Source organism: Euleptes europaea, chromosome 3 (assembly GCF_029931775.1).
Source record: "Euleptes europaea isolate rEulEur1 chromosome 3, rEulEur1.hap1, whole genome shotgun sequence".
Classification (NCBI taxonomy): Eukaryota; Metazoa; Chordata; class Lepidosauria; order Squamata; family Sphaerodactylidae; genus Euleptes; species Euleptes europaea.
The window spans coordinates 81,787,642-81,859,730 of record NC_079314.1 but is presented as its reverse complement, the minus strand read 5'-3'; the positions used below and the strand labels follow the sequence as shown (position 1 = coordinate 81,859,730).

Sequence of the window (72,089 nt, the reverse complement as noted above, 5' to 3'; positions counted from 1 at the left end):
GGGGGGCATTTTTGGAGGTAGAGGTTCCAAACTTTCAGGGTAGCTTGGAGGGACCCTACTTGCAAGAACCCCCAAGTTTGGTAAAGATTGGGTCAGGGGGTCCCAAGTTATGGGGTCTGGAAGGGTCCCCCATCCGCCCATTGGAATATTGGAGCAGGGAATCCTTAATGTGCATCTAGAGAGCAGCAAATCCAAGACAAAACCTCCCATTGTTTCTCATTGGCTATTTATGAACAGGAGGTTTTGTTTTGGATTTTCCGCTTTCTAGATGCACATTTCCCCCAGCCAAATTTTCAAAACTCTACAGGGGGGCTTATTGTTGAGATTTGAGAATTTGGATGGGGAAAATGTGCATCTAGAGAGCGGAAAATCCAAGGCAAAACCTCCCATTGTTGTGGACTGATAAAAGGCAGAGTGGTTTACAATTTGCTCTGCTTTACCTTGGGAGCAAAGCCCCACTGCAGCTCTTACTTCCGAGTAAGCAGGCTGGAGGATCAGGACTGCCCGCCCTTTCCTCTACATTTCACTTCCTCCTGTCACCGCTTCCTCAGCCCCGGGGGCACCCCAAAACAACGAAGACCGGAGGGGAGTTGAGGGAGGAGACAATGTGGCTGAGCTGTCACGGGAAAGGAGAAATCCTGAGCAGGGACACCTGTGGGTGGCCGAAGAGGGGGGGAATAAGCAGGATGCTGCATTGTACGGCACACAACACCACTGGCGCATACTCACATGCACGCCCACTACACGCCATTCCCTCCCCCCCATTGCGCAAAAGAAGGCAAAAGTTCAGATTCTATGGACACGGCTCACAGAGACAATCAACCCCCCCAGGCAGAATAGCCCCCACCTGCAACAAGAAGATGCAAATTCCAAACGAAGGAGAACAACGGGGCAGCCAGAGAGAGAGAGAGACTCACTGACCCACACTGACCTCCAGGCGAAGGTGGCAACCAGTGAAAACAGCAAAAAAAAAAACACTAGCACAGAGGCAGTCACCCCCCCCCAGCAGAACAGCCCCCCTTGGCTCCTCCCCACATACACACACACAGGAAAAAGGTTATAGAGAAAAGCCCCAAAATGGATCAAACTGTGGATGTCTTCTCTTCCAGCAGAAGCAGGGGTCAGGAGTAGTAATCCAATCTGATTCCAGCAAGCAGCAGCAGGTTAGCTCAGCTCAGGATCTCTCACGATCAGCACAGGAGCAGCACAGGAGCAGCAGCAATGGAAGGAATACAGACTCACGCACACAGACTCTCTGGCCATTTATGCATGGGAGGTTTTGCCTTGGATTTGCCACTCTCTAGATGCACATTTTCGCCATCCACATTCTCAAAACTCTGCACGGGAGCTTATTGTTGAGTTTTGAGAATTTGGATGGGGAAAATTTGAATCTAGAGAGCGGCAAATTCAAAGCAAAACCTCCCATACATAAATGGTCTCTTCCCCCCCCCCCCCCGGGCCGCACAGCAACCCGGGACCACACACACGCATCCCCCACGGGGATCTCTCTTTCACAGACACAGACACTCTCTCTCTTTCCCCCCTGGGCTGCTCAGCAACCCGGGACCACGCACATGCACCCCCCCCCATAGGGATCTCTCTCTCACACACACAGACACTCTCTCTTTTTGTGCCCAGGCCGCGCAGCGGCCAGGCTCACACACTCATCTGCGACTGATTGGCTAGAAGAAGACCCAGCTTGGCCACCTATTGGCTGCGGGAGAATGCTGATTCAGGGTCACCAACTTTGTACAAATTTATCCGGCATCCGCCCGAACTCGACGAGTTTGGCTCGTCATTTTCCCTCCTTTTTTGACTTCGGTTCTATCCAAACTAGAAACCGTCGAATTGGGGAAAATTCAGCTGTTTTTCAGTTCGGATGGAACCGAATTGACAGCCCTAATCCATCCCCCTTCTTATACTTTACCTTGTTGAGTTCAATTTGTGTCAGCAATTTTATTCCAGCCCACTCCTAGGCGTGTTGATGTCACTTCCAAAAGGGATGTCATCATGTTGCCAACAACATGAAAGACGCTCTGGTATTTGGGCAAAAACTCTGTTAGAAGCTGTTTTTACCATAGCGTTTTGCCCAAATACCAGAGTGTCTGCCACATCATCATCAGCATGATGAAGTCACTTCTGGAAGGTATGTCAATGTGCCCACAATGTCGAGGCCTAGGCCTTACTTTGTGTCTGGTAAGACCCCTGCTGGCCAGCTGAATGGCACCAAGGAAAGGGGTCCCAAAGCGTGGGTTCCCCCAACCTTGGCAGGGGTCTGGTAATGCTAAGTGAGTGAAAGAAACTAAGCAAAGAGAGGTGAGGCATGAGAGGCTGCAGGCTTGAGCTCCCCTTGTCTGGATGCTCCATTATTGCTTTAAAGTGACCTCTTAAACTTTTGCTCTCTTTACACGTAAACAAGAAAAATCATGTGAATACACAAAGATGCTATTGTCATATCTCTTTTTGCCCTTTGTTTAATTAACTAAAAATTTGACTCTCTTTCTTCACTGCAATGCCTAATAGTGGTTGGGGAGATGAGGTTCGTAATGGAAAACCAGTGAGGGAGAAGGGCTAACTCTGGGTGACCTTGGCCTAGTCTCTCAGAACTCTCTCAGTCCCCTACCTCACAGGTGTCTGAAGGGGAAGAGGAAGAGAAGGGGAAGAGAAGGTGATTGTAAGCCAACTCTTCCTCTTCTTCTTCAAGTCATACACACAGATGGCCAGCTGCTTATAAAGAAAATAAGAGATACTAAGTGATTGATCTCTTCTGAACATGGATCTCCACATCTTGTCTTGTTTCAGCTGAAGTTTCTTTCTCTCTTGCATTACTGATTGCAGCACTCACACATTATAGAGAAAATATGGGGGAGGCTGTCTGGGACAGAAAGTATAACATTTGCTTCTTTTCGCCTTCCCAGGGAGTGCAGCAAAACATTTATATCAGTTGTCAAAATCTCTTTCTCTAATATTTTTATAATATAGGTATTTACTTTTCAAGCATTGTCTTTGGCCTTCCAATGGTCTGCATTCTATAAATATTTGAAATAAAAGCTCACAAAATTTCTGATGTACTTTGCACCTGCCTTCTGAATCCATATTGTTTCCTTTTATGGACATGTAACATAAATGGTGACCAGCTGGGTTCTTACCATTTGAAACCAAATCAACAGCAGCCTTTGGAAGGAGGATTTAAACAGAAAAAATACATAGAACTTTGTAATGCCTTGAATTCTTTATTTAACCATGTGTGAAATATATCCATATTTTCCACAGACCCCATTAATTTCAATGGAACTTGGCTCAGGAGATGCGGTATCTTTGGAGTTGGGGCATATTCTTACTCAACAGTTTTCTTAACTCTAAGTTACATATTTATGTGAACTATCAGAACTGTAAGACATATTCCTGGAAGAGACAGGCTTTTCTGTTGTAACCATCCAAACTTATATTTTATTTATTTATTTATTAGATTTATTTCCTTCCATTTCCCTGCCAAAGCAGGACTCAGGGTGGCTCACATCCAGTAGCAGATGCCACAATATTCACTTAATTACTATATAATATAATAAATATTTAAAATGCAAATATACACTGTCTAACAATGAAAACTAAGCAATTAACTCAAGATGGCTCTAACACATCTTCCATGCTGGTAGTGGAGTAATCTTCAGGTAGGAGCGGGTGTTAGCCAGTAAAAGATGGTATAAAAGTGGTACAAGGAGGCCAGCTGATGATAGAACTGTTGCTGCTTTCCACTGTAGGCCTGGTGGAACAACTCCATCTTACATGCCCTGAGGAATTGTGATAGGTCCCACAGATAGGTCTCATTTGACAGAGTGTTCCACCCGCCTAGTCGAGAACAGCAGGATATTTCTTGGGCTGGAGACCAATAAGTTAGTATTTGATGAGAGTAAGGCTCTTTGAGAGGTATACCAGGAGAGGTAGTTCCACAGGTATGATGGTCCCAGATTGTTCAGGGCTTTGAAGATTAATACCAAAAACCATAAACCTGATTCGGTATTCAACTTGGACCCAGTGCAACTGGTGGAGCACTGGTTGGATAGGTGATCTCCAAGGGGGTCCCTGTAAGAACCCTCACCACCGCATTCTGGACAAGCCTGAGCTTCCAGAGCAGTCATAAGGGCAGCCCTGCGTAGAACAAGTTGCAGTAGTTGAGCCTAGAGGTGAACATTGCATGGATCACTATATCCAGGTCAGAGTGCGACAGGTAGGGTGCCAGCTGTTTAGCCTGGCAAAGACAGAATAACCCCTTTTTGGTTACATTTGTGACCTGGGCCTCCACTGATAAGGAGGCATCCAGTGTTCAGTGTCACACCCAGACTCTTCACAGTAGGTGCAGGTGTTAGTTGCACCCCATCAAGAGCAGGGAACTTAACATAATCAAAATATAACTTCCATCTTTTCTGAAATTCTCTGTGAGCACTTGTCCCCGTGGTAATCCCACAAACAGCATCCACAGACAAGGAGTCCAAAAGAGAGCTGATTTATTGGAAAACATACAGGTTTGCAGAGCTACAGGTAAATTGGCACGAATGGCAATGGGGAGCACAGTGTAGGGCCTATAAGGGAAAGTACCAGTCACAACGGGTCATGGCGGCCCCCCCTCTAACGAGGAGCTGTTCCCACGGGAGATAGCACTGGAACAGGAATTCAGCAGTTAGCAAGTTCGACCTTGAGAGGCACCTGGTGGAATCGAAACTAAACCATTCTCAGTCTGACAGGCTGCTGAGAGCAGTGGAAAGCAGGCCTGACATCCTGCCCTCCTTTAGGCGCCCTCCCCACCGTTCCCCACCGGTCCATTCGAAGGCGCTGGCTTGTGAGGGTAGGCAGTATGGAACTGGTGGACCAAACGGGGTGCAGACACATCTCATGCGCGTAGCCACTCATCGTGAGCGGAGCCGAAATGTTTCCAACGAACTAAATAGTGGAGAGATCCATGATGGATACGCGAGTCCAAGATCTTTGCAATCTCAAAATGTTCCTCCCCCACAACCATTACTGGTATGTTAGGAAGTGGTTCAGGATGCCACTCGGGAGAAGGCACATGCAGCTTCAGTAAACTGACATGAAAGACAGGATGGATCCGTCTGAGTGATTTTGGGAGTGAAAGTTCCACAGTCACTGGGTTAATGCTACGAGCAATGGGGAAGGGACCTACGTACTTGGCACTGAGTTTGTTACACGGGCGGTGGGACTGTAAATTTTTGGTGGACAAATAAACCATGTCCCCCACTGCATAGTCTTTGCCTGGTGAGCAATGTTTATCATCTTGAGCTTTGTATTTATGTTTAGCTCGCTCAAGATTTTGTACCAGCCAAGGCCAGGTTGTCTGAATTGTGTGAACCCAGTTAGCAACACTGTCACCCCCCTCCACCCTGGAGACATCGGTATGGCTTATGGGTCCAAAGTCATGCCCATAAGCGGCCCGAAAGGGGCTAAATCCAGTTGACTGATGCACAGCATTATTGTACGCATATTCAGCAAAGGGTAACAATTCAACCCAATCATCCTGATGATAGTTCACATAACAGCGCAAGTAGCATTCTAGTACAGCATACACTCGTTCAGTTTGACCATCGGTTTGAGGGTGGAAAGCACTTGAGATACCTTGTTCAACCCCCACTAATTTTAAGAAAGCTTTCCAAAATTTAGCCACGTAGTTACTTCTGCAGTCGCTTATCATCTTGCGCGGAAAGGAATGTAAACGGAAGACATGTGACACAAAGAGGCAGGCCAGTTTTGGGGCGGATGGGATACCTGCGCAAGGGACGAGATGTACCTGTTTAGAGAACAGGTCCGTGATTACCCAAAGTACAGTTTTTCCCTCGCCGAGGGGGAGGTCAGTCATAAAATCCATAGCAATCACTTCCCAAGGTCTAGTGGGGGTCTCTAATGGTTGCAACAATCCGGGAGGTTTCCCCTGGGCCCTTTTGACCGTAGCGCAGGAGTGAACAGGGACTCTGTGGGGCGTTCAACCTTGGTTGGATATTGGGGAAGTCTGGATAGAGCATCAGCCAGGACATTTTGTTTCCCCTGCACATGTTTTAATACGAAACGGAACTGAGCAAAGAAGTCCGCCCAGCGGACTGGCAGGAAAAATTGAGGGGGAGGAAAGGCCTTTGTCCCTTCCAGTTTAAAGCAGAAGTGACACAGGACTCTTTAGCATTCTGCAAAAACTCTATGGTAAAGAGGACCCTGTGTCATTTCTGCTTTAAACTGGAAGTGACATAGACATGCTGGAGCGATGCCGGCACACCAATCCCCATCCCCAGTTGCTCCTGGGCTGCGTCCTGGCAACCCTAGGAAGAAGTGTACATGCATATGCTTTCTACATGTGTAGAATCTATGCTCATGAGCCAACAATCATGCATGGGCAAAGGCAGGACCAGCATGCTTGTGTGTATGCACTGATTTCATTGTATGCAATGTCATGTGCAGAGGTACAGTTTTCAATTACATTAAAGGAGATTTTACCGGGAATGTTGAAATATCACTACTATATCAACTCTGCCATCCTGCAGTACTGTGAATGCTTTTTCTTTGATTGTTCAAAAAGACTGCAAATTCTCTAGGTCAGATGGCCTGTATTCTTCGCTTAAAAATAACCTTTGAAGTGCTGCAAATGTAATAATTTTTGTGACCTTTTTCATGTTTGTCTCTAAATGGCACCATTTGGACCTAGTGAGAAATATCAGCACAAAGAAAAGTAAACATTTGAAGCCAAAGAGCAGGCAGGCAAAGTCCTTTTTGACTTACTATTTTTCTTCTCTGCCTTTTTTTGGGAACAAAAATATTATTCTAAGAAAAAGAGCTTTTCCCTTGCTCTCACATGCTTAACACTTATTAAGATGTAGCACAAATGTATGAGCATGCATAGGGTAATATTCTAAGTAGTGTTTATCTTGGTTGGTTCAGCTTCAGTAATTGAAAATGTAGCTGTTCATTCAGTTTTTCATTCAAGCCAAAGTAGCTCAGAACCATAAGAAAACATGAAACAGTAAACTATAGTAATACCATAGAGTGTAAGCTAGCATACTGACATCATGTCTAGGTTTTGCTTGGGCATGATGTTGACATGTGACATAATATCACATTCCCCTTGCCTAGGGTTGCCAACCTCCAGGTACTAGCTGGAGATCTGCTATTACAACTGATCTCCAGCCAATAGAGATCAGTTCACCTGGAGAAAATGGCCGCTTTGGCAATTGGACTCTAAGGCATTGAAGTCCCTCCCATCCACAAACCCTGCCATCCTCAGTCTTCCCCCCCCCAAAAAAAAAAAAACCTCCTGCCGATGGTGAAGAGGGACCTGGCAACCCTACTATTGCCCCTCCCTCAAAACTCCTGGGGGTGCCAGGCATTGTCCTGGCATTCCTATGCTTGAGTCACTTTTCTGGGCACTGGCAATCCTGAGCCTGACTACAACCAAGGAATTGTGACAGTTCTAAATTGCCCAGGACCTCAAATGTCCATGTGTGGCAACAGAGAGCTTCATCAGTGCTGGGACACCTCTATCTTTACCCTAGCAGGCCATGACAGGAAGTACCTGTGGTGACCATGGATTTATGAAACTATAGGACAAAAAATAATAACTATAGACTGGGCTTTCTCAGTGGTGGTCATTGGAATGCCCTCTCTTGAGGCTTTCCTGGTGCCTACCTAACTACCTTTTAGGCACCAGCCCAAAATATTTAGCCATGCTTTTAACTGATAGAAAGCCAGTACGTTCTATCTGTAATGATGAAAAATAGGCTGCTGTTGACAACCATCCATCAAACTTTACTTAAGTTATGCAATGGCCTTTGCCTTACAACAGGTACTTCCTTCATATTGCTAGTGGTATTGATTGTGTTTTGCTGATGGCTGTTACGTTTCCTATCAGCCATTAAAATACAGATATATCTCTTGGACCTACCGTCTTTCAAAGGCATACAGGCCCTACTCAGTCATTTGGCCTGTACCTATATACTGTTTACTAAGTTCTGGGATGAGCATGTTATTTACTTTTCATGCTTGTTAATGTAACTATGCCTAGCCAGACTAATGATCCACACTAATAAACCGGCATAGGTAGCCACCATGGCGATTATTTAGGCTTTGTTGTAGATACTTAGAAGGCACATCCGGGGGGGAGGGTATTATTTATCTTAAGATATACTGAAAAAATATCCAACTAATTTTAGAACTGGCCAGGTATTTCGGGTGTATCCCCAATTTCACCATGCTATCTGAACACACACACAGTTGTAGAAGTCATGAAAAGCCCTCCTAAACAGCCTGAACAGCTTTCTAGTGGAAAGAAGGGCTTGAAAGGATAAAACACAATCAAATAGCCAATTCAAAATCAATAAATTTCACCACATCATAACCATAAAGTAAACTTGGCTCAGTTATTTTGTTTTCTTGTGGCTAGGTTAAAAGGGGCTACACATCTGGTAATCTCTCACTTCTTGTAATTTAAAAAGTACATAATTTTGGCTGTGGTAGACATAAAACTAATGCACACCAGAATGGGTAACTGTCCTATTTAACCAGGGAAGGAATAAATGTAGTTGTATAATATCTGGAGATGAATTTTTCTGGTAGCCATGCAGCAAAGATCCTTGCTAGAATTATGTCAGCTGCATTGGTACCGTATATACCCGTGTATAAGCCGACCCGCGTATAAGCCGAGGTGCCTAATTTCTCCCCAAAAATGGGGAAAAATTAGGCACCCGCGTATAAGCCGAGGGTCGGCTTATAACCCCTCCCCCCCCCAAGACTTACCTTCTGGGCTCCTGGCGGCGGGAAGCGGCGGATCAGGGCGGGGGCGGCAGAGCGCCCTCCCCGCGGCCGCAGCAGGCCTCTAGAGGCCTCTCCCGGCCGGGAAATGGCGGCGGGGGGGCAGAGCGCCCTCCCCGCGGCCGCAGAGGGCCTCTAGAGGCCTCTCCCGGCCGGGAAATGGCGGCGGGGGGGGCAAAGCGCCCTCCCCGCGGCCGCAGAGGGCCTCTAGAGGCCTCTCCCGGCCGGGAGAAGGCGGCGGGGGGGGCAGAGCGCCCTCCCCGCGGCCGCAGAGGGCCTCTAGAGGCCTCTCCCGGCCGGGAGATGGCGGCGGGGGGGGCAGAGCGCCCTCCCCGCGGCCGCAGGGGGGCTCTGGAGGCCGCTCCCGGCCTGGAAAAGATGGCGGCGGTAAGTTTCCCCCCTCCTCCCTCCCCCCTCTACCGTATTGACCCGCATATAAGCCGAGGCCGGCTTTTTCAGCCTTTTTTTGGGCTGAAAAACTCGGCTTATATGCGAGTATATACGGTAATACTAATTGACTGCCAATGGGTCCTTAGCAAAAGGCTGGGGTGTTTATAACTAGACAGTATCTGGGAAAATTGCAATTCCAAAATCTGGACTCTTACTTCATTCTTCTGGGTTTACAAAAACTCTCAGCACAGTCAACTGGAAAGGTTTCTGGAAATTACTGGTCAGAATTGGGCTCTGTCCTGCAGCTTTTCTTATTCCATTATGGTACAACAGCCAGAATTAAGACAGATGGTGAAGTATCCCACAGCTCTTGGCAGTTTAGAGCATCCTCACTTCAAGGCTATTCAGTACTTTCCTTGCTTCTGTATTTATTTATACCTTCAGAGATTTGGATAAAGGTAGTGATGTTTGCCTCAGGGCAGATGTCAAATTGTCCAGCCTTCATTACCAGCATCCAAAGCAATGCCCTTTGAAGAAATTGTTCAGAATTTTTTGTTTGCTGATCCCTGTGCTCTTGCTTTCTGAACAGAAAATTGATTCCAGATCATTTCCTTTTCAGATGCTTGTAAAACATCTGACCTTATTGTGAGTCTAAAGAAGACAGACGTGACAGACAAACCTGCCTCTTATGGCCCAGACAGTCTATCATGAATAGTTTTCTCTGCTTGAAAGTCTGTTTTCATGTGGTGCACTTCTAGATATGGAAGGGCTCAGTTTATTGGAAAGTTCTCTTGTACAAGCTCCAGGCTGGCAAGGAGCTGCAGGTAGGTACAGCTGCAGAAATGGAAAGGGAAGGAAAAAATTACTCCCTGTCAGATCCAATCAATCACAGGCAAGTCACAAACACATCTGCAGTCCCAGGAGCATCTAGATCAGGTGCGGGGAATAGGAGGGAGCATCTTTTTCAATCAAGGATGATAAAATCCACCTGAGCCTGTGGGAAAGGTTCAGGGATGCTTTGTGATGGCATTGCATAGCTCTACACATGTTCTATATAACTAGCCAAAGGGGGAGGGGGGGAGACAAAGAAGGAGATCACACAATGTGTAGGGGAAATAAAAAAATCAGCCATTTTATTAATCTATGTGTTACTTACATCTGGTAAAAAGTTCTTTATGAAAGACCATTGTGATATATAAGAATGTAAAACTGCAATAAATTCATTTGGAAATCTGATAACAAGGGTCAATAAAAGTCTTTAAGATGAATTCGTCCTGTGTATTTAAAAGGCAAGTGTACATGAAACAGTAACCACATAGAAACTATTTGAATCTGTTACTCTAAACACTTGATTGGTGGTGCAGTAGAGTAGGATCTAGGAGTCACAGATCCAAACCTGTGCTTGCCAGGATGACCTTGGGCCAGTCACTCTCTTTCCACCTAACCTACTTCATAGGGCTGTTGTGAAGATACAGTGGAGAAGGGGGTAGAACTATGAATGCCAATCTGAGTTCCGTGGGAGAAAGGCATAGTACTGAGTTTCGAGGGAAAAGGGTAAAAAAGTACTAAAGCTTTTAAAATGCGCAATGGAATGTATAATGATTATTTGGAAAAATAAAATAAAAATTTCAAAAAAAAAAGTACTAAAGCAGTAGCAACAATAACAATAATAATCTGTAACATGAACTAGTTAAACTTCTGATGAATCAGTGCAGTTATACTTACTGTCACAGTAAGAGTTGGGAGATTGTGCCTATAAACCACTGACTAGGAAGTAAGCCCCACTTAGCTCAGCAGGACTTAAGTATGAGTAAACATGCTTAGGATTGCACTATAGCTTCCCTGATGCTCACTTTTAGAGCTGTGCATATCGGTAAACCTGAATTGAAAATAAACCTGAAATTAGCCGTTTTGGCAATATTCGGGTTTATTTTCGGCCAAATACGCAACCTGGGAATCTGCCCAAAGCCGAATTCCCAAAAAGCCGAATAGTTATTAGGCTTTCAAATTGTGACTTAAAGAATGCATTTTCCTGGTCCTGAGTCCGATTCAAAAGGGGAAATTCCACCCCTCCTGCTCCTTATGCATAGCTAGCTGCCTCTGTCCCTTTCCATGGTTTGCAAACTCCCAGGTGTCAGGTGTTGCTTTGCATGATTGCAAACGTATTGCTTTGCATGGTTTGCATGGTTGCAAACATGTTGCTTTGCATGGTTTGTATGGTTGCAAATGTGTTGGTTTGCATGGCTGCAAATGTGTTGCTTTGCATGGTTTGCAAACTTCTTCGCACCTGCCCCGCCCTTGCTCCCCGCAGCTCAGCTGTTTGTCAGGGCTGGGAGCTTCGGGAGTGGGCAGCAAGCTCTGCTAATTGCAAACCCCCACTGTCAGAGATGCACATTAAGGAGGGGGGACCCCTTTTGGGGCCCATATCTCAGCGCCCCCAACCCAATCTTTACAAAACTTGGGGGTTCTTGCAAGAAGGGTCCCCTCAAGCTACGCTGAAAGTTTGGGACCTCTACCCCCAAAAATGCCCCCCGGAGCCGCGGAAAGGCTCGATTGTGTTTTTAATGGCTTTATTCGGCCGAATTTTCCCCCAAACTCCGGATCTCATGCCGAATTGCACGGACCCGAAGCGGGGGAGTTCGGGCCGGCATTTCTCAAATAAAAATGGGCCGAATTTTGTCGAATCCGAATTTTACCATTTTTTTCCCAACAGCCCCAGTGTCCATCTAAACTAAGAGAGCCCCTTGCAGCTACACTGCAAATTTGGAGACTCTAACTCGAAACCACCTCCCTGAGCCTTGAAAATAAATTCCATAAACTATAATTTACCCATTTTTTTCGGGAAACCCAAATATAAAGGCAAATACGCATTTACCAGTATGGGTATTCAGCTTATTTCAATTTATCCCTCCCAGATGGGCCAATAAACCTGAAATTTACCAGGTTTTTTTTTTTTTTTTTTTGCACACCCCTACTCTGTTTGGGCAAAGTCACACTAGCTCCAAGCATCAACTCATTTAACAAAACTGCTCATTTTTCTTCATTTCATAGTGCTCATATACCTTAATAGTGCCAGGAATGTTCTGACATCTCCACTTCTTAGCAGTTTTGTGGTGAAGGCCAAAGGTCAGCTGCCCATGCTAGTTTTCTTCAAGCAGTTAAGCCATGATTTGACTGAATCTATTTTTCATGTTCTATCAAATTAGAAATTCTCCCTTTACCACCGTGATGCTGTAGGGTCCACACTGTACCCTTTTGCCTCTTTCCCCTTTTTAATCACACTGATCCTGTCAGTGATAACCTATTCATACAGTAAATCTAAGGCTTCTGATATTCATTATGCATTATGTGAAGCAGTCTTTCTTTTTGTGTATCTTGAAGCTACCCCAAATTCCATAATTGTTAAAGGACAAAAAGGTCTGTCCATTTTCTTGATTCCACAAACAATTCTAGAAGTCTCTGCTGCTGTCTCCATTTAAGCTAAAGATCCCCAGCCGCTTTAGTTTTATCTCACATGAATAACGCTCCAACTCCTGGTGTTGGGACTGGATTAGTCTAAAAAAAGCTAATCTGTTTTAAAGAAATTAAAGAAATTAAAACAAACCTTAGAATACAACGTATAATTATGCAAGGAAGATACTTAATGGTTCTCACACTGCTATTCCTTGCTGGTATAGCTCACCGTTTGTTATTACAGAGATACTTAGGTTTGCCAAGTTGTTTTAGTAGGCTTCAGTAGCAGCCATCTTACAGAGGATCTAACTCAGGTTTTTAGCCTTTGGTAAATCTTTTTGATCATTACAAGTGGGAAGTTCACAAGTTGGGAAAACATACTTTTTAATAGTGGGAAGAGAAATTCTTTTGTTTCAAACAGACCACCCATGTATGCATCTTCAAGCTGCACTAAACAAAGTTGGGCAAAGTTTTGTTATAAACTAGTCAACTAATTCTACTTCTCATTGTTGAGATAGAAAAAAAATATTAGAACAAAAGTTAGCTCTGAAACATATCGGTTCAGTTTGACTGTCCTCAATGTTTTAATTATAAACATAAGCTTATGTTGTGGTCTTATTTTTGAGCAAGATCTTTTCAGATATAATTTCACAGGAAAAGCCATAAAAATGTTTCCAGACTAAACCTTCCCTTTGAGGCCCAAAGTATATTTCAGACAATATAAAACCTTTCTGCTCTCTCCAGCATACTTAGTGGAAACATTTTGTACAAGTTTCACCAGCATCATGACTTTCTAAAATAGAAAACATACTGAAAAGGAGTTTTAAAAGAATTTTAAAAGACTGCTAAAGAAGTATTGAAAATTGTTATGAGTTGCATTAAAAGACTCAAAAAAGTAGTTAGGAGAGCAGGGAGGAACTTTGCTTCTTTGCCATGATAAACAATGAGAAAACATAACTTCAAGGTAAATGGTAGCAATGCACATATATTTATCATTGGTTTAATTGTTTTCTTTTTTAAAATCTTGAACTGGTTCCATTGAATACATGATTTGAGCTCTTATCTTTATTCATTCAGGTTGGGTTCATTATTTCCATTGGTTTCAACAGGTGGCACATTTCATCCTGATTGAGATGAAATGCCAAGAGACTACCAGATCACATCAATGCTGTTGCTTGATCATAGAATAGAATCATAGAGTTGGAAGGAACCACCAGGGTCTTCTAGTCCAACCCCCTGCACAATATAGGAAATTCACAACTACCTCACCCCCACACACCCCAGTGACCCCCAGGAGAATTTTAAATGTACTGACCTTTTCAGACTTGTTGTCTCAGTAATGGCTGCCAGTCGGCTTCCTTCCTCCCTCATGGTTGATTGCAAGGTTACTGTTCATTATGGGAAAATGAGTTTTTCCACATTTGTAATGGCTGCTTCCTTAAGAACTCAATTTCCCATAATGAACAGGTCAGTATATTTAAAATTCTCCTGGGGAGCATTTTTGGAGGTAGAGCCCCCAAATTCACAGTGTAGCTTGAAAGGACTCTCCTTGCATGACCTCCAAAGTTTGGTAAAAATTGGGTCAGGGGGTATTAAGTTGAAGGTATTTCTATTGTCCTTTGATCTATCTGTCAATATCTTCTTTTGATGACTGACAACCAAACTAGGCAATGATTAGCATGTTTGATTTTTATCATGCTTCAAAGGGATGTTTTTTTTGGGGGGGAAATGGCATTTGTAACAGAGATGAGATGAACCCTTTGTTGTAAAACTCTAGGGTTTGGATCCAGTGACATTTTTTTGCTGGACAAAGGGGAGAAAAAGGTCCCCTTTGACCCCCAGAAGCCTATGTTGAGGATCATGGGACCTACATGGGCAAACTACATATGTGATGGGGGCTGAAGTAAGGAGGGGGATTAGATGAGAGGCACCATTTATTATTTCAAATTCACTTTAAACTATGACAATCATAAATCATGACTGACTCCCCTCCAAAAAAATCTGTATATAACTTTCATTTCATTATTTATTTCTCAGCCCGTCATGCCCTCTACTATGCTAATTTTTTCTCTAACCTGGAATTGCTTTTAAATTGGGGGGATTACTTAGCTGAAATCATACAATTGTGTTATTGAGATACCAGTAAAATCTCTCAAAGTAATTTGTATAAGACAGGAAGAGAACACGAAAATTCTCTTTCCCAAATGTTTAATGTTCTCTTCCATTGGTGCCACTAGTAACCTAAGCGTAATGTTTTCTGCATAGCCACCATTGCCTTTTTACATTCTGCTCCATTCAGGAAATAATTGAAAAAGCACTTGGGAGAAATGTATGGGGGGAGCACAGGAACCTTCAAGTCCCCATCAATGTGTTCCCCTCCCCCCCCCAGCTGGGTTTTGAAAGCATGCATGCATTTGAGGAAGAGAAGAAAGGCATCTTTGGCCTCTTTGTAAGCAGAGTGGTATCACGTGAGGAAAAGCTTAAATGCCTTCTCTACACCACTGCTTCTCCACCCTCAATCACCCCTCCCCAAGTGGCCTTTCTAAAAATAATAATAATAATGATAATGATAATGGTCTCTCACATGCACATTTCCATTTACCAAATAGTTGGCATCTCAAGAGAATGAAACACATTTCCAATCTTTCCATTGTGTATCTTTGCAATAAAACTGTTCAGATTTCCCCGCAAAGTGGGATCCCATCAAGGATGAAATAATGAAAACGAGCAGTATGCTTAGTGAAGTCATTGCTTTCTGCTTGAGAAACAGGAAGTGACATGAGAATTTAGTAAAGCTACGCCCACTAATGGTTGTCATTTATTTCCTTTGCTAGATTAGGATAATGTGCAAACTGCCTACATGCAAATAAAAATGCACCATGCCATTTAGCCACCTTGATTTAGGAGGGGGAAATTAAATTTCTTGTTCTTTCACTGATATCTGAAAGTGGAATCATGTCCTGGCAAAAGACCACATCTCATGCCGAAGAAGAATCTGCCATTTCAGAAAACAATACAAGGATTCACAACCAGTTTTTGACAAAGCTTCGAATTAGAACTTTTGTGAGTATTGAAAGCACTTAAAGTATGTGAATTAGAAGAGATGTCCAATAACTACATTGCATTTTTTATGAAGCACAATTCAGGGCACAACTAAATGTGACCAGGAAGATTCATGAATAGCACCTCCTGTAAATTTTAAACAGCTAAAAGCCTATAGATTGGAGATAAGTTTTAATTCTGGGAGAAGTTCAGGCCCTACTTGGAGGTTGGCAACATCATTACCTGAGCGGTCTATTTCAGCATCTGTTTATTTTCCCCTGTAGGTCAACAGGCAGGTTTGTTTGTTTTTTGCATGGGGTGTGTATGTGTTTGTGTATTTGCCATTCCATGCCCCAATGGCTGCTAATAGACGACCTGGTTCATATACCATTTGGCATTTACATTAAGCTTTCCTTTAGGTTCCTAACAGCGCATTCCTGAGATGCGCTGGCGGTCTGACCCAAAGGCCTTTAGAGGCCTCCAAAGGCTTCCGCCGGCTCAAGGGCCCACAGCACCGGTGTCCAGGTGGCGCACGCCAGTGTTTGTGGCCCCAGTGCCAGTGTGCAGGGCTCAATGCCAGTCTCCGGCCGCTGCTGTGGCAGCGCTGGGCCTGGACGCTGACAGAACCTGCCGCAGGTATCCGGATGCCGCCAAAGGCTGTGGCGGCGACTCGGGAGGCATTATGGCATCCCAGGAGGTGTTCCCGTGGTGTAACGGCATCCCAGGAGGCGTTCCCTCATAAGAATAATATCAGAGGTTCTGCAAAGCAGAGCACAGCCCCCCTGTTCTGAGTGGCAGCAGGCAACATTTTTTTTAAGTGATGCCGGTGGCATCACATAACTTGTGGTAAAAAACTGGAAATGACAAGAGTAGCTCTAGGAATCATGGGTTTTACTATAGCGTTTCTGGCAATTCCTAGAGCTACCTATGTGATGTCACTTCCCACATATCCCCACCCACAGCCCTTCTGCCGGTTGCTTGGCATTGCCTTGCAACCCTAGCCACATGAAAAAGTGGAAGTCCTTCCATTTTGAATAACTTTGTTCTAATTAATCCAATCATTAGGTTGCTCCACCATAAATTGGCCTTCCTAAAATGAAGCGTCTACATTTTCAAGTGCCATGAGGGCAAGCGGATTAGTGTGCATGAAGGATACTGGCTCTACCTTCATCTTTTTCTGGGGAGAAAAGAAATACACTATTAAATAATTAGTATCCTACATAAGTAACATAGTTATTTTATCTGTCTGTTTAAGAATCTGGGTCAAGGATATTAAAATATGTTGAAGCCAAAGTGACAAGAGAAGAAGTTCAAACTGACCTACTGCCTGACCTTCCCTCTATCAACATTCTTGTTTCAAAAATATCCAAGTAGCAGGCAAAAAAAGTGATGTGGATTGGAATACCTGAAATTGTTAAGAAGTCATCGTAAAGTCAGTGAACCGAATGGTGACACCTCTAAAAAAGGCTGAACTTCTGCTAGATATCTGAAAAACCTGAAGCATGAGCAATCATGTGTACCATGATAGCTCATCTGAAAGCACTGCCAATGATTCTGCTCAGTAAGTAGTACAAAGGGGACTATCAGCTCAGTACTACTCCTTTGACTTAAACTCCTTAAAGGATGGCTAAGTGTTTCTCATAATGCTTCTGAAAGGTTCCCAGGAGTAGCATTCTTTCTTTCACACAAACCCCTTGATTACAACTCTTTGCTGCAATCAGTAGTGCCAAAATTTGAATTGTTCTTAGACCTCTCTGTTTGGGAGGGGAGATGGGAAGGAACTTAATGGTTTTTACGTCCGTAGGATTCCAATCAGGAAAATGAACTGGATGACATTTCAAAGTTTGTTATAGGTTTAGCAACTCCCCCTTCTCCTAAAAAGCCTTTTGTGGACTCTGCAGTTGCACCTGGTTCACGCCTGAGGGGAGGGAGAACAGTGCAAGTTTAAACACAGCATTAAAACCCCACACACTTTATACAGGAAAGTCAAAGGAACTGACATTCACTCATGTGGCACTTGCATGTTTACTCAAGAAAACGTTACTCTGGTTCAATGGACTTACTCCAGAAATGTGGATAGGATCGCAGACTGCTAAGTGCTAGGTATTGTAGATGATTTCACTAAAGCTTATAGGTAAACATTGTGTATTGTTTGAAAAGCCAGATTATAATACGTGAACACCCTGTTTATAATACATAGAATTATGGATCATAGAAAGGAGTTTAAAAATGGGTAATTTTCATTCATGGATGCTAGTCTGGTCATTTTAAAATCCATTGTTTGTTTACAAATTAGTTCCTGTTTCTATTCCATACTTCTTCAGTATATTTTGAAAAGAACCCATGTGAAACATTTTCGACAAGACAAACTAATGAATTAAAGCACAAGATAATAAAGTACAAACTGCACTCTTACATTTGTTTTAAAAGTACAAAAGCATGTATGTGTTACAAACACCAACCTATTTTCACTCAATTGATTCCTCTTGCAAGGACAAAGACAAGTTATGTTTTGCAAAAATATTTTATTCCTATTTATTCATTTATTTCCTGCTGTAAAACCCTATTTTGACTAACTCTACTTTCATTGGATTTCATGCACCACAAAGGAGAAAACCCTCCAGGCATTTTTCTTTCCACTAAAGAAAACAACTCAGTTAAAAATCCCTCTAGCTAAATAGGTGATTTTTGAAAGAAAATGAGGGGAAGGGGGGGGGGAGATGACATCAAGCGGCTGTGCTGATCTGCAAAAGTACTTAGGAAATGTGAAAGAGAAATAAGGGAAAACAGAAAAAAGGAGGCTGATAAAGTTTCTGGCTACAATACAGGAGACATATCATTACCATATGATCTACTGTGGGTGTCAGCCTGGATTCTGTTCATTGAGGGAAATCTTACTTTTTTAACTGTGCTGTGGAATGGAAGAAGCAGGAGGATTTTCCACCAAGTGACAGTCGCTGAGCAGTACCCTTCCCCTCCTCCTTTCCACACCTGCATGGTCTGCTGCCTGAGTCGAATATTTTAGTTGAATTGCATCTCAACTCTGAGGGCGCCTGTTGGAAATCCTTGGATCCAGAGGTATGGCTTTCAAATAACTATTCTGAACTTTTGCTGCAGTACAGTAAAACTTCAATAAAGGCTGGAGGGAACAAGATGAAGCCTGGCAGAAGAGTCTTTCATGAAAACCTTTTAGTACTGTTCTTATTGCAATATTTGAGAATGCTCTCAAGAATTATGGACATTTCCTAACCTTAAAGAAAACTTTTGGAGCTATTTGTTTATATTTGCATGAGTATTGGTATATTCCTTAAGACGTTTTGCAGCTGTGCGTTTTCAGGTTGTAAATTAAAGTTTGGAATATATGATGTTGTAAGAAGAAACAATGTAGATTCTTCACAGTCAAGTTTTGTAGTCTGGAAACTGGAAGGCATTTCTGAAGGAGGAAAATGCCTTGCCTAGATTAACAGACATCTTTGTAAACATCACAAAGTGGCATCTTACAGATGTAAACAGTGATTACATATTTAAGGCAAGAGGATTCTGGATGAAATGAGCAAAAGGTAAATAAACACTGCTAGCTGTGCACTGGTACAACTAGAGACAGCAGGCATCCCTGCTGTTTTAAAATCTAAATGAATGTGCTTCCAAAGCCTTGAGTGTGTCCAGAAGAATGGGTTCCTCATCAATTCCTGATGCCTTCTTGTATGAGTGTCCTGTGTTTGCTCAGAAAAATCAATGCAATGTATAGGTTGCTGTTGAAGCTTTTAAAAAGTGATTTTAAACTGAGATGGAGCTAGTGCTGTGTTTAGATTCCTCTCTTTCTGGAAAAGCCCTGCTCAATGTCTACATGTTTTAAGGCAATGTGAACGCAGGAAGACTGCATCCTATTAACTACTTAACGCTTAAGCCAAACATACTCAGTTTACTACAGGGACTCTGTTCATTTGATTTATGGATCAGGATACAACCTCCTGCATGCAAATACCACAACATAATTCAGAGTGAAACTAATGGCTCCCCCCCCCACCGCCTATCCCTGCAACAAATGTGCTTTTCCTCATATGGTTTGTAGATTTTGCTCCATGTTATATATCAATTTTCTGACTATTTGTTTTCAATTTACACACTGCCTCCTGTTATATGTGAGTTAACAGACTAACCTCGGCTTGCTGTCTGATCAAACTGATCTAGGGTAGTTACTTAAGATGTTAAAGGATAAGGCCCATGATTAGCTGGCAATCACAAAGAGCTTTGCATATATTTCATTCAGGGGGTCAATAACACTCCATTTTTAGTGTGCCAGGTATATATATTAGGAACTCAATGGCCAATCGTTTTGGTTTATTAAAATGTTACATGTTTTAAAATATTCTGTTCTATGCTCTAACGAATACACAGAATTCTCACAGAATCATCATTATTTAACACCACAAGAGGACAAAAAGCTCAGATATTAAATAATGACATGAATTACTGACATAATTATCTGGAAGAATAAATAATAAGTCTATTTTATGTTTCAGTTTTAGATACCCTTACATCATTAGTCATACAATATTCCTCTAGATTAGAATACTAAATTCATGGGTAAATATCTTAATCTGAAAGCACATAACAGACTCTTAACTGCAAGTGCAGCCGTTTACTTTTGATAAAGGTGTGGGAGGCTGTTGAGGTCAAGTGCCAGTTTGGGACAATATATGAATCCATAGCCCTAGATTCAGGTGCCTCTGTGAGGAAACTCACTGATGGACAAATTATTACCTTAGATTTCTTCACAAGATAGTTGTGATGATAAAACAGGGTGTGTGGAGAACTATATCTGCCACCCGGTACTCCTTGGGGGAAGAGTGAAGAAAATAAATATATAAGTAATACAAAATTTGTATCTTCATTTTCTTGTGCTTAAGGCAAATAGAAAATTACTACAAAATGTATTTCCCCTGTCACACTTATGAACATATTTGTATTAGAAGGTGAATTTGTCTGTTTAATTGAAATACTTAATCTCTTTTCCCACTGTTCATAGCAGCGCACATAATATAACATATAATAATATGCAAGTTTTCTACTATATTTAGAGGCATTATCATTGTCATAAGTGTTTCAAAGATTCTGACCTGTTGCATTCTGGGAGATTTGGCAATCAGTTAATTATGGTACAATGTAAAGGCTATGTAGAGTCATAAGAGGACAATAAACAATTGAGAAATTTTATTTATTTATTTATTTACAAAATTTATACCTCACCTTTCTGCCCTCATCAGGACCACTAAGGCACCTAACAGATTAAAATATACATGATAAAAATACATCCTAAAACCATTAAAACCAAAAACCTTCATCATTCAAACAATTAAAACCAAATTAAAATACACGTGTGTGTGTGTACACATACAATACAGTAAAATACACATACAGAAAAACAACAATTGAAAACAGGACATAAAAAAGGGATAACTGAGGAAACATCAGATAAAACAAAATGTCTTCACCTATTTCCAGAAGATGGCAACAGATGGGGGCAGGAGAGTCTCTCTGGCAGAGAGTTCCAGAGTTTCAGCGCCATGAACAAGAAGTCCTTCTCCCCAGTTGCCACCTGCCTAATCTCAGAAAGCAGGGGCACCTGAAGCAGATGATGATGACTGTAGAAGTATCCCCAATTGACCCAAGTCCCTAGGATATATAAGCTACTAGGGGTATGTGGGGCTGCCCGGAACCTGCCAGAGGTGGAACATCCCCCACCCCCAGCCATCACCCTCTGCCACTGATTAGCTGGCTGGCAGGGGGACTTACCAGCAGCAGGGGAGGGCCTAGGCTGGTGATGTGGCGACATTGCCAGAACGCATGGGAAGTGATGCCATTGTGTCACTGGAGACGTGGGACATCTGGTATTTGGGTTAAAACTCTATGGTAAAAAAGAGTCAACCATAGAATTTTTGACCAAATACCAGAGTGTCCCACGTTGCTGCCAACACAATGTCACTTCTGGTGTATCAACACTGAGTTGCTAGCATGAGCCTCTCCCCACCTGCTGGTTGCTGGGAGAAATTGGGCAACCCTAGTATGACAGATCAATTCCCCATATTCCTCTGTTTTTTCTTCCACTGAGTGCAATCGGTACAATGAGCATGCTCATTTCTCTCCGACTGTTTCTTTTGGAGAAGGTCTTTTTTATGCAAAGCTTTACTTTGGCCTATGAGAGGGCACTTTTTATAGGCTTTATGATCAGTCTACATACACATATCCCACTCGCCCCCTCCAGATTTCTATTGATCTAAGTCTCAGGAAAGCCAGTGTGATGTAGTAGCTAGCATGTTGGACTAAAATTTATGAGACCCAAGTTCAAACCCCCTCTCTGCCATAGGAGCTTACTGGGCGACCTTGTCACATATTTTCGGTCCAATCTACCACATAGGCTTGTTGAGAAGATAAAATGGAGGACAGGAGAACAATGTTAGCTGTTTTGAGTCTTCACAGGGGACAAAGGTGAGGTCTGAATGAAAGAAACAAAAGTAAATAAATAGAGATCTTGATAGGTCATCCCTGTTTCCTCCCTTAATACTGCAACTTTGAACAGATCATAGCATAACAGATGTCAACATACTAGAGTATGCCTAGTCCTTATCACAATGTAAATTAACCAAAAGGGGAAGAACAAAGTCATATATTCTGTGAATGAGGAAATTCCACCTACCTTATCTGAGTGTAGTCTGGTTTTATTACATTCATTAGATCAATTTCCCCATATTCCTCTGTTTTTTTCTTCCACTGAACACGATCGGTACAATGAGCATGCTTATTTCTCTCAGACTGTTTCTTTTGGAGGAGGTCTTCTTGAACAAATCTCCCACTTTATTGTGAAATATAGTATGTAGCAATAAATATAACAATATGGGAAGACATAATGGATAAAATATTTAATGGAGAAAATACTGTCAAAATGTTTAATACAAAAGGGCATTTTACTTTGTTTCCTATGAGCTGCAACAGTCACACAGTAGAGGCCTCATAACCAAAACAATGGCTCCTTGGCTGATTTGCACAGTATTATTGTAGCTGGCCCTGCACTGGCAGAATTAATGTGGGTGATATGCTCTCTGTCCATATACTGGTAGCTAGCGTATGAAATAACCATGTCTTCCCTTTATCTAACATAGTATCTTTTACACATATTACTGTTGTAGGATGTATATCTAAAAGTGACAGAATGCTATCCACACTGTAATGACAATATATCAGTTGGGCTTATGTACTGACATCAAGAAGTAAACATCTGTAGACAGGGTTGCCAGCTCTGGGTTGGGAAATACCTGGAGATTTTGGGGGGTGGGGTCTGAGGAGGGCAGGGTTTGGAGAGGGGAGCGACTTTGATGCCATAGAATCCAATTGCCAAAGCGGCCATTTTCTCCAGGGGAACTGATTTATATTGCCTGGAAATCAGTTGTAATAGCTGGAGATCTTCAGCTACCACCTGGAGGTTGGCAGTGCTATCTGTAGAGCCACATTGTCCATAATGAGGAATCATAGGTTTAAAGTTGATATGTACCAATTACAGACAGCCCAGCTCTTTTTATTAGACCAGGGGTGGGGAACCTTTTTCCTGCCAAGGGCCATTTGCACGTTTATGACATCATTCAGGGGTCATACCAGGTGTAGATCTCCCGGTGGGGGGGAAGAGGCTAGGGTTGCCAGGTCTCCAGCCACTACCTGGAGGTTGGCAACCCCAGGGGAGGCCACACAGAGAAGGCCTGCAGGGTGCCCCCACTCCCCCTCCCAGGCGGAAGGACAGCCAGCAGTGGGCCCGAGCAAACGAGGTGCCAGGGGGGCGCAGCCCACAGTCGATCGGCAAGGGAGGAAGGAAAACAGAGAAAGAGGAGGAGGGAGGGAGAAAGGGAGAAAGAAATGGAGAGAGAGGGAGAAAGAAAGAAAAGGACAAAGGGAGACAAAGAAAAGGACGGAGGGAGACAAAGAAATAGACAGAAAAAGAGGGAGAAAGAGAGGGAGAGAAAGGAGAAAGACTGACAGAAAAAGAGGAAGAAAAGAGAGGAAAGCCTCCCCCCCCCCACACACACACACGCGCACGCTGGCCCCGCGTGACCGGGCCCCAGCCTCCCCTGCCCACACACACACACACACACACACAGCAGCGCACAGAGCCCCGCGTGACCGGGCCCAGTCTCCATGCCCTCTCCTCCCCAGAGTCCACAAAAGAGCCCCCCCGAAGCCCGATCGGCTCCTGCATGCATGCTCTGCCGCCGGGAGCCACTAGCCTCTTTCCCCCTCCCTCTCGCTGCTCAACAGCCAACAGTCGGCGAGAGGAGGTCCAAAGGGCGCCGCAGCACCGCTGTAAGCCATGGCGCCAGGAACACTCTCTGGGAGGGCCACCCTGCGCCCCACTTCTGCAGCAGGGCCCCGGAGCTCCCGAGGGCCACAAAAAATGTCCTCGGGGGCCGCATATGGCCCCCGGGCCTGAGGTTCCCCACCCCTGTATTAGACTGTGCTTCTGTTAAGAGCTCCTGATCTAAGTAGTAGCTCTTATGTGCCACATCCCTCTAAGCTTCTCCCATGCTGCTCATGACCCATGGGGAGGTTTGTGACTTAATAGTAGGACACATTCTCTGCATACAGAAGATACCAAGTTCAATCTAGCTGAAGGATCTAAGTTTTAGAAAAGACCTTGGAGAGCCACTGCCAATCAGAGTAAAGAATGCTGAGCTCAACGGACCAAAGATCTGATCTGGTATAAGGTAGCTTCATCTATTCATTCATCTGAAATGTTGTTTGGCTGGATGTCTAATGCAGAGGTAGGGGATCTAGTTTTATGCTTTATCAGGTGAGAGGCCTGGTTGGTTTCACAAATCTTGGAACATTGGGCAAAATGTTAATTAATTGGCAAAGCAGCCAAGGACAACCAACCTGAAATGAAAATAAGAGTCCTGTTACACCTTAAAGGCTAACTAATTCATTATGACATACGTTTTGGGGAGCCAGATACCCTTAATCAGCTAAAGTGTAACATTCAGTTGACACAGAGTTTTACACCTGAAGATACAAAATGCAGGGGACGGGAGAGTTATGACTAAGAGAAGTCAGAAGGGAGGTCCTCCCAGAGCACAAATGAAAATACAAACTGATCAAAAGAGTAAGCCATTCATAGAGTTGTGGGGGTGGTGGATAGGGTTGCCAACCACCAGGTGCTAGCTAAGATAAGGATGCACAAGTACTAATGTAGTCAAGCTGAGGAAATAATAGTACTAGGCTCACAAAATTCTTGCAAAAACATATATTAACAATACAAATGTGAAGAAGTGAACGTATATCAAAGGAAACTTATCAGTATTATAAACACTTTGCTTGAAGAGCAGTGGGAGCTGCTCACGAGTAACACAAACATACATACACAATACACAAACCATTATAACAAATAGAATTCAATTCTTGTGCCTTAATATCTAGTCAAAAAGACTCTGCTTCGATTCAAAAGTCTCTCTTTCGGTGCGAGTAAGGAAAAAGGAGGTGGAAGTCCAAGGGGATGGAGATGGTCAGAATGCCGTCCGGATGCTTTGCGTTTTCGCCGCCGCCAGGGCGGCTTCTTCAGTTCTCCATTCACGTAGGAGACAAGGCTCCTTAAAGTCTTGAGCAGAGTTCTTAGAAAGAAAATCCTCAGCTAGTCTCTATGTGCTCCCAAAGGGTTGCTCAAATGGTTGGGAGCACGTAGAGACTAGCTGAGGATTTTCTTTCTAAGAACTCTGCTCAAGACTTTAAGGAGCCTTGTCTCCTACGTGAACAGAGAGTTGAAGAAGCCGCCCTGGCGGCGGCAAAAACGCAAAGCATCCGGACGGCGTTCTGACCATCTCCGTCCCCTTGAACTTCCGCCTCCTTTTTCCTTACTCGCACCGAAAGAGAGACTTTTGAATAGAAGCAGAGTCTTTTTGACTAGATATTAAGGCACAAGAATTGAATTCTATTTGTTATAACGGTTTGTGTATTGTGTATGTATGTTTGTGTTACTCGTGAACAGCTCCCACTGCTCTTCGAGCAAAGTGTTTATAATACTGATAAGTTTCCTTTGATATATGTTCACTTCTTCGCATTTGTATTGTTAATATATGTTTTTGCAAGAATTTTGTGAGCCTAGTACTATTATTTCCTCAGCTCAACCACCAGGTGCTAGCTGGAGATCTCCTGCTATTACAACAGATCGCCAGCCGATAAAGATCAGTTTACCTGGAGAAAATGGTCACTTTGGAAATTGGACTCTATGGCATTGAAGTCCCTCTCCTCCCCAAACTCCACCCTCCTCAGGCTCCGCCCCAGAAATCTCCCGCTGGTGGCAAAGAGGGACCTGGTAACCCTAGTGATGGACCACTCCCAACTGTTGATGATTTGGAACAGTAGGATCAATCTGTGTAGTGTACATGGACCTGTAAGGAAGAACAACTATTTTCTGTGGTGAGCTGATCCCCCTCATTCCTACTGAGTCTAACTGTGCATTCCTGGGGGGGCGAGTCCTCTTAGGAGGCGGCGTGACCTCACCGCCAGCGTAAGTGTGTCTAATCACGCAACAAGACGCACTTACGCTGGCGGTGAGGGCATTTCCATTGGCGCCCGAGCGCTGCAGAGCTGTGCCTCACCCCTCTGCCGACGCAGCCTCTCCGTGGTGCAGGCAGGCCACGACGGAGAATTGCCACCCCAGCGTGGGGGTGGGCGTTCCCGGGGTGTTCCTGGGGTGGGCCAGGGGGAGGAGCCATTGGTAGTGGCTTCCTGTCCCCGTTCGCCCCATTACATCGGCGCCGGGAACAGCATTGCTGCGCCTGCTTTTTAACAGGTGCAGCCCTGCTGTTCTTAATGGGGCGAAAGGCCCCGTTTAACAAAAAAAGCTGCAAAACGGCTTTTTGTTTTGTTTTTTGGCTTATGAGGAACAACCTTAGGAGGCGGCTCGCGTGCGTCTTCTCCCCACTGTTCCCGTACGCCGAATCTCGGGAATGCACAGTTAGTCTGATAGCATCAAATCTACATATGAATTTCAAATCAGCAGCTTGCTGCTGATTTCTCCCTGTGAGACTGTTCTGCTGAAGTATTTCCCTTCCTTCCCTGCCAGCATTGACGTGCCTCTATTGGCTCTGGCTCCTGCTTCCTTTTCCTGGGCCACCTCCTCCTTCAGGCCATTTGTATTTCTACCTGAAAATGCTATCTGAACTGTGGCAGCATTTTAGTTTGTGGAGTGACTTCTACACATGCTGAAGAAGAGACATCACTTGAGGTCAAGCCTTGCCTATTAGATATAGTGATTCACAGGGAGGTTGACATGCTCCCCCGGTTTCTGAATTCTCCTGTTTGAACTGTCTGAATTGCATCCATTTATTCTTTTAATATCTAGGCTGAATGGAACTTTTTCTGTAAAATACTTTATAAGCTTTCAATATGGCCTTGCCACTCTGGCAGTTGAAAGAAAGCAGGAGACACTAGAAAAATAAAAACATTGTGAAAATGTGCAAATCATTCTCTGTTGATACGCCAGCTGTGGCCCTTCCTCAAACAGTTAGATCCAGCCAGTATAGATTATTGTAATGTGCTCTATGCCGGCTTTTAAAACTGTTTAGAAACTTCCGTTTTCCAGAATCTAGCAGCCACTGTTAAGGATATCATGGGTGGGCTACAGGGGTAGGGTTGCCAGCTCTGGGTTTGGAAATACCTGGAGATTTTGGGGGTAGAGTCTGAGGAGGGCAGGTTTTGGAGAGGAGAGTCAATGCCATAGAGTCCAATTGCCAAAGCGGCCATTTTCTCCAGGGGAACTGATTTCTATCACCTGGAGATCAGTTGTAACAGCAGGAGATCTCTAGCCACCACCTGGAGGTTGGCAACTCTATGCAGGGGTCAGATCCTCCTATGTTGAAAGATCTACATGGGCTGTTCATCTGTTTCCAGGCACAATTTAAAGTGCTGGTTCTAACCTATAAGGTTTGGGCCTGGGGTACTGCCTCCTTCCATATTGTCCAGCCCACCAGCTGAGATCCTCTTCTCAAGCCCTTCTCTCTGTGCTCCCAGCTGCAGAGGCAAGGTGGTTGGTGACCAGAGAGGGCAGTGGTGGTGCCTCATCTTTGGAATGCTCTCCCCTGTGAGGCTCACCCTGTGACCTTTCTTTTCATTTAGGCACCAGGCCAAAACATTTCTTTTCACCCCATCGTTTAACTTTGGGGTTCCATCTTATTAAGATGTTTTTTGGTCAGCTCATACACTGAGGGCTGTTTTATCAACATCATTTTAGACTACTTCCTTTTATGTGCTTTTATGCCTTGCTTTGCTTTTAAAGGTAGTTTTTATTGCTAGGGTTTTAATTGATTTATATTGTTTTATGGTTTGTCTGATATGTTTTATTGTAAGCTTGGTTGTATTTCATTTTTTTGAGCTGGTTTGGAGAGAAAGCATATACATTTTCCAAATAAATAAAACGTTACCAATTGGTAAATCTTTGTTTTGGTTTCTAGATTCACTGCCCTTCCCAGAATAGAGAAACTAAACCATGAAGGCTGCCATCTTCTTTCTTCTGCTCCTGCCAGCTTGCTTTGCCAAACCATTCCATCAGAAAGGCTTGTTTGATTTTATGCTTGAAGATGAACCAGGTTCGGGTGATGAAGTTACAGGACCACCTCCCATTGGACCAAACCCCACATGCCCATTTCGCTGTCAATGCTATCTTCGGGTTGTTCAGTGTTCTGATCTAGGTAAGCTGAATAACAAAGTGACTTCATAAGTTGTCTGTTTATAATGGTTTACAGCAAAAGCTGAGCTATTTTAGGGCAGTAATTTTGACATAGCCACTGACCTCTCCTGTCCTACTGTAATTTCATTGTTGCTGACTATGATCATCTCTGTATCATCGTCTTTCTAAACATCTGTTGACAAGACAGAATTGTCCAGAAGTCAGTGGAAAAACAGGCTGGGTCTTTGTGGTGGTTGACCATGAAAATAACAGTGTCCATTTGCTTTCTATACATTTTATCCTTCCTTTCAGTCAAGACCACAGGAAAAGTTAGTTTTCAATGTTCTGTATAGTCTATACAGACATGAACAAAATATAATGGACCACACAGTTAGAACAGTACTGAAAACCTAGGGAATGCAACATTCTGTGTCCACGTTCTATTGCTATTACACTGTAATCATGCACAGTGTTACTCCAGTATTGCAGTCAATGATGCTGTGTGTGTAAAGGGCGTCAAGTTGCAGCTGACTTATGGTGACCGCAGCAAGGGGCTTTCAAGGCAAGTGAGAAGCAGAGGTGGTTTGCCATTGCTTTCCCCTGCAGAGTCTTCCTTGACAGTCTCCCTTTCAAGTACCAACCCTGCATAGTTTCTGAGATCTGATGAGATTGGGTTATACCACACCGCCTTTCCTAAGAGCTACAACCTGAGTCTAGGTTGGAGTAAATCTGCATAGTATTGTGCTTATGATCACATTAAGTAATTGTCTATCCCAGAACCTTGTGGGTAGGTTGCCAAATGGTTGATGTTTTCATAAATTTGGCACACTGAGCATATAAAAGCTAACATCTGCTGGCACTTGATTTCATTGGGGCCAATTAGGAAAGCTACTACTGATTCTAGCATCTTATTTTCCTGTTACAACGAAAAAACATAGTTGTTACACTCTTAATATTGCACAAATATAAAGAAGGAGCAAAGTAATGGACAGAAGAGAGGCTTCTAGATGAGGAAATAGAACATAAGGCAAAGGCCTGTAGAAAAAGAAAGAGAAACAATGGCTTATCGTTATAATGCAGAAACAGCTCGGCTCCACTAACAGCAGAGTAGGGTTTCACAGCTGGAAGACAGTCAGTAGGCTACCTGTTCCTCTCATAAGCTGAACAGCACAATCCCTGAAAGCAGGCAAAGGGAAACAGTAAGAATCTAGAATTGAGACTGAAGATGAAGAGTCTGTATGTGAAGATTGAAGAGCTAATTGCAAATACAAAAACTGGACTCTCAGGGTACATCAAAGAACAGAGCCAAGAGAAGATGCTCAGAGAACATGGAAGCAGTATGGCCAATAGGTACTTCACCTTTACTGCAGAACTAAATCCAGGCTATTGGAAGGATGGCAGCAACAGTGGTGCAAGTATTCTTTAACCCCCCCGCCCTGCTTGCTATTTAGTATCCATATTCTTATGTTCTGAGAACTGTGAGAGAAATACCTCTTCCCGCATCAGGGGATATACAAACCTGTACATTTTTTGTTCTTTTATATATTCAAGAAGGTCACATTCTTCCTGCTTTTTAAAAAATGGTGTTGGGAATGGGGGAGAGAAGGTGGTGTGGTATAGCCTGATCTTACCAGATCTCAGAAGCTAAGCAAGGCTGTTACTTGGGAGACCATCAAGGAAGACTCTGCAGAGGAGGCAATGGCAAACCACCTCTGCTTTTCACTTGCCATGAAAGCCCCTTTCTGGGTTCAAAATAAGTCAGCTGCGACTTGCCAGTAATTACACACATTGGGAATATGGCTTTTACTCAAATTTTAGTTCACTAAAATGTTTTTTTGTTTTACATCTCTCATTGTAAGTATTTAGTTATTTTCCAGTGGATTGTAATGTTTCCTGTTGTGTCAGTTGTGTCAGCAAATCTTGTGGATGATAAATTATCAAGAAGACAGAAAATCCCAAGTTGCCTGAAAAGTACTTTTCTTTAAACTAAACATTTCCAGTGCTTGAGGTCTTGGGATACATCCAGACTAACATTCATGCAGGGACAAGGATTTCTGACCATGGAACCTGATTTTGACCCCTCCCCTCTTCCACCAGCACCCAAAATTATTTTCCTGGGGGGGTCATTTCTCTCCCTTGAGAACAAGAATTCTGGGGGCATTTGAGGCTGATGCATGGGGGAAGAGGGGGGAAAATCACACTCAGTGGGCAGAAATCCTTGCACCTGTGAAAACATATTTTCTGATTTACAGCTATTTGGTAACCAATGACTAAGCAGCAGCATCACAAGGAGATTGATCTGCCAAGGGAAATGAATCTTAGAAAAAAGGAGTTTAATCTTCAAACACTGAAATATAGGTATAAACTATCAAAGCGTCTGTGTCTCCCCCCCCCCCCATATGATACTTGTCTTACCTAAGAATGTATAGGAAGACTTTTTCTGGTTAGTTGACAATTTGTTTTTGAGGTATTTTTGTGGGATAAGAATTATCCTATAATTTCACATAGGGTTGCCAATGTCCAGGTGGGGCCTGCAGATTTCCTGAAATTACAAATGATCTCCTGATGACAGAGATCAATGCCCTGGAGAAAATGGCTGCTTTGGAGGGTGGACATTATGGGATTATCTAAAGGATTAAAACAGCTGGCCAGCTCCCCGATTCGTAACCCTAACCAAAGGCGACCTGAAACAAAGCAGCCTTGCATGCCCAACAGAATGCTGAAACGTCCCGCAGAGCATGAACTTCCCTGAGGAGCTGGTTCCAGAGAGGTGGTATCTACTGAAAATGTCCTTGCCCTGGTGGTTGACAGGCGGGCAATTTGTGGGCCAGGCATATATAGAAGGCCCCATGATGATGATCTAAGGAAGTGATTGGGGTTATACTGGGAGAGGTGGTCACACAGGTAAGAAGATCCCAGACTGTTGAGGGCTTGACATATTTGTAGTTCTCTAGATAAGTAATATTGGGGTACCACATTAACAGTGCATTCCTAAGGAGAGTTACTCCAGTCTAAGCCCATTGAAATGAAGAGGCTTAGACTGGAGTAACTCTCTTTAGGAATGCAGTGTAAATGGTAGTGTACAACAGCCACCTGTATAAGCAGCCATCCATGATAAGTGTACACAATGATTCATGGCTGAATGAACATTTTCCTACTCTCATTTTGAAATTGTTTGTAGGGAAGCAGCTAAAAGATTTCTTTGTCATCCAGAAAGGACAGATATGTGCCTTACATAGGTCTCAGAATCGTCTCAAGGGTTTAGAAAACTTGTACTCATAGCTAGGTTTGTGCACCATTCTCCCCAAAGTTTTTTGGGTTTATTAAACCTGTAAAATTTTGAAAAGCTGAATATACGACATTTGGTTCTTGTAGGTTATCCGTGCTGTGTGACCGTGGTCTTGGTATTTTCTTTCCTGACATTTCGCCAGCAGCTGTGGCAGGCATCTTCAGAGGAGTAACACTGAAGGACAGTGTCTCTCTCCTCTGAAGTGTTACTCCTCTGAAGATGCCTGCCACAGCTGCTGGCAAAACGTCAGGAAAGAAAATACCAAGACCACGGTCATACAGCCCGGATAACCTACAAGAACCGATGAACTCTGACCGTGAAAGCCTTCGACAATAAGACATTTTGCTTTTCTGAATAATCAAAATTTTTCAGGTCTAATAAACCCAAACCCGAAAAATACACAGGGGAGGTGATCTAAGTGCTGGGCTCCAGCCCAGTGCTTAGATTTGCTTCCCCTGCAGCCTCTGGGATTGGGGGCCACAAGGGAGATGATCTAAGCACTGGGCTCAGTGTTCCAGTCCATGCAGGCAGCGGTGATTGGAATGCAAGGGTGTTCAGAGCCATGCCACTTGTCAGCTCCTTCTCCACAGGGAGGTCTGAGCCGGCAGGCAGCGTGGATCTGACTCAGGTAAGTAAGGAAGGGATGGAGGAGGAGAGAAGGGAGGGAGAAAAAATGGTGGCAGAGCCAAAGCGGCCTGAATAATGCCAAAAAAAATTGGCATTATTATGAATCTGCTTTTTCAGCTTCCTTTATTGCCACCATTTTTTACCAGTAAAAACCCCTGAAAAAGCTTTTTTTCTGGGGGGGTTTCCATTCAGCACAGCCCGACTCAGCTATCCTTTTAATGTTAACATAGGCACTTCTTTGGGCATTTCTCTGCCTGATGCCCATTTAAATGTATTTTTACAAACATTATTCAAAAATTGAAATGTACAGGCACCCCTAAATGGAGTTTGTATTTCCGTGTCTCTCTGTGTGAAATCTTATTTTCAGTCCAACTGCAGATAGGACTTGCAGTTTGCATCCTATCAAAATGCAGGGACAAATATCTTCTTTAGCTATGTAAAAAGGAAGCATTAAGTTTCACTGCTATTAAATCCCAAAGATTCTTCAGGGAGAAATTCTGAAGTATAACAAAGGAGTTTTATAGTTACCCTACTAAAGTCCCAAGGGAGCCCTGTGGCGCAGAGTGGTAAGCTGCAGTACTGCAGTCCAAAGCTCTGCTCATGACCTGAGTTCGATCTTGTCGGAAGTCAGTTTCAGGTAACCGGCTCAAGGTCGACCCAGCCTTCCATCCTTCCGATGTCGGTAAAATGAGTACCCAGCTTGCTGGGGGTAAAGGGAAGATGACTGGGGAAGGCACTGGCAAACCATCCCGTAAACAAAGTCTGCCTAGAAAATGTTGGGATGTGACATCACCCAGTGGGTCAAGAATGCACCGGGGTCCTTTACCTTTTTACTGGAGTCCCATGGATGAGCAATTCCCACTGGAAGGTGTTCATGTAGTTATTTAATAACTCTTGAATATGATATGCACTATTGTCGAAGGCTTTCATGGTCAGAGTTCATTGGTTCTCGTAGGTTATCCGGGCTGTGTAACCGTGGTCTTGGTATTTTCTTTCCTGACGTTTCGCCAGCAGCTGTGGCCGGCATCTTCAGAAGAGTAACACTGAAGGACAGTGTCTCACAGTGTCAAGTGTGTAGGAAGAGTAATATATAGTCAGAAAGGGGTTGGGTTTGAGCTGAATCATTGTCCTGCAAAAAGTAGTCAACAATAGCCATGCAGATTAGCTTTGGATTTCACACATTAACAGATCACTTCAGGATACAATGGTTCCATATTAACATACCACACCCTCATTAGCACATTATCTTGATACTTACAGGACAATGGTTAGCACATTACCTTTGTTACTTTTTGCAGGACAATGATTCAGCTCAAACCCAACCCCTTTCTGACTATATATTACTCTTCCTACACACTTGATACTGAGAGACACTGTCCTTCAGTGTTACTCCTCTGAAGATGCCTGCCACAGCTGCTGGCGAAACGTCAGGAAAGAAAATACCAAGACCACGGTTACACAGCCCGGATAACCTACGAGAACCAATGATATGCACTACTCACATCCAGATTCAACATCACTGAAGTTACAGGATAAGCACTTCTTCTGTGGCTGTTTTCCACATCCAAAAAATTGCTGCTTTGTGCCAGCTGCTGAAGGTCTAGAATTTTGGCTGAAAACTCTGCTGTGCTATAACAGTTCTAGTTGACTATTGTCAATAGTTCCTGCTCCCTAGCGTACAAGGGTGGAACAATATAACATTACCATACCCTGTCAAAAAGCCTATTACTGCTTATGTTATGCATGTGGAAACTCCCTCTGGATGAAATGATTACATTTTAAAACATTTTTGAGAGTTCATTTGGCTGTCTTGGGAGCTTATGATAAGGCCTACTTAAATCTTAGCAATTTGGGTGGAGGTTCCATTTTTATGGTTGGGTTTAATAGTTTCAATGCATTCTTGCTCCAAAGCCCCTTCTTAATTGTTCACACAACTTTAATTTTATCCACAAGTGCTAGACATAAAGCCACTTTCTCATCTGGTTTGAGTCAAAAGCTTTGAATTGCAAGAACCAACCTCTGGCTCCATGTCCCAACCATAAAGTTTTGTTGTTGATATGATTTGGGTTGCTCTTGAAGAACCAGTTAATAGTACTGTAAATTAATGTTTGAAAACATGGTTTTTGTGAAGAATTCTCCAGAATAACTTAGAAATGATTCTCCATTCATATTATTCTGACTTTTGGCACTTGCAGAGATTATTTAGGAAGATTTCCATGCATTATGCTTTTTTAAAGGTTTTAGAAACATTTATATACCAAGTAATCGATTTAAAGGAAGACCTAAATTATCTATAAACAGTCTCATAGAAATAAGTATTTCTCATGAAATCTAATTTAAAAACAGAGGTGTAACCATTACACCACTCTGGCAGTTTAGGTATATACTCCCAAAATATTCCCCATATTCTGTGAGTAACAAAAATTCTGTGAGTAACAAAAATTAATCTCATAAGAACATAAAAAGAGCCCTGCTGGATCAGATCAGTGGTCCATTCAGTCCAGCATCTAATCAAGCATCTAGTCCATCTGAAGAAGTGAGCTGTGGCTCATGAAAGCTCATACCCTGCCAGAAAGTTTGTTAGTCTTTAAGGTGCTACTGGACTCTTGCTTTTTTCTACATCTAGTCCATCTAGTTGATCACACAGGCCAACCAGTTCATCTGGAAGAACAACAAGGCATGGAGCCCAAGGCCTTCCCCTGATGTTGCCTCCCGGCATGGATATTCAGATGTTGACCTCCTCTGAATGTGGAAATGTCCTTTAGTTACCATAGCTAGTAGCCACAGTCATCCAAACATGGTAACAGTTCAAAACATCTGATGATATTAAAATATGAACAGTTTTTAAAAACAAAGAACAAAAAGACTGAGCCTAACCCAAACAATACAATTTCTGTGCCGATCTCTACCCTTCATCAGCCTAGCCTAACTTCCCAGGAACTCTTCTTTCTGCCTCTTCTCATGTACCATTTTATTCCTATGAAAATGCATCTCACAGCTTGAAGAGCTGTCTGTTGGAGCAGTTGTTGTCCCTCACTTAGGGGTATTTAACACACTATGTCTTCCAAACCAAACCAAAATCATGTGCCTCTTCATGGTGCTTTATTTATTTCAGTTTCTCAGTATGCTAAAAAAGACTGAAGGCTACTTCAAAGTAATGTTTTCATAAGTACTTAAAAAGTTTTCTAGAAGCATTAAACATTCTAGCCAAACCAATAAAAGCTTTTCTTAATTTAGAAGTTGCCATGTTTTTAAGCTCTTCAAAGTTGACCCTTAATTCATTTTATGTAATGTGCTTTGCCTTAATCCCTAGTCATCTGGTGCCAGCCAATATTAATGTATTCTTTACTTATTTATTTTATATCATCTGGACACTTAAAAAAACTTGAATGATTTTTTTTAACAGATAAACTACAGAAATTTTTTTCTTTAGCAGCTAGGCAACTCAGAAAATTTTTTTTAGTTTGAGGCCTCTCCTCATATCTAGTCATAGCTTTCTAATTCAAACTTTTGTTTTAGTTGCGTATAATATTGTTTCTGAATATTTTCTGATAATTAAGTACCGCTCCAGATTTCCATTTTCAAAGGTTCAGTTTCTATCATGACAGGGCCTTTTCAGTGGTGACATCTTCCCTTGGCATATTCTTCCCTGAGAGGTCAGTCTGGCCATTAACGCATGGCTTGAATGACATTGCTTTGTCCCTGTTATGTCCCATGCTTTTCCAGCCCACATTCAAAAAATTGAACGCATGATGGAGAAAGCCTGCCAAGGGGGTAGCACTAAGCTGCCTGCCCCTCTCAAACGCAAGAGCAGCAGCACTACCCAAAATTGGAGGAGTAAGAGAGGAATGGAGGCAGACAGCCAACAACTTTCCCTCCCCCATTCTCCAGCTCAAAACGATTCCAGTTCATGCTGAAAAGCCTCCGTCGCCCATCGCCCTGGCTCCATGACCTCCTCTTCACCAGCTTCGCGCTCCTCCACCCCATGGGCTCCAGGGTTATAAGGGTCCCAGAGGTGGGTGGAAATTGTGCAGCAAAGGGGGCAGCAGTGAGGAGAGAGCCTGCCGAGGGGGTGGGGAAGAAGGGATACCAAAAGGAAATAGACTTGACCCGTGCACACTGAAACGCACAAGCAAGCACTCAGAGTTGCAGCGATACTTGAAATCGGGAAAACAGTGGGATTGGAAAAACAGGTAAAGTATCGCAAGGGAGGGGGTTAGTCCTGCGGGAGGGAGACATCCATGCATTCGGACAAGGGAGATTCGCTGCATTCCAGGAAGAATTGCAAGACAAAACAGCCATGTGTTTTCAACCTCTGTCTGCAAGATGAGCAGTATGAACTTAACACCACCCTAAGCCCGTTAGAAGAATGAGAGTTGCTTTTTAGGAAAGGAACATTTCTGTTTAAAAAAGCTGCCCCCCATTAATGCATTAAATTTCATGCATCCAGCTCCAGCTCTGACCATCCAGAAACCCCCCCCCCCCCAGTGTTTTTCAAGATTATGCTTTAAAATGACTGGTCCTGGCAAGGTACTTACTGGAGAATAATGAGGTGACTTAAGGAAGTTAAAATTTTAAAAGGTGCTCAGTGTAAGTGTGTAAAAACTTCTGAAATTTTTAAAAAATAAATGTTGTCTTCTCCATTTGTACTTTTCTGATGCTAACAATGGATAGATATCAAAATATTCTTATGAATTTTGGCTGAGTAAACACACTGTAGACATTTCTGTTATGAACAAGGAAATCATTCACCTTTCTATTCATGTTTCTGGAACCACATCTAGAACTATAGTAACCCCCTCTAGCTAGGAAGACAGGCTATGGCCAACAATTACGATAGATGGTGGGCTATGGAAGGTGGACTCTATGGCATTATACCCCATTGAAATCCCTCCCCTCCCCAAACCCCGCCCTCCTCAGGCAACACTCCCAAAATCTCCAGGTGTTTCCCAATTTGGATCTGGCAATCCTAGGTGGGTAGCAGAGATGGCAACATTCGCCTTACCTTCCTTCATACAAGGCTAAGGCAGCTCTCTCTCCTGAGAGATGCATCAGATCCAGCTGGAGGGGATCCGGGTTTGTGGACCCGCAGGGGGGGAACGGGGGGGGCAGGAGACTGGGGGTCCCGGCTTAGCGGCTGCCTCGGCGGTTCTGGGAGCAGCAGGGCGGTGGCTTGGGCAGCCCCGGGTCCTGGCTGGCCCCCTCATGGGGGCGGGCCAGGGCCCTACATGTAGCAGCCCGAAAGAGCGATGGCGGCCGCCTGCTCCCATCCACCCCCCGCGGCCATCTCCCCGCCCCCCAGGCGGGCTTGGCGGGCCCTGTTGGGCTGTCACGTGGTCTGCCCTGCGCCAATGGGTCGGCGCCGGCCAGCGTGCCCGGGGGGGGATAAAATGTGGCCCCACCCCTGGCCTCGACCATTCTTCCGCTCCATGCCACTTGTCCCACCCACCCTCCCCTTGGTTTCTGGGGTATGGTTGGGTTATCTGTCACAACTGATGGTTGGCGGTTTGGGCATGGGGCTGGATCCAGTTTGGGGGAAAGACAGCCTGCGTGCCCCGCTTCCCACTCTGGGGACCCTAATAAGGGGTTTTGGGGGGAGGCCAGGATTTGTTAAACCTGTCTTGGGGGCTGTGGTTTGGCCTCCTCCCAAGTGGCAGTGGACCACACAGTTGGCTTCCGTCCACATGGGGCCAGGCATTCTGCCATCTCAGGCTGCGCCCAGCAGGTGGGTTGGGCGCAGGGTGCTATCAGCCGACAGATGGGTCAGCTGATCCCTGGATCCTGCCCTTCATGCTTGCCAATGCCTAACGCTGTAATCAGTAAAGTTGTGGCCTTTTTCAGTCCAGCTCGGTGTACTAGTCGTTCTTAGATAGGACCATGCAGGTCATTCACCGGAGTATGGGTTTTCCCCTTAGGGTGGCAGGTGCCCCCCCTCCCCCCATAGGGCTGGGGCCACAAAAAGGCTGCCACCACTGCAGAGGGAAGGAGGCAAGTAAAGGAATGCCTTTTGAGGTGCTTACCTGGTCACCTTCTTCCCTCCATCCCTTCCTTTGCTTTGTAGACCATTGTTAGTCTGCAGTGACAGCTTTTAGCCTCTGGTTAATTGCTATGATTAAGGTTTGAAATGTGATACTTTTATAAATGTTGCATGTATTAGCAATTCATCTTCAGTTGTTTGTTGCCAAGAAAAAAAGTAGTATTCAATTAATCTCTAGCCTTCATGTTAACCAAACATAACAGCTCTTCCTAAAAGGCAGAGACTGCTATCACTGGCAATTCTGGGCTTTAAGATCTGTGGATTTTTTCAAAAACATATGTCAATGTATATCTGTCAGAGTGTGTTAATTTGGTCCCCTTAAGCAGGAGGTCTCTGTTCCTACAGGTTCTTATCAACCCAGTGGGTACACGACTGTCAGTAGCAAGATGCAGACTCCAAAGTGTTACTGATATGAATTAAATGGTTTATTGGAAGGTAGTACTACACAATAGATGACATAAGCAAATTGCCAACTGCAAACTGAATAAGATGCATGCTACAGGAATACATATGCAAAGGGCATGGATACAAAACCATCAAGAAAAATGCATATTATTTTCCATCAAGAAAATAATATAAATAGATAAATAGACAGTTCTAAAGCATGAGCAAATAAAATGAAATTCTAAATCAGCCGAGAACACACTAGATAGTGGAGAGATAAACCACATGATATCTCAGCACCTGCTTATCTTAGCTTAGTTGCCAAAGTTATATTCCAGTTGACACAACAGTTCCTGGGCTCCTTGAGTATACTTATGCTATGCTTCAGTTCTTTCTGGTGGTTCCAGATTTCTAAAGTCATAATGCATTGGTTATTGAATGTCCCATTTTGTTGATTGTACTGACTTGCTTTGTGTAATGTGCCTTGAGTACTCTGTGAGAAAGGAGGACTAAGTAATGTTAATACATAAATAAATACATACGAACATACATACATACGTACATACATAAACTACAGATTTTCCCAAAGCCTTAGAACAATCACACAAACTAAGAACAAACATTCAGCAATCCATGTTTCTTCTCTTCCCATAGCACCATGTAGGGTCAAACATAATTGAGGTAATCTGGTTGGAGATGTCTTCTGTTGCAAAAATGCATGTGGTCTAGGTTTAGACAGGCTTTAGGCAAGTTTGGGGCAAGTTGTCCCCCTTAATGAAAGCATTGTCACAATACTAAAAGGTACTTTCCCAGTGTTTACAGTTACTTGTAGTTAGATGTTCCTCGTGGAATGGACAACAATCACTCATTACTATATTATTGCAGTCTCAACAAAAGTCATAATTTCTGATGGCAAACTATACAGAGTCAGGGTCTGAAATCCATTTTGTGTGGAGGCTGTAACTGGGTCAATTTAGGGCCAAAAAACTATTGGATTAACAGAGTGCATTCTGGTAGCAAATCAAGACAATGGAGAGATGTGGCTATACAGTATACTGAAAGCTTTAAATGGTTCTTCAGCATTTCAAGTACCACTTTTTGGCAGTTCAAGAGACATTTAATTATGAAGAAATAGTTTCAACAATGTTCTCTCTCTCAGGAATATGTTGCAAAGATTATGAAAGGGGAAAAGTGATGCAGAAGAAATTGCCAACAAGCTGTTTTAGAATGAGCCTAAAAATCTGGCTAGATGAGGTCAGTGAAGCTGCAAAGAAGGCTAAGCAGCTACAGTCCAGAAGGAAGTCCAGAAAAAGTAGCATAGAAGGAGTTATTACATAGGAGAAAAAGGAGGAACACTAGGTCATTTTTTTTTTAATACAGATCTTCAGGGTCATGGACTTTAGTTCTGGACTGATCTTGATGGATCTCATGTTCACCTTTACTAATTAGCATGTTATGATCCCAAAATATATATTTCAGAATTTCAGAGGGGCAATGTTTTCTTTTTCTTTTTTTATAAATATTTTTATTGGTTTTCGATAATAAGTAGGGGTACAGAAGGAAAAAAGGGAAAGGGATAAAAGAGGAAAAGAAAAAAAATTACATAATTATTACTGCCTTACTGTTTTCTGTTGGTTCAGATGCACATACATTTTCTCAAAGATGTGAGAGTCATATTATCTAAGTAGGCTCTGGGCAAATCAAGTCTTGCACATCATTAACAAGTAGATATTTACACAAGAAAAATATCTTCTTGCCTTATGTTTCTGTGTTTACAGAAAAGATTGCATATAGAGGTTATACTGACCAGCTTCCATGCTCTGGGAAACCACTAGGTTCTTACAATGGGGAAGGGGAAACTGGGGTTGTGGCCAGAGGTCTGGTAAGTGGTAAAGTACCACAAGCATGCGGTTACTTTGTGCTAAGCAGATGTTTGGATCAGGCTGATTCAGGATAGTTAGACACCATTTCTTGTGGCATGGATGAGGCAGGGAGAGGGAACAACAACTAAGATTTCAGGTACTACTTGCAAAGTATAATTAGTGATTGCTTATTGTAGCATTAAACAGCATTAAACAGCATTTCCTCTGATGGAATGTGGAAATTATGCCAGAATATTTATCAAATGATAAATATAAATATAAAAGAGATAGCCAAGGAAGCATTTAAGCACAAAAGCTCAGGCTGAATCATATCCATGAACAATGAACAGAGGAGTTATGACAGGCCTTTTTTAACAACTGAGGGGAAAGGGGAGGGACCGTGGCTCAGTGGTAGAGCATCTGCTTGGCATGCAGAAGGTCCTAGGTTCAATCCCCGGCATCTCCAGTTAAAGGCACTAGGCAAGAAGGTGATGCGAAAGACCTCCGCCTGAGACCCTGGAGAGCCGCTGCCAGTCAGAGTAGACAATACTGACTTGATGGACCAAGGGTCTGATTCAGTATAAGGCAGCTTCATGTGTTCATGTGTTCATGACCACACAGCCTCTTATGATTTGGGGAAGCAGGTTGGTTTTAAACTGTAAATCTCCCCCAGTTACAAGATATTCTTAGGATAGGAAGTGTAAAGGCTTTGGGTTCGCTGCCATGGGGTAAGTTTTGTGACGAACAAGTAGAACATGGAGATTACAAAGTAAGAGATGTACATAAGAACATAAGAAAGGCCCTGCTGGATCAGACCAAGGCCCATCAAGTCCAACAGTCTGTTCACACAGTGGCCAACCAGGTGCCTCTAGGAAGCCACAAACAAGACGAGTGCAGCAGCACCATCCTGCCTGTGTTCCACCGCACCCAAAATAATAGGCATGCTCCTCTGATACTAGAGAGAATAGGTATGCAGCATGACTAGTATCCAGTCTATCTAATAGCCATGAATACCCCTCTCCTCCATGAATATGTCCACTCCCCTGTTAAAGCCCTCCAAGCTGGCAGCCATCACCACATCCTGGGGCAGGGAGTTCCACAATTTAACTATGCGTTGTGTGAAAAAATACTTCCTTTCATCTGTTTTGAATCTCTCACCCTCCAGCTTTAGCAGATGACCCCGTGTTCTAGTATTATGGGAGAGGGAGAAAAACTTCTCCCTGTCCACTCTCTCCAAACCATGCATAATTTTATAGACCTCTATCATGTCTCCCCTCAGCCGCCTTCTTTCCAAGCTAAACAGCCCTAAGCTTCTTAATCACTCCCCATAGGACAGTTGCTCTAGTCCCCTAATCATTTTGGTTGCTCTTTTCTGCACCTTCTCAAGCTCTGTAATATCATTTTTTAGGTGTGGTGATCAGAACTGTACACAGTATTCCAAGTGTAGTCTCACCATAGATTTGTACAAGGGCAGTATGATATCAGCAGTTTTATTCTCTGTTCCTCGTCTAATTATGGCCAGCATGGAATTTGCCTTTTTTACAGCAGCCGCACACTGGGTTGACATCTTCATTGAGCTATCCACTACCACCCCAAGATCCCTTTCTTGGTCTGTCGCTGCCAGCACAGATTCCATTAGTGTATACGTGAAGTTTGGATTTTTTGCTCCAATATGCATCACTTTACACTTACTCACATTGAATCTCATTTGCCATTTTAATGCCCATTCTTCCAGTATGCAGAGATCCTTCTGGAGCTCTTCACAGTCCGATTTTGTTTTAACCACCCTAAATAATTTGGTGTCATCTGCAAACTTGGCTACATCACTGTTTAACCCCAACTCCAGGTCATTGATGAACAGGTTGAAAAGCACCGGTCCCAACACAGATCCATGAGGCACTCCACTGCTCACATCCCGCCATTGTGAGAACTGACCGTTGATTCCTACTCTCTGTATTTAAATAACAAAGATTTATTTATTTACAGGCTGGTTTTAAAAGAACAGATCAGCAGCACAGGTCTCCAGATAGTCAAAGGAGAAACCTGATTGTGACATATAGGCTTACACAAGTTATGGCTTCAAAGTGTGGTTTGAACTCCCTTTTAGGGTTGTGCAAAAAAAAAAATCAGTAAATTTTGGGTTCAGGTTCATTGGGCCCAATTTCCCCCCCAGTAAACCTGGAATAAGCTGAATACCCATACCGTTAAATTTAGGTATTCAGTTTATTTCTGGGTTTACCAAAAAATTCGGGCCCATTATAGTCGGGGATTTTTTTGAAGCTCCTATGCAAGCATTTGTGAAGGTAGAGTTCCCAAATTTGCAGCATGGCTGCAAGGGACACCCCTTAGACAGCCACCAAAGTATGGTGAAATTTGGGACAGGGGGACCAATTTAATGGGCCTGCAAAGGGGTCACCCCTATCCTCCAGGCATTTGCGAGCCAAACTGTTCATCGGTTTTCAGGTTCAGAAGTTCAGCATTGCCGAGGACAGGCAGAAAAAGCTGATTGACAGGCTGGCACTTCAAACTCTGGGGGCTCCCTTCGTATCTGGGGTGCATAGCATGAATGCCATGCAAATTAGCTTCCAAACTGAGGGGGAAAGCTTAAATGCAAGAAAAATAAGGCACAGAAAACATTTCTTTTGGTGGCAAATGACATCCTGTGAACAGTCCTTTATTATGGTAATCCAAAAATCTGATTTCAAGAGATGGTCATGGTGCGGGGAAATGAAGCCTCTACATGGGGCGACTTTCAGTTTGAGAGCAGGTTTTCAGGGGGGGGGTTGATATCGGAGCCAGCCGAAGTCATGACCAAGACAGCTCTTGTGAAGGAGGTTGCTCATCAGTGCTTTTTAGCAGTGTTCTTCAAAAGCCCAATAAGTAATTGTAGAAGCTGGCGTTTTTTAGTCCAGATGGGACTGGGTGAGCCCCATTAGGGCTGTCAAAAAATTTTTTTTGGTACAGTTCGGATTCGGCCGAATTTGGCCCTTGTGGGTTCGGTACGTGCCGAAGTCCGAACTCCCCCACTTCGGATCCGTTCAATTCGGCGGGAATTCAAAGTTCGGAAACAAGTTCGGCCGAATAAAAACACAACCGCGCCTTTCCGCGGCTCTGGGGGGCATTTTTGGGCTTAGAGGTCCCAAACTTTTGGCAGAGCTTCAAAGGACGTTTATTGAAAGACTCCCCAAGTTTTGTAAAGATTGGGTCAGGGGGGGCTGAGATATGGGCCCTGAAAGGGGTGCCCCCCACCCTTAATGTGCATCTCTCAGCAGAGCTTGCTGCCCACGCACAAAGCTCCCAGCCCCGACAACAGCGGAGAAATTAGCAAAACAACTGCAAACACAACCTTGTTAAACAACACCTTTGCAACACACAACTGAAACTTCCCCCCTCAAACCAGGGAGCGAGAGACTCGAGGGGGAACACACACCCCAGGCAGAACCAACGAAAGCCCCCTTTGGCTTCCCCCCCACCCACAGAAACTGCTCCCTCCCCACACACACACAGACTCTGCTTTCCCCCCCACACACACACATACACAGGAGAAAAATTATAGATTAAAGCCCCCAAAGGGGTCTTACTGTGGCTGTCTTCTGTTCCATCAAGAGGGGCTGTAATCCAAGATGATTCCAATTAGGCACGGAACGTTTTGCTCTAGAGAGGAGATGCTCACAGGATTGGCTGCTCCATTCATCCCAATAGGGAAAAGGGGAAAGGGGAAAGCCCATATCTCGGGACCCCCTGACCCAATGTTCACAAAACTTGGGGGGTATCTTAAGAACACTGGTCTGAAACTCCGCTCAAAGTTTGGGATCTGCACCCCCAAAAATGCACCCCCTGCAGCCATGGAAAGAGAAAAGGGGGGAGGCGATATTTCTGCCCCCACTGAACCCATCTTTACAAAACTTGGGTAGTATCTTAAGAATAATTCACTGAAGCTATGCTAAAAGTTTGGGGGCTATATCCCCAAAAAAGCGCCCCCTGCAGCCACATAAATGGAAAAAGGGGGGAGGGAAAAGGGGGAGAGCCCATATCTCGAGACCCCCTGACCCAATGTTTACAAAACTTGTGGGGTATCTTAAGAACACTGGTCTGAAACTCCGCTCAAAGTTTGGGATCTGTACCCCCAAAAATGCGCCCCCTGCAGCCATGGAAAGAAAAGGGGGGAGCCCATATCTCGGGACCCCCTGACCCAATGTTCACAAAACTTGGGGGGTATCTTAAGAACACTTGTCTGAAACTCTGCTCAAAGTTTGGGATCTGCACCCCCAAAAATGCACCCCCTGCAGCCATGGAAAGAAAAAAGGGGGGAGGCGATATTTCTGCCTTCACTGAACCCCATCTTTACAAAACTTGGGTAGTATCTTAAGAATAATTCACTGAAGCTATGCTAAAAGTTTGGGGGCTATATCCCCCAAAAAGCGCCCCCTGCAGCCACATAAATAGGAAAAGGGGGGAGGGAAAAGGGGGAGAGCCCATATCTCGAGACCCCCTGACCCAATGTTCACAAAACTTGGGGGTATCTTAAGAACACTGGTCTGAAACTCCGCTCAAAGTTTGGGATCTGTACCCCCAAAAATGCGCCCCCTGCAGCCATGGAAAGAAAAAGGGGGGAGCCCATATCTTGGGACCCCCTGAACCAATGTTTACAAAACTTGGGGGGTACCTTAAGAAGGTTCATCTGAAGTTCTAGTGAAAGTTTTGTGTCTGTTCCCCAAAAAATGCGCCCCCTGCAGCCACAGAAAGGAGCAAATGTGCACAAGCACCCCCCCCACACACACACGAGGATTTCGCTCTCTCTCTCTCTCTCCCTGGCCGGGCCGCACATCAGCTGATTCCTCCAGTACTCAATCCTGACTGATTGGCCAGAAGAAGACCCAGCTTGCCCACCGATTGGCCGGGGGAGGAGAATGCTGCTTACTGACGGTTATGCTGCTTACTGACGGCCGAATTTGCTGAATTTATTCGCGAACTCCCGAACTCGCTGAATTCGGCCCCCCCCCCCCCGGTTGCCCACCAGTTTTGAGTTCGGATCCGTCCGAACAGAAAAGCACCGAATCAGGGGAAATTCGGTTGATTTTCAGTTCGGGCCGAACCGAATTGACAGCCCTAAGCCCCATCTTTTAAAGTGCAGATCAGCCCACTGCCTGGATGGTCAGATCAAGTTGGCTCTGATTACATGACCCCTACCTCAGAAGGGCCCCTATGAGGCCCTAAAAAAACCAGTCAAAAAAAGATAGAAAAATGGGGGGAAACACAGAGCTGTGCCTCTGAGCAAAGGCAAATAGCTGAACATGGAAAAGCTGAATATTTATTTATTTATTTATTCGGCTTTTTCAGGAATCGCCTATTCGGCATCGGGGAGACCCCCAAATTTTGGCGTTTGGTAACCAAAATCCGAAAATTACCAAAACGGCTAATTTCGGGTTTATTTTCATTTTGGGTTTATCAATATGCACAACCCTATTCTCTTTAATGCTTGCAGTTACAAACAGGCTTTCACTGAGTAGCCACTAGGTTGGATTCTTTCACAGACACAGAATTCCACCCATACCAGCCCTTTCCCAAGAGTCACACTAAATAGTACAAGGTCTGCTCATCACCAGAGACAAGCCTAACAACCAGGTACTCTATTCTTTCCCAGAGGCAGAGTTAAACCACTCTCCCATGTTACCTTCAAACTATCTGCTCTTTTGCTGAGGCAGACACACAACTATCACCACACTCTCATTGAGGCAGATCAGAGGCAGATCTGAACTCTTGCTGAGCTTCCCTCCAACATCCCATCCCTCCTCTGAAAAGTGATTGGATGCTGGAGCAGCAATCCCACTGGGCAGAACAGCCTCTTGTCTGTCACAGGAGTCTTCTAGAAAATCAGTCACTTCCATATGGCTTCCTGTTGCTCAGATTACTAGTGGTGATATATTGGATGGGAAAGTATAGAGATAAGGACAGGACATAAATACAGAGGCAACCAGCTGTCACCTAGTATTAGACAGACAATAGAGAGGCATAACTCCACACTGCCTCATGTATAAAAATGGAGGCTCAGGCTCAGCTTCTGTCCACAGGCTCAGCTTCTGTCCACATGCAGGAGGCAGGATTCCCCAGTACACCACAGCTCATCACATCCAGGATTTGACGTTCATCCAGTCTACAGGCTGCAAGGCATAGGCTAAGAGTCATGGGAGCCCGTTGGCATGCTCCTCAGCCTTCGTTCCTGTTTAAATAGTGGAAGAGCCAAGAATTTCAGTGAATCAACAGGTTGTGCTATCTTATCAGTTTTTTTTACTGATAGGTTAATAAAGTAGGAAGACATTGGGCATCAGGATGGAACTGTGTATCGCTTTACTGACACATGTATTCACAACCCAACTGCTACATATCCTTTGCAAAGGAAGGCACAATAAAGAGATCAGAAATAGCAGTCAGGAGTTATAAGCTTATTATCTTTCTTTCTTGCCATATTTTCCTCTTTAACTTCCCACCAATATTACAGCTGTTTTGTCTGACCGCTTAGACATCAAGGCAAACACCTGGTAATATACCAGATGTACAAAACAACAGTTTGTTCATAAACCCAGCTGATCTGCTGCTTTTATTCTTTCCTACTTTCAAGCCAAGCTCCTGGATGCAATCCCAAGGGCCCTTGCATGCCCAGCTTCTGGCAAAGTATCATTATATATGCTGCAACCACCTTGGTCAGCCACAATAAATGTGGTGGGGAAACAGACAGGAGCCCTATGGCAAGACAAGCCCAGTTCAGGGATCATTAGGATGCTCTCATCATGATAGGCAGCATCTGAATGTACAATCCAACTCTGGGTCCCGTTTCTTGGTCACGTTAGAATGTGATAGAACACTATGCAATTATTCTTGTATGTGGAGCTACTGAAACAAATAGAGCACACATTCTTATCATTCAAGTACACTTTAAATGGATATTTTAAAATTCATGACATGCATTTTCTTTATTAATTGTGTGTAACCAGATTTCCAGATCCTGTTGAACTCAGAAAGAACATACTCTATTGGTATGCAAGATGTTTTGATTAGAAAGATTTATAGCACAAAGCAAACTTAGGTGAAGCTAGCTGGCATTATTTAACTCTAAATAGTTTTATTCCCATTGCTTCATCTGAACTATCTGAGAATTGTCATACACATGTGTTTTTTTTAATTTAAACTGTCTTATGTTCTACAGTAAAGCAGAGATTTGTTCTTCATTGTGAACCCCCTCCCACAGGATATAATTATAGTTTCAAAATGAAGAGGTTAGAATTTACTTATGTACTTTCATTAGAAGAGTTGTTTTTACAGATCCAATAATCTGGACATTTTAGTTGGGAATATATATGAGAACCCTGACAGATGAAAAAGTCTAAATTTTAAGTTCATGCTAGATGCTTGCTTTAATTATACTTGGATATTTTACTCATTACACTCAGTGATAATTTAGCTGTTTACTGTAGTGGGAGAAGGATAAATCACAAGGGGCACATTCTTTCTCTAACTACTCTGATTATATACAATTTGCTCTCTTCAGAAATGTATCAAGAAACTGAATCCAAACATAGGCCTTCTTAAAGCACTCCTTATTGGCTGAAGTTAAGAGAAAGCATTTGGAAAGTTTCCAACACTAGGTCCTTGAACATCATCTAGAATTACAGTGTAGAGTCTGACCATAATTAGAACATACAGATATAGATTAGTGCATTTAAATCTTGATTTGACATCATGTACACTTGTTCAAAAAGGAGGAGAAGAGAAACCTGAGGGACATGTGACTGATCTAAGCAAAGGAATAGGAGGAAATACAAGTTTTAATATAATTCTTGAAAGGGAGAAATGCTTTTGTGGCTAATATAACACATTGGTGGGAATGTTGCAAAAGCAGAGAACCTTAAATGGGTTCCTAAAATTTAGTTCAATTAATAGAGAACAGGACTATTATTGATCAGATATATTAGATAAAAATAAGCTTTCATGCTATTTTTATGTGATGGTACACCCTTTAGAAAAATACGGAAAGCTCTTGACTGGGGGGGGGCTGTAGCTCAATGGCCGAGCATCTGCTTTGCAAGCAGAAGGTCACAGGTTCAATTTTCAGTATCAATTAAAAGGATCAGGTATTAGTTAATGTGAGACCCTGGAGACCCTGAAAAGCTACTGCCTGCCAGAGTAGACACTAACGGACTTTGATAGACCCATTGGTTTGACTCAGTATAAGACAGCTTCATGTGTTCTTTCAGATATTTTTATTTTTTAATGAGAAATTGTTTATCTTTGTCTCATAATTACAGGCCTGGACCAAGTTCCAAAGGATCTTCCCTCAGATACTACTCTTCTGGACTTGCAGAACAATAAAATCACTGAAATCAGGGATGGGGATTTCAAGAATTTGAAAGACCTTCATGTAAGTTTTAACAAATATCTATTCAGCGTTATCTTTATGAGTCCTAGCTGATTAATCCTAGTGTGTGTTAAAAAAACAGATTTGTTTTTGATAGCTTTTTAAATAGGAATCAGAATGTACATCTGAAGAAAAATGTTAGAAACAAGGCTGCTAGCATTCTGTTATGGAATAATAATAATAATAATAATAATAATAATAATAATAATAATGTGCTAGAAAATAATTAAGGCCAGTTCTGATTTTGTTATTAAAATGTGTGTGTGGTATAAAGTGCCGTCAAGTCATAGCCGACATATGGCGAACCCTTTTGGGGTTTTCATGGCAAGAGACTAACAGAGGTGGTTTGCCAGGGCCTTCCTCTCTACAGCAACCCTGGTATTCCTTGGTGGTCTCCCATCCAAATACTAACCACGGCTGACCCTGCTTAGCTTCTGAGATCTGACAAGATCAGGCTAGCCTGGGACATAGCCCTACTTAAATTACATGGTATCACGTCAATACGCCCAGCATACTCAAGTGACAGAGCCAGTAGCCTAACAGACTGATAGTGATAGACTGTGTCAGAGCACATGGTCATCTGTTGTCTCACTATACTATCCTAAACAGAGTTACACCCTTCTAAGTCCGTTGACTTCAGTGGACTTAGGTGAAACTCTGTTTAGGATTGCAATGTGAGACAGATGACCATGTGCTATGATAAAACATGAACCAGATGAGGGGGCAGATACCAAGATTACACTTTGCAACTCCATTAGGGAGTGTTAAGCCAACTGTGGCTCAAAGACCTGTTGATATGAACATGACATGGATCTGAGGCATTAAGTGGCAGTCTGACAGCCCTAATGCATGATCTGAGTTGGTCACATGATGTAATGCATGATCTGAGCCCCTCCCCTTATATTCAAGATTATGTGAGTGGCGTGGGTGGGTGTGTTGTAGTGTATTGGCCTTCCTGGAGTGCCATACTAGGAAGTGCTGAAATTCAACCGAGAGCAGTTTCACTTCCAGTTTGGTTTGGCTCTTGCTAGCAGCAGCACAGCCCAAGGTTCCTTCCTGTAGTACCTTTGTGGTTACAATAATTAGTGGCTGGTTTTGTACCTTTTTGTGGCCTCCTCTTCATGTTGCCTAACAATATATTTGAGTCCTCTAAAATCACACTCTGGGGGCAACATCAAAATCAAGAGCTGCTCAGTCGCCTCTATTCCCATTCCATCCGACTTATTCAAAATTCCTATTCTGTCTTGTGAGTCCAGCCCTAGATCCAAGCAATCAGAGGTCAATGGCTGTTGAACAGGATATCTGGCAAGGGAGACAGAACCACAGTCAACTATGGCAGCTCTGTTCCCACCTCTGAGCACTGGGGCAGCTTCTTGGAAGTGATGAAAGGGGGATTTAATAATGTGATAGATGAGCATGTAATTTTTTGGTTCATTTTAAGGCGAAGGTCAAGTAGGCAGAAGTCTGGGGGGTTTCTATCTAACTCACAGGTGAAAAACTGCTTCATCCATAATCATTTTTTTCCAGGATCCACTTTGGAAGGCTGCTAGCTTGCACATACATAGCTGGTACATTCGGTCAGTTATACTACATGGTTGACTTGTGATTCATAGTCCCCTTTGTATGTTTAAATGTTTGTAGCCTATGGTAATATTGACTGCTGTGGTCGAAGAATTTCTGCATGCCTTTCATTTTCTACTTCTGACAGAGAACAATTCCCACTAGGGTTGTATGTCCTACTCTGTGCAAAATCTGTTTCCAATTATTTATTGCAAAAGCTTCAAAGCGAGGGGTGGGGGCAGAAGAGCATGTTCTTCCAGACTATCCTACTGGCTTGATAAAGTTTACATCATTTAAGAATAGAAAACTATTCTTGTGGTGAGATATAAACTGCAAATTGTATTCATTCATTCAAATTACTGTTCTACTGTCTTAACCAAATCATGGCATTAGAAGCAGATTCTGTGCCTGAATCTTCTTATTAAAGCACCCACTGTTTCTGTGTGGCTGCCAGCCTATGGGAGGTAAGCATAATGTGTATAGTCATCTGTGGCAAACTATTACTCCTGCTTATACTGTGAGATTTAGAAAACTGATATTTTGCACAGAAAATTCCCAGCAAATGTGTGAATTCTATACATGCCTAGGAAATATGATTGATCTGTGTTTCCTAGATGAGTGCACTTGAGTATTTAGTCAACATGTGCACCTGAATCTTACTGCAATAGAGGCTTCTTGTGAGCATATATAGTTGAACTGTTTCATCAGAAATATACATCTCAGGCCCAGGAACCTCCATGACCTCTGTTGCAGGCTGTGTTGTGGACCATACATGAGTCACCCTGATGGGGTAGAAGCATCACAAAAGGTTCTATAGAGACAGACCATAGGTTTTCAGCATTGATGTTAGTTGATTATGGTATTGGCCCACATCTTTATGGATTCTGCATAGACCAGTGCAGTGCTGGGATGACCCACATATTATCTCAGTGATTCTTACAGCCCATTCCTGAGGTGCGCCTGCGGGCATGCCCAAAGCACTTAGGAGGCCAACGAAGGCCTCCACTGGCACAGGGGCCCACAACGCCAGTGCCCGGAAGGTGCACGCCGGCGTGTGTGGCCTCAGTGCTGGCGTGCAGGCCCGGACGCTGGTCCCCGGCTACCACCGTGGCAGTGCTGGACCCGGCTGCCGCCACAGCCTCCCGCTGGCCTCTGGCCGCCAGCACAGGCCGCGGTGGTGAGCTGGGAGGCGTTCTGGCACACCGGGAGGCGTTCCCAGGGCGTTCCGACGCCAGCTGGGGTGGGGGTGGGGCTGACGTTACTTGGCCTCCTGAGCCATTTCAACTCAGGAATGTCCCCCTTTTTGTTGATAAGATACACCAGCTTTTTGCTGGTGTATCTCCCGTGCAACCCTATGAGGATTGCACGGATTTTTTTGGCTGGGTAGAGGTAGGAGGCAGCGCCGCTGGGTTGCCTCCTAAGCCCAGAGCAGGCATTCCTCTCAGGAATGCGCTATTAGTCTTTAATCTAGTACAGCCCATCAAGGACATAACATTTTCAGTGAATGTCCCCTAAGCCACAAGTGTTTTTTTAAGGATATCAAAAGTAACAGCACTATAGACAAAGCTACTATATTAATAGGTATATTTCTGTTACATACATATTATAAGCAGATCTCAGGCTTGGGTTCAATGACACCTCTGGGCCTGATGGCCATTAGCCAATTTCTTAATGTTTGGTTTGATTCCTATTTGCTGCATGCTACTTTAAGAGCTTGGGCCAAGAAAGCTAGGCTGTTATCCTCAAGGTGAGGCAAGCAGTATAAAACAACTCCCTTTCACTGGCTGACAGAAACCATAGCAAGTAGTGAGAAATAGTTGCTAGTGTGGTGAAATGACACTTCACCCCAGGTATCTGGGTAAAAGTTACAACACTGCAAGGTGAATGTTCAGTCTACACTCTTTGGATGCTCAGAGACTAAAACTGGCTTTACAATTAGACAAAAGGTTGTAGAACAGTTTTTCTATATAGGTTCCGGACTATAAAGGCCTGGGGCCTGTTTTAAATCTCTCCTCACTTGTATTCAATTCCCATAGCTATAACAACATGTGATGTTAGGACAAAAGCTATGCTTATACAATTCTTTTAATTTAACATGGTATATTTAGATGTTTCTCCATAATATGAATATTCATTATAGTACAGGTACTTATTATAGATGAACTTGCCACAGCTGCACTGATTAAGGCAACTTGGACTTAAATCTAGGGTTGCCAGATCCCCCTTCTCCATCGGTGGGAGGTTTTAGGGGGCAGGGCTGAAGCAGCTGTGACGATGCGGCACTTCTGGGGGTAAACCCAGAAGTGATGTAATTGTGTTGCGCGCGGCTATACACGCGCGATCACCACTCCAGAGCAGCCGGGTGGATTGCCCGCCAAAACCATCCACCTGGCAACCCTACTTAAATCCCACCAAAAATTACCACTCAGAAGCATTTCCATCAGCGGAGCATGATTGTCTCATCACCCCCCTCCAACTGCAACCCCCAAATCCACCAAATGCTGTTCTTTGGAGGGGGGTAGTGAACCCCCCAGGAACAGCATGAGTGGGGAGTCAGAAGTCAGAAGTCTGATGTAGGAAGGCAGAATCAGTTATTTCCATCACTGGCAATGTTAGGCAGGATCCAATTCCTTTTCTCTCACTGAACAGGCATTGTGATTGCGTGTCCTGCTATTTCTTGAATGCTTATATATATGGAGATGTTGGAAAGAAGTTGTGGCTACTAACATCTTGTCCTGATCTTAGGTAGCAGTAAAGTCTTACAGAATGAGATGGTTCTGTCTCCTTGCCAAGGCAGGATACTATCTAAGGTCTAAAACGCCTGGTCACTTAGCCCAGTTCCATCCCCGTTCCACCCAGGATCAAATGAACCCACATTACCTGGAATGAGCAGGGACGAAACTATGTGCAAATGGATCCACGTAAACAGAAAATGCGGGTTCCTGCTGAGTAAGCCCTCCCCCCCCCCACAGCAGCTCCTGGTGATTGGTCCTTTCGAATTGACTAATGGAGGCTTCCCCCCATCCCCACTTGTAATTTTAAAAGCATTTTAAGAATTAAAAACAAAAAACAAAAAATGGAGCTACCTGAAAGAAGGGGAGGGGGAATCCAAGCCTCGTTTTAAAAAAGACTTTCTTTTTCTCAGAAAAAGCTCCCAAGTAGCAGCAGGCAGGAAGCATTTGAATTCCTGCCTCTTTACAAACTGCCTCGTGATTGGCTGTGAGTGATGCCAATCATCTGTGTTTCCCCTATTTCTGTTTCTCCCAGAAGAGGAATGGGAAAAGGTGGGTTCATTTCGCTTCGATACAGGGCTGAAAGAAGAGTAAATAAGGTACGGTCCGTTTGCGAAGATTTGAAACTGGGAGGGAACTGGGCTGGAACGGGGCTGTAACTGGACTAACTGACCATGCGTTTTAGACCTAAGCTAAAAGGCCATCTACAGATTCTTTGTGAATGTTGTTGAAAATATTGTACATTTGTTAGGTACTTTTCAGACATGAAACAGATCTAAAAATATATGGTAATGTTTGCACATACATTTGAAATAGTAATCATGTCAGAACTCAAGAAGACTCACAGTGCATTCCTGAGTGGAATGCCTGCACCACTGTTTGGAGGCAGCACGGTGGCCCGGCCAAAACCTCCTTGTGGCACCAAAAATCCATGCAACCCACATAGGGTTGCACGGGAGATACCCGACCTAAAAGGCGGCATATCTCAGCCTGAAAAAAGGGGGCCTTCTCTAGCCGTAATGGCTTAGGAGGCCACCTAACGGTGGCCCCTCCCCAGACCAGCACTGTGACATCCTGGGAATGCCTCCTGGGATGCTGGGATGCCCTGAAAATGCCTCCCGGGATGCCAATGATGCCTTTGCTGGCGTCCAGATGCTGGCAGAAGGCTCTGTCGGCATCCGGGCCTGGTGCTGCCATGGCAGCAGCCGGCAACAGGTGTCCGGGCCTGCACGCTGGCACTGGGGCCACAAACGTTGGTGTACGTTGCCTGAATGTTGGCACTGTGGGCCCTTGCACTGGCACAAGCCCGGATGCTGGCCTCCTGAGGCCTTTCATCCTGGCCACCCGTGTGGCTCAGGAATGTACTGTCAGACACTTAAGAGTACAAGACTCAGTCCAGCATGGCAGTTCATCTGAACTAGAGATTCCAACTCACACACGGAAAACTCCATAATTATTTTACCATTCAGTATTATTACACAAATATACTATTTCAAATGAAGCATTGCAAGAATGTACAAAAATACTGTCTCCAGAAATAGAGATATACAGTATGCTGATGACATAATAATATTAATTACCTGAAGTGATAAGTGCAAAACTTCAGTCTAATTGGCCAAGATCTTTTGTAATGCAATGTGGAAAGAATAAACGGCCTTGTTTTTGGAACAAGGTTGGACATATTGGTTGGTGGGAGAAATCAATGTTTGGATTGCTCTTTACCCAAATGAAAGTACCCAAACAACAGAGATTAGTAACTTGCCAGCAGTTCTCCAGGATGATACTGAGTGAGATGGATTTGGGGATAATTCTTGCTTCCTCCATTTCCATGTCATAAATTCATGAATCTGAATTGTAGGGAGTCAGAGTCTTGCAAGATTAGTATTGTCTACTCTCGGCTGGCAATGGCTCTTAATGGTCTCAGGTACAGGCCATTCATTTCACCTACAAAGTGATCCTTTTCACCGAAGATATCAAGACTTGAACCTGTGACCATCTGCATACAAGGAAGATGCAAATGCTCTACCATGGAGTTATGCCCCTCCCATGTAACTTAAAATCACCCACTTAAAATGTGTGCTAGGAGTGGGGCATATTTTAAATTAATCAAAGTTGCATTTATCCTGAATGTAAGAGTTAACCTGAAAAAAGAGGTGGGGGATGACTATTCAAGTACCCTACCACTTCCAGATTGTATAGTTGTCTAGCAACCATATACCCTACAAATCGGGTTGCCAACCTCCAGGTACTAGCTGGAGATCTCCTGCTATTACAACTGATCTCCAGCTGCTAAAGATCAGTTCACCTGGAGAAAATAGCAGCTTTGGCAATTGGACTCTATAGCGTTGAAGTCCCTCCCCTCCCCAAACTCTGCCCCAAAAACCTCCCACCAGTGGCAAAGAGGGACCTGGCAACCCTACCTACAAAGTAGGCTTTGGAATTCACAGTAATTGGGAAATGGAAGTGTAGGGATTGTGTGTGTGGTGGAGTGGGGATGTAAAACATATGGAGGAGAACAATACTAGCAACCATATTAGTAATTGTCAGGGATGGGAACTACAACTGACTGACCATTGGTTTGTTTCCGTGGCAGTTCTTGTAGTTCTGATTTGGGAGCGTGAAACATACACTAGTGGTTTCTAAATCAACTGTAAATGTTTTTGAGGCAGGCTTCTTGCTGGTGCTGAACTATGTATGACCTCGTCCTCTCACAAATCCGGTCACTGCTGGCTAGCATGCAAAATTGAAACCATCCACATCAATCCTATACACAGAGGAGCCATCTGCAAAGCATACCTCTTGTTTTACTGATGATGAACAGGAAATCAAATGCGCTGGGGAGAAAACACACAACACATTTAGTTGCTCAAAATAATAGCTTCTTCTTTTTGCTTCTCCTTCAAGCTTTCCCTCCAGAAATGGCTGTCACTGCAGCTGTTTATGGTTTTTTTTCTTAAATGATATTTTTCCTCTTGCCAATTTTAAAGATAGTCAGCAGAAGTTTAATTATAAAAGGATTTAGAATGGTTAGATATCAAAACATAGAGATATGAGACATCTGGCTTTTTCCATCCTTGCAAATAAGATGATGCATTCAGTGACCAAAAATGCTCTACAGCTGTGCTCTACTAGTCAAAATAATAAATAAAAGTTTGAGTCATTAATAATTACAGTTTCCCAAGCATCTTGAAGCACTTTTCAAACATAAGTGCATTTAATCTCAACAGGAGGATGCAGGTAGACAGGAAGAAAGGGCTACGTTTCATATAATACAGTGAGTTCATGTAACATCTTCTGTGCACCATTGGCTAAGGAGATGAGAGCTTGGATCAAGCCCTAAACAGTCATGAACTCACTGGTGGCAACAGAAAAGTTATAGTCTTTTCTGCCTCAGTCCTCCCGGCCTCAAGTCACATTAATAACATCTGTATTGTATTTGTGTTAAAGCAGCATCTGGAACAGCATATGCTCCAGGAAAGGGCAGCAGGGATAGAAAGAAATGAAAATTAATCTCCCTGTGGTCTAAGAACACAAGATTAACCCTGCTGGATCAGACCCATTGTCCTTCTACTCCAGCTGTCTAACACAGTGACCGAACCAGGTGCTCTGGGGAATCAGCAAATGGGTTACAAAGGCCAGGGCCTTCCCCCTAGGGCCTCCTAGCACTGGCATTCAGAATTTTCTACCTCTGAATATTATTTTGTTTGTTTGTTCGGAAAATTTCAATGCTACCACTCCAGGGAACCAGCCCATGATGGATATGAAGGTTACCTTTGATCACCATGGCTAGTATCTGATAATGGACCAGTCTTCCATGAATCTAATTACCTCTGAAAAATATAATGTTCATTGCCATCACTACATCTACTGGCAGTGAATTCCACAATGTCATTATCTGTTGAGTAAAGACCCTTTCTACATGTGTACCTAAAAGTAACTTGGAAGAGCATCCCATTTGGTTATGGCCACTAATGTAGATATTCTATTTATTCATATGTTTATTAATTTACTTAATTTATAGTCCACCTTTCTCATGGAGACTCTAAGCAGATTACACAATGTAAGTAAATACAATAAATATGGCTAATAAGCAATGTAGTGGGACTATGATTATCAGAATCTGAACAAGCATTCTAAAAGTCCCCAGAGCGTTCTAGAAACCATAGGAACCATGAGTCTCTATGGGTGGACCATTTTAATTACATACCCTCCTCCTGAGTGTTGGAGCCTCATTCATCCTTGCCTTGAGTTGGCAGTGGTCATACCATGGTATAGGCCAAACCTGGCACAGAAGGAAAACACATTCATTTTAGAAGGGATAAAAAGGAATTCTCTATCCTTTTGCAGTGGGATTTGGAACGTTGTCCCCAATTCCTTCTTCCCAAGGGGCAGATTCACACGTTCTTTTTCTTCCTGCCAAGTCACCTCTAAATGTACATGTGAAAAGTGCTGTGCTTGGTGCCAAGCCTCATCCCTCAGTCTGGTTAGATCCTCAGCCACTATTGAATACCAGAACATGCAACCAAAGTTCCCACCAAGAAGCTCCTGCCCCTTTCAGGAGTTTGTCTTAATTTTGAGAACAACTCAACTACCTTTGTGGATGAAAAGAAGAGGGACTGAGAATAAATTTCATTTGTGGAGGGAAAGGCGGGAGTATGGTTTGTGGGTTTAAGGCCTGATACTGAGAAGAGATTCCTAGGATGAGCCCTTGTATAAGATATCGTTGTGGAAATGGGCAAAGCTTGAGGGTGGCAGAGAGGGAAAGGATAGTGTCTTGGGGGAGAAAGCTGTTTGAAAAGGCTGGTGGGAAGTCAGGAAGAGACAATATTTTGGTAGACAGTGGCTCATGTCTGTATGGAAGACATATCATGTGCCCCAAACACTATAAGAAGAGATTTCAGGGTTTGTTGGTGGTTTGGGATAGGATTACCCCCCACACACACACACACACACAGTTTTACACACACAAAAACCTGTGAGAATGAGTGATTTGAATTTCTTTGTTTTTGGAGTACCTGAAAGACATTTAAAAAATTAATTCTGAATGCAAAATACATCCCAGTTGCTGTGTGATCTTTGTGGATTAGATTTAACAGATCCCGCCTCTCCCATCTATGCTGAATAAACTACACAAAACATTTTTCCTGCATGTGGGTGTTTAGTACTTGGAGAAAGCTTGTGTGTTGTCATGTATTAAGTATGGCATGAAAATTCATATTGTGAGTACACTGTTGTCCAATTAAAAAATGGCACTGGGTGTACACACAAAACTGACCTGTGTGGTGTGTATAGACAGTGTATCAGAATTTTGTGTCCTAATTGACCACCATATTGACATGCTAATATAGCACACATTATGGCTGAGGTCCCAACTGAAAAATGAAGCTGAAAATGAGAAATTCCAAGGGAATATATTAATGTGTGTGGGTTCACATACTTGTCTTTCTGGTATTCAACTTGGCCTGTGAGTCCATGTCAGATGGCAAAGACAGATAGACCTTCTCACCTATAAAAACTATGAATCAGCAGGACAAGATTTCTCGTACTCAGTCTTTGCCACGCTAGCACTATAGGTCACTGGTTTTCATGGGGTGGCTGTTGTTGAACAGTAGCAAGCAGCTGGGCTTGCAAATCAGGTGGCAGCAAGTTGCCCAGTGGTTGCTGCTGGACTTAGCCCTGATGAGTCCTCCCTCAAAGGCTAAGACACCCATGGACAGAGTCCTCCCTCCTGCCTTTTACTGTCAGAAACCAAGGCTTAAAGGCTGATAATACTGTTGTGGTGGCCTAGTGAAGGCCACTGAGAGCACTCATTTCTTAAAGCTACAGGTGCTGCTGCTTGTATTTTTTTGGCGTGTGTGTGTTAACCCCAGGTTTTGTTTTTTTTGTTTTTTTAAGATTTCAGAGTTTTTTGCAAACCAAGGACATTTTTCATGTTTGTAGGAAAAACTGCCTTATCCTGTCTGTTCATGGCTCCAATCACTGAATTTAAGTATCTACAGATATGGACATATTGAGAAGCAGATATGTTGACAAGTGAAGTAATTTTGGGAGTAAGGGATATCAGATTTTTATTGAACCTGGGATTTTTCTCAAGTTTGTATAAAGATCAGTCTTGTCTGTTCTTGGCTCCAGTCTCCAGATTTATGTATCCACAGATTTGATCATGTTGAGAATTAGATTTTTTGATGATACTGACGAACAAATATTCTGCTGAGTGCATGTATCTTCCCTATGATACCATATTTCTGAGTGACATTGACAAAATATTTTACTTTACTGTTTCCCATTTTGCAGGCATTGATCCTTGTTAATAACAAAATCAGCAAAATCAGTCCTAATGCTTTTGCTCCACTGAAGAAACTAGAAAGACTTTACCTTTCTAAGAACAACTTAAAGGAGCTTCCAGAAAACATGCCCAAAAGCTTGCAGGAGCTTCGAGCACACGAGAATGAAATCAACAAAATAAAGAAATCTGTCTTCAGTGGACTAAACAATGTGATTGTTGTAGGTATGCATCACAGGTTGTAAATAAAGTTTGTAAGAAGCTTGTGTTAAAATATAAACAGTCAGTTGAATATGATAAAGTTCAACGACCTACCTGGACAGATGATATAGCCCCTCTTAAAGGATGATGCAACAATAGATGGCTGCATGCACAAAACAGGAAGTAAGTGTAACTGGCAATATCTGTGTTGTGGTTCATGTAGGGGTCAGTAGGGTGCGAAACTACTGAAAAATGGGAAAAGGCAAGTACTTTCCCATACATGTTTTTTCTATGTGTCAGATGATGATCCCTTTTCCTCACTTCTTCTTATTCTTCTTGCTGATAACACTCAACATAGAAAAAGAGGGGGGCAGGAATAAAAAATCAAGGAGAGTAAGTAAATATAGAGTTCATAGTATTTCATTCCATTTCTCAAGTGTGCTCCAACTTCACATATTTTTCAGTGGAGAGTGTTTCACATAATACTGCAAACTAGGGGATACAATCAGGTAAATGTAAACTACCATGGATTTCTACAGTCTGTAGATTACTGATAGTGCAATCCTAAACAGATATCATTTCAAGGGATTTTAGAAGAATGTAACTCTTTTTCAGTAGCATCCTAAACCAGTTAAACCCAAGTCTATTGATAATCTTTCCAGAAATACTATACATTCTTTTTAACACAAAGCTAATATTTGCAAATATTTGCAAAGTACAGTGAAATTGATTGAATGCTGGAGAAATAATAATTTGTTAGTTTAACCAATGTCACTGCTATGGCTACACAGTTCACACAGTTTTTCTTTGTAGAACTAGGCACCAACCCGCTGAAGAGCTCAGGTATAGAAAATGGAGCTTTTCAGGGAATGAAGAAACTCTCCTACATCCGTATTTCAGATACCAACATAACAACTGTCCCTAAAGGTAAGAAAACTATTTGGAAGACTATGTGAAGCATCATAATCTACCAACTCTGCCAGATTAGGCTGCTGGTTCCCTACCTCTCTTGACCCAACCTAGTCACAGTGATCCATTTAATGGTCACCTCCAGGCAGTGGCGGACTGGCCATTGTGTTAGCTTGCCCGATGGCAAGTGGGCCCTGTGGGCCCCTGATGAAGTGGCCCCCCTTAAACATTAGACAATATGTTAAAAATAAAAATTAATAAAAATTAAATGATAGCCTTATAGTTGTGGGTGGGCCCCCTTTGTCTCCTGGCAACCAGTATTTTTAGACCCAGTCTGCCACTGCCTTCAGGCTAGACTACTGTAACTCGCTCTATGCAGGGCTGCTCTTAAGATTGCTCCGGAAGCATCAACTGGTCCAGAATGCAGTGGCACAGGTCCTTAGGGGGACCCCTTGGAACACACACATTCAACCAGTGCTTCACCAGCTGTGCTGGCTCCAGATTGAGCATTGGATCAGGTTTAAGGTTTTGGTATTGGCCTTCAAAACCCTAAATGGTCTGGGACCGTCAAACCTGCAGGACTGCCTCTTCCTATACACTACCCCCCCCCCAAAAAAAAGTTCTTTGCTCAGCTGGAGAAAATCTGTTGATGATCCCTGGCCCAAAAAGGATCTGGCTGTCCTTGTCCAGGGCCAGGGCTTTCTTGGCTCTGACCCCGGCCTGGTGGAACACTATGCCCAGTCAGATTCAGGACCTGTGGGATTTGAAACAGTTCCGCAGGGCCTGTAAAACTGACTGTTCCACCAGGCTTGGAACAGTTGAGGACAGTGACGGTTTTCCATCTGGCTGGCCTCCCTTTCTCCTCCTTTTCCTCCTTCTCCATCTACTATTCCCACTAATAGTATAGATTGTTTTACTGCTTTTGTTATTATGTTACTATTATTATATTGCTGCTAAGATAGTTATTGCGCATGGTTTTATTTTTGTATTTGATGGAATTCATGTACTGATTTTAGATTGTTTTATAAAAGGTTCTTGTAGGTTATCCGGGCTGTGTGACTGTGGTCTTGGTATTTTCTTTTCTGACGTTTTGCCAGCAGCTGTGGCAGGCATCTTCAGAGGAGTAACACTGAAGGACAGTGTCTCTCAGTGTTACTCCTCTGTGTTACTCCTCTGAAGATGCCTGCCACAGCTGCTGGCGAAACGTCAGGAAAGAAAATACCAAGACCACGGTCACACAGCCCGGATAACCTACAAGAACCAATGAACTCTGACCGTGAAAGCCTTCGACAATTTTATCTTTGTTCACAGTTGCTGTTAATACTTAAGCATGTTTGTATACGGTATGAATACACAATTTATATAGATCATACAGGATGAAGATGCAGGGACACAATGCAGAAATAACATTTTATAAAGCACTAGCTACATAAACCATCTAAGCCCCAAGGTTCTTCTATCACATTCTGGAATGACAAGAAATAGAACCCAAGATGTGGCTATACATATAGGAGCAGACTTGATTTTAATGGGGCCACCAAGGGAGCACCTAAAAAGGATTATCCTAAATCATACTAACAGGGTTTGCACTATAGTTAGGTTATAATGTTTTATGCTGTTTTGCACAGCATTTCTCAAGTGTCCTTGCACTACATAAGTCTTCCCAAGGAAACTGTCCCAACCATAATTACAAACATTGGCTTAATAAATATTGGCTTATATCCAATAAGAACTACAAGTAGAATGGAACTAAAGGAACAGGGCTTTCCTACCCCCCACCCCCGCCAATCCATAGATCACCATATTCCTGAAATGTAGTCCTCTTGGTTCAGGGGATCCCTAAAATAGTGGGCATAACAAGAAAATCTTCAGTAGGAGGGGAAATTGATGAAAATCGCTTCCCTTTCTCCACCTCCAAAAATGACCTTCTATGGGGAAAGCCATTAGATACCAATAAATAATGTTCATGTTTCATTATGAGCCCCCTGGGCTAGAAATGAATTTAAAGTGAACCAACCACTTTCTGTAATCTGGCTTTCTTCTTTCCTTCTTAGAGAAATTTGCTAAAATGTTTATCAATGCAAGACATATATCTTATTAGTAGACTGCCTGGTTTAGGTGCAGATACTCCTTACCTCAGAGTGAGACCTGGGAGATCCACCATCTGTTGGAGAGGACAGTAGTCTATATGGATGTATGGTCTCACTCGGTATAAGAAAGCATTAGATATCCATATGTGTTAATGTTGCTCCGTCATGCTGGAACCACCCCAAATGTGGGTACTAAATTACTTAGGAAGCAATCCTAAGCAGATCAACTCAAATGTAAGTCCTATTTTAGTCAATGGAGCTAACTTCCAAGAAAGTGTATCCTTGAGCCCGTACACATGGTTTCATTGTTGAGAATCCCACTTTGTCAAATAGCCTGCCTGGGGTGCTCAGGAAAGCCCCTAAACTTCTGTCATTCCACAAACTGTGTAAAACAGAATTGTTCAGGAGGGCATTTCTATAAAGGTAATAAGGCTGTGGTATAATGGAATGGAGGACATTTTTATAAGGCAAACAGGATTGCAGTTGATTCTACTGTTTATTGTATTATTTGGCTCTTACCGCTTTGTTTTCTGCTTTTGGGATTCTGGTTTCCACACTGTTTATGATATACATGTCTGATAATTTTCTTTTGCATTGTTTCTAACTTTTGTGATCCTAGTTCTGCCAGGTTGTTTGTTGGATGTCTTGTATTATTTGTTTGCATTGTCTTTCACTTCATAATCCACTCTGAGTCTTAGCAAGAAAGGCAGGCTATGTGAAAAAAGTAAATAAACAAAAATTTCAGTGTTATAAATGCACTAATGTACTATATTCTCAATGGAAAAGGCCACTGGGCCTATCCAAATCTTCTCATCCCAAGAGTGGTGAGTCTTGAAAGACACTGAGAGGATTTAATGGGTTAAATTTGTGCCCACACTATACCAAACGTTGCAATAGCACTGGCAGTTAAGGAGATGCATTGCTGACATTTATAACTGAGATAACATAAATCATCTGTACAGTTCTGCTAAGCCAAGATGTAAGCCTACTGCCAGTACAAAACATAATAATTAGGACCAGTGTTCCTTTATCATATGTGACAAAATGCTTTTGTTGCAATGTTTTATTGCAGGTCTTCCCCCATCACTGACAGAACTTCATCTTGATGGCAACAAAATCAGCAAGATTGATGCAGATAGTCTAAATGGACTTAACAATTTGGCTAAGTAATAATTGCTTTATATGACTTCCCAATATTATGTAAAACAAGTTCCTACTCTCCTTCCCATCCACCAGCCAACCCTCCTTTATCTCCCCGCTCTGTCTTCAGTTGTCCCTCCTTCCTTAACCCTGGCAACATCTCTCTGAATTATTCAAGAGGGCTTTTCTGCGCAGGTAATAGGGTTGCATGTAAAAAATGGTTCACAAACTTACTTGGATAAATGATTAGGGACTATGGTCTATACTGCTGACTAGGGTTGCACATAACACACCCTCCTCCATAGAGAGGCATTGTAAAGTTTGCAATGCTTCTCCATAGAGGGGGGGCAACCCCTTTGGGACCCCATAAAATTGAACCCCCTGACCCAATCTTCACTAAACATTGGGGTTCATGCAAGGAGAGTCCCTTGAAGCTACCCTGAAAATTTGGGAACTCTACTTCCAAAAACAGGAGCTTCGAAAAAATCCCCATAGACTAAAATGGCCTGAATTTTTTTCGGTAAACCCGGAAATAAATCCAAATACTCCTTTACCAGTATGAATATTCGGCTTATTTCAGGTTTACCAAAAAACACAAAATACAGGCCTAAAAAACCCGAACCTGAAATTTACCTGGTTGTTTTTTTTTTTTGCACAACCCTACTGCTGACTATAGGTTATTGTAAGTATGATCCTATTATGTAATCGTTGCAGTGTTTAATGTGTCATGTTAATAGTTATGCTATGCTTCAGTTCTTTTTGGTGGTTCTAGACTTCTAAAACCTAATGCATTGGGTTTTGAATGTTTTGTTGATTGTACTGACCCACTATGTGTAATCCGCCTTGAGTTGCTGTGGGAAAGGCAGACTATAACAACACAATCCTAAAGGGGGGTAGATCCGTGGCATCCAGGAGTGGTGGAGTCACACCGCCTCCGCAGCGGCTTCCCAGCCACCGAGGAGACAAAAAAGAGAGGTTTAAAAAATAAAAATACTAAAAAGGGGGGAAATGCCCCATTGAACAAAGCAAGGGTGTGCCACCCAAAAGGTGGCGCAGCCCTGCTGCAGCTCAAGAGGGCATTCCCAGGCTGAACAGGGTTAGGAAACTGCCCAAAGGAAGCTCCACCCCTGGGAACGCCCCACCACGCCAGCACTGGCTTTCCCTTCCAGAAGAGCCCTGCTGGCATGACTGCGCCACCATTATATTCCATGATAAGGTGGCACCTATGCTGGCATGGGTCATGCTGGCTCCTAAGAAGCTTCGCCCCCCATTCAGGAATGGGCTGCCCATAACATAAATAAATAAGTAAATAACATAAATAAATAAGGCAAAGTTGTGTGGTAGGGAATCCACAAGGACTTGTATAGGGCACTTCATTTCCCCCTATAACTTCCACTGCTTCCAGTTTCTATCCTCCTGGCAATCCCCATATCCTCACCTTTTCCTGACTCCTTCTCTCCTTTTCACCCACCCACCAACCTATATTTCATCTGACCCCCCCCATCTTCCGCTATATTTATTGTTTACATCATTTATAGGCTAATTTTCTTCACAATGGGGACCCAAAGGACCTTACATCATTCTCCTCTCCTCACATCAATCCTATGAGTATGTGTGACTGTTCCAGTGAGTATGTGTGACTGTTCCAGTGAGCTTCCATGGCAGGCTAGGGATTTCACCCTAGGTCTCTCAGATTCTGGTCTGAAACTCTTACACTACACTGGCTTTTGTGGAGTGGCTGCTGTTGAACACATAACAAGCAGCCAGGCCTGGGTGAGTCATGGCAGTTGGGTGTTAGCAAGTTGCCCTATGGTGGCTTCTGGGCTTGGCCCAGATGAGGCTTCCCTCAAATACCAAAACAGCTTTGGAAAGGGCCCTGTCACTGCCATTGCCTTTTACTGGCAGAAACAAAATGTGGCAATACTATTGTGGTTGCCTATCAAAGGCCATTAAGGATATTAGCATCTTGGGAATTTTAAACCCCTTATGTATTTAATTCTGCAAACCTGGAACATTTTTTAGGTTTGTAAAAAGATTTGTCATATCTGTTGGTGGCTCCAGTCTCTGAATTTAAGTATCCACAGATTTGGCCATGTTGAAAATTAGATATATTGATTGCTAGTCAAGAAATTCATCAACAACCAAATGTCAGTTTGGCAAGAAAAGTAGCAATATTGTATACCCTTCATTAATTTAAGAAAACAGTTTTTTTTTAAACGATATGAACTAGTTTTGAATAGTTTTTAGTCATGTATGTCAGGACTTGACAATTTCTCTTTGGACATAGGAGCCAGATCTAAAATTAAGGAACCCAGACTCATCAATACCAAATAAAATTTTATCTGTTACATTAAGCAAGTCTAGAGTTTTGTCTAGATTATATGCCATTTGCCTCAGTTTGGAAGCTAATTTGCATCCACATCATGCTCTGTCCCCCAGACTTTGAGGTGCCAGGCTGCCAATTGGTTCTTTTTGCCAGTCCTAGGCAATGCTGAACTTCTGAACCTAAAAACTGATGGACAGCTTGGCTTGTAAATGCCTGGAGGATGGGGGGGACCCCTTTGTGGGCCCATAAAATTGGACCCCTTGTCCCAGTATTCACCAAACATCTATGTCCATCTACAGAGAGTCCCTTGCAGCCATGTTGCAAATTTGGTGACTCTACCTCCAAAAATGCCCCCACAGGAGCTTCAAAAAAAAAATCCCCATAGACTATAATGGACTTGATTTTTTTCTGTAAACCCGGAAATAAAGTCAAAATACCCCTTTACCAGTATGGGTATTCGGCTTATTCCAGCTGTACTGAAAAAACTGAACCCAATTAACCCGCATCCGAAATTTACCAATTTTTTTTTTTTTTGCACGACCCTAGTTGTAAATAGTAGGGCCTTTAATGCAGCTGGACAAGATTGGAATGAACACACATATCCTGCCACCTCCATCTTCTCTCCTGTCTCTGTCATGTTCCTTGTCTCCGATTTTAGACTGTAAGCTCCTTGGGACCCGGTCTTGCTTTCTCGTGTTCAGCAAAACATCATTTACATTGACTGTTCTGTGTAATTAAAAAACAACAACACCATTTGATTCAGCTGAATTTAAACAAACTGGGCCTAAACTAATGGGTTCCAATGGGATAGCTATGCTTACTTTGTGTCAACAAAACAAGAACACTACAGTACCTAAAACACATGTATTGAAGCATAAGCTTTTGCAATCCAAGCTAATGCAGACCAACTGCTACCACTAGACTGCTATGTAACTAGAATGGAAGAAAAGGAAAAAATAACCCAAAATTATTCTCATTGCAACTCAAGCATAGAATCCTTTTGTGTGTAGGGGTGGTGAATACAATAGTTGTAGGAGCCCCTACATCCGTGATTCAGTAAATTTGAATCATAATCCTGTATCTATAATTAGAATACCAAGCCTGAACATAAAACTATTCACAATCTACTCTATTATGCTTGCTCTGAATGATTCCAATGCCACTAAAAGTTGGCTTGACTTGCTGCATCCTCCCCAGGCCAGGTTTCTCTCTGTCCCCCACCCCTTTCTGAAATACTGATTGTTAATTTCTTAGTTCTTGAAAACAGTTTTCGGGAAATGGGCAAATTGAAAGATTTAGAGCACCTTTCCATTCCGCTGCAAAATAAGAAGGATTAAATTTGGTCATGGGGAAAACTGTAATAGAACTAGGTAGCCCGTTTTTGAGTGTAGCATCTTGTCTATTATCTTGCCATATTTTTATAGGATGGGTACAGAATACAAATACCTCAAGAGAGACTGTACTTACATTATAAGGAGTACAAGTGTGTTTTTTGAATCCGTAAGAACAAACTGTTGGTGATGGGAAAAGATACTGGAATACAGTTTGTGCAATGTATTTTTTTTCTTGTAGACTTGGCCTCGGTTTCAACAGCATCTCTAACATGGATAATGGCTCCTTAGCTAATGTTCCTCATTTGAGAGAGCTCCATTTAAACAACAATGATCTTGATAAAGTACCAGGTGGGCTTGGAGAGCACAAATACATACAGGTAAAGTAAGACGTATAGTTTTAATGACACTACTAGTAGTTAAACAAAGATTTAGAGGGAGTTTTATTAGGCAATGAACTGTACCTTTCAGTTCACTAACTAACATATAATGTAAAGCTTCAGTTATACAGTGAACCAATAGTTCATGTGGGGAGGAAAGCAACAGAATACAGTATTGGTTCTTGTAGCTTATCCGAGCTGTGTACTTTTTGCAGGACAATGATTCAGCTCAAACCCAACCCCTTTCTGACTATATATTACTCTTTCTACACACTTGACACTGAGAGACACTGTCCTTCAGTGTTACTCCTCTGAAGATGCCTGCCACAGCTGCTGGTGAAACGTCAGGAAAGAAAATACCAAGACCACGGTTTCACAGCCCGGATAACCTACAAGAACCAATGTACTCTGACCGTGAAAGCCTTCGACAATAGAATACAGTATATTGTAATTTTATAATATATTTAATATTGTAAGATATTTTAGAATTTTAGAATTTATATTGCAAAAAACTTTTAGATTCTAATATTTCAGAGGCAGTCTCCCTCTAAATCCCAGTGCCAGGAGACATCATCAGGAGAAGCCCTCAGCCTCTATGCCCTGTTGTTGGCCCTCCAGAGGAACTGGTTGGCCGCTGTGTGAGATGGGATACTGCACTAGATGGGCCACTGGTCTGATCCAGCAGGGCTCTTCTTATGTTCTTAATAGTGAAGAGTGACCCATGTGCGGAAATCTAAATCTGTGGATCAGGGGCCACAGGGGCCACAGAGAAAAAAAACCAAAGGTTTGCAGAAAAATCCGAAAACCAGTTTAAATACCCCCCAAATGTTGTCTGCTCATGTGCAGACAATGCATCTACCTCCTCCATGGGGTGGCTGGAAGCCCTGTTGATGGCAGTGGTGACTGGAGGGGAGTTACGTTGGGCTTGGCAACAGAGGACGGGAGCTGTGCCAGGCCCAAAAGCAATGGTGGGGGGTGGCTGGGAGACCCGACAATGGCAGTGCAATTGGGAAGGAGAAGCCATAGTGGTCCCAATAGTGGAGGCTGAAAGCCATGCCAGGCCTGATGCCAATGGGGGGTGGGGGTGGCTGGGAGCTGTGACAGCCTCGGTGATAGCAGCTGCAAGGTCTGGTGACGGAGGCCAAGAGCTGTACTGGTCCTGCCGGTGAAATGAGGGAGAAAGAGAAAGGGATGGGATGGGATGGGGGGCAGAAAGAGAAAGAAAGAGACAGGGATGGGGGAGAGAGATTAAGAGAAGGGGGGCAGGAGGGAGAAACAGTGAGAGGCTGAGAGAAACAGGGAGAGGGGGAGGAAGCAAAGTTGGGGGGATGGGATGGCCACTTCCGCAAGTTTCTTGTGCGTTCCCACTTGTAATCTTTATTGTCAATAGTTTACTTTATTGTTATTGCGGTCATTGACCAGAAAATACAAAATACAGTAAAATACAGTAAAAATAGTAAACTATTGTCAACAATTTTGATCCAGTGGCTCCAATGAGCACTGAAGCATCACTGGGTACAAAGACGTCCATGTGAGCATCCTCTTCCCCATTCTTCTCACTTTCCGAAAGTATTACACAGGGATAACAGACAAAAGCATTCCTCAGTGATGAAGAGAATGGGGGTCCTCACCAAGTTATTCTGAAGTCTGTGTGTGCATTGAAAGGCTACGGACCTTTGGTTTCAGATTTTGTTTTAATTAGTAATGTCATTCCATCTCATCCATCAACTGAGGTGGGATTTGGAGGCAGCCCAGCAGGTGGGGAGATGAGGTGATGAGAGGTTAAAATCCTCCTGGGGCTGACCCCTCACCCTCTTTGTCCTTCAGCCCTTAATAAACTTGGCCCTTTTAATCCCAAACAATGGTTTCAAGTCCCCTCCTTCCATGTCTTTCTGCATTCTCACCTTTGCTCTAGGCAGTTGCTCACTAAGTATTTAGCAAGGTACTTCAGGGGTGTGTGGAAAACAGTAGACTCACTGAGGATGGATGAGAAGATAAGGGGAAAGTTCTGTATCCTGGTCTTTCTGGATATCGTTGTGACAGGAGAGAGCAATATAAAATAAGGAAGGAGGGGAGCTTACCTTTTGCTGGCTGGACAGAGTATGGCTGAGTGTTTCTTTTGCTCTCATTGCAGTGGAGGCATGTGGGATAAAGCTTCAAAATATTTTTGGCACAAACATTTGGAAATCCATGTACAAAAACTATAAATATTTCCTGCAAGTTTACTGTTCAGTTGCCTGACTTCTATGATGTTTATAACTTTCAGGTGGTCTACCTTCATAACAACAAAATTGCTGCAGTTGGCCCCAATGATTTTTGCCCTCTTGGATACAACACCAAAAAGGCTTCTTATTCAGGAGTGAGTCTGTTCAGTAACCCTGTGCAGTACTGGGAAATCCAGCCATCCACTTTCCGATGTATCTATGAACGATCTGCAATACAAATTGGAAATTACAAATAGCTGCACAGCTGCATTTCAGCTATAAATAACCTGATACTGTCAAATGATGCAAACCATTAAAGCCAAATACTGGAAACTTAATTGCAGAGTGGATATCATTATATATGTAAAAGACAAATCCATCCAAAACAATAATGCCTAATGTACTTTCTCTTCACTTCATTGCCCTCATGTGGCATACGTCTATAGAATCTCTCGGTTAACTAAGTGGGATCAATTTCGGTCTTTTACTTTGTATGACATTTGGGGTAAATATTTTTCAAGCTTTTCATATAATTAAAAAAGTATATCGGTGATAGTATTTACAGCACTACAAATGAAAATGAGATGAAATGCTCAATATTCTTTAAAAAAGGGTAAACATAATCCATTGAAGCTTTAATCAGACTCCATAATTCTAATAAGATCTACGTTAAAAATCTGAGAGTAAGTTCTGGTGTACTTATATAGCATAAGCAATATCAAAATGTTTCTCTGACAATTTTTTATTGTTAACAGTAACCTCTTAATATATACACATTTTCTTTTCTGAGTAATTTTTAAAAGTTTTCCCTGATTATTCTATTTGAGATTAGGGAAATGTTGTACAGAACAAAGTAATATCACAAAATATCACATTACTATTTTATCCCTGGATGCTGCAATTTTCTCATTAAAACAGCTCATTTCTAGAGGACTAGCTTGTCTGGTTACATGACCACTTCACTTGTTCATAATCCACTGAGCAGCATCCCATTTCATGTCCATTCATTTCAAAGGGACCTGCACATTAAACCACTCAATACAGTATGCCTCATGAATTATAGGTATGAGTAAATTAAGTAGGAATTAGGATCTGCATTAATTTGTTTCTCTTAAATGCAACTAACATTCATGTACTCTTTTTGCTGCATTTGAGTTTTAACTATATTTTCAAATACAATGCAGAGATATGTAGGTTATTTGTATAGCAATACACATAAGCCTATACACCAGGGGACAAGGCAGAACCCAAAAAGCATTTAGAAGCATTTGCACTTGTAAAAGTCACCCAGAAGAATACTTTATACACACATCCCTATTAGTGGCTTTAGTTAGTAGTGAACATATCAAAGGAAGGCTGTACATTTCTGGGATCACTATCTACAAAATTAACTGTATATCTTTTTTCACATATCACACTAAAAAAAGTTTGGATACCTCCTAATTGTCCACAATACAATATTTTCAATGTATGCATATTATTTTATATTAAACAATACTGGCAAACTCCAAAATCTTGGTGTGTCTTATATAGGTTCTGTCATCCGAAAAAATGTGAGCATAGCTTCAGAAAGTGAGCATATATGAAATATAACAACAAAATTAGTTTACACAAAATATGTTAATGGTCTTTTTTTTTTTTTTTTTTTTTTGGCCGCCAAGTCACAAGTGACTTATGGCAACCCTGTAGGATTTTCAAGGCAAGAGAAGTTCAGAGGTGGTTTGCCATTGCCTACTTCCACGTTACAACCCTGGAATTCCTTAGAGGTCTCCCATCCTAATACTAGCCAGAGCTGACTGTACTTAGTTTCTGAGATCAAACAAGATTGGGCTAGCCAGGGCTATCCAGGTCAGGGCAATAATCTTTTGACATACAGAGAAAAATTATGAAGATTTTTTTTTCTGAGCAGCAATTTTTATGAAAAGAAA

The 72,089-nt window shown here is 43.0% G+C and overlaps 1 protein-coding gene across 1 annotated transcript; it reads left to right on the top strand.

Annotated features, from left to right (window-relative positions):
• The first annotated feature begins 18,450 nt into the window (after window positions 1–18,450).
• DCN (decorin) lies at window positions 18,451–70,450 on the top strand. The gene is made up of 8 exons (XM_056847079.1): window positions 18,451–18,765; window positions 28,179–28,415; window positions 48,896–49,008; window positions 59,592–59,805; window positions 60,595–60,708; window positions 63,853–63,946; window positions 67,819–67,957; window positions 70,224–70,450. The coding sequence occupies exons 2-8, from the start codon at window positions 28,214–28,216 to the stop codon at window positions 70,416–70,418; spliced, it is 1,071 nt and encodes a 356-aa protein (XP_056703057.1). The 5' UTR covers window positions 18,451–18,765; window positions 28,179–28,213; the 3' UTR covers window positions 70,419–70,450.
• The last annotated feature ends 1,639 nt before the right edge of the window (window positions 70,451–72,089 follow it).

Excerpts from the sequence above, each read along its gene's own strand:
- DCN (XM_056847079.1), top strand. The coding sequence starts at position 28,214 with ATGAAGGCTGCCATCTTCTTTCTTCTGCTCCTGCCAGCTTGCTTTGCC. Across the intron at positions 49,009-59,591 it reads AGAATTTGAAAGACCTTCAT|GCATTGATCCTTGTTAATAA; the intron begins GTAAGTTTTAAC and ends CCCATTTTGCAG. Across the intron at positions 63,947-67,818 it reads GGACTTAACAATTTGGCTAA|ACTTGGCCTCGGTTTCAACA; the intron begins GTAATAATTGCT and ends TTTTTCTTGTAG.